Here is a 72,089-nt window from a genome sequence, read left to right as displayed (position 1 = left end):
GTTTCATAATAATAATATCTATAAAAAATAATATGCACAAGTAATCAGCGTTCCTGTTGAATTACTTTAAAATAATTTAACTTAGAATGAGTAAAAATTGTAATTAAAAAATTAACAATTATGATAAAAAGTTCTGCTTTAATAATTATTTGAATTTATCCTGCTTTACATAATTATTTGCCAATCAGGACCTTGATAGAATCCAGCTTGCAATTAGATAAAATTTGACGAAACGATAATAAGATTCGTTGATACGATATTGTTTTTTTTCTTCTAACTATAAGACAAAAGAGAATATTTGATATGCTAGAATAATTTCTGAAATTTCGTTTTCAGATTAATTTAGCAAATAATCGTCTTGCAGTTTTAAGTTTGGAGTTATCTGCTTACATATGAGAGAAAAGAAAAGTCTTCTAGAGACTATTTAGATTAGATGTTTCCAGCAATCATCCTATTTAAAAATCACTTTTTAAGTTAAATGAAGCTAATAAAAAATAAAACTGATGATCCAGGGCATCGTGATTTAGGCAAATTGCTGGTGCTGTACCAAAAATTAAAAGTTTCAGAAGATCTTTAAATTTTCTTGAAATTTTGAAAAATTTATCAATACAAGTAAAATGATTTTTAATTATTGAAATCGGACGATCCGTTCTCTCAAAAATGGAGTTACTATTATAGGCACTTTTTGCTCCGTATCTTCGCAACTTCTGCACCTGCCTTTGCCAAAAAAATCAGCACGTCTCCTTATCAATAGAAATCGAATGTTTTTTGAATCATTCAAATCGGTTGATCCGTATTCTCGAAATCGTCGACAAAAATTTGTATCCGCACACACACACGCACATGCACATACACATACATCCATCTTTCTAAGGTATACCAGAATGTTTAGAAAATTTTGAAAAATAAAGAATTATGAAAATGTTCATTTTCAACTGTTTTTGCGATTACTATAACTTAACTACGGGAAGTCGGAGTGGTCTGGCCAGACTTTTTTCGACTTCAATTTAAAAAAAAAATACTTTAAGTAAGCCTATTGACTTGAAATTTCTGGACTTTTCTTAAAATGTCATAAACTGTCGATCAATGAAAAAATCAGGACGAACAAATGTGTGGTTCAGCCAGACTACTCCGACCGTTCGAAGGTAAATATATATCCGACCGACGGAGGGTTAAATACTGCCAATTTTTGTAATAAAAAAGTAAATCAACTTCTAAAGTCTTACAATGGATAAGGATCCCCCATAACGTTCTTGTGCATAGGATTCCTCGGAATGACGCCCTTGTTCAGGTCCCCGCATAGATTGTGGGCGCTGACGAAGGGCTTCGTGTTGCCCGCGTCCCGGCAGTCTTCGTCGGCGTGAGTGTAGGGCGGCGGCCGAACGCCCGGAGGCTGCGCTTGGGGCGACTCGACGAACGCATAGTAGCCGGCAGGGGGTTCGTTATCGTCGTCCACTTTTGTGCAAAAGCCGGAGCAGAGGCATAGTGCAAAAACAACCTGAAGACAAAATTCATATATGACATTGAAGTATGAATCAAACTAAATTCAATTGGATAATGAATTTATGCAATTTTACTCCTGTTCAAATTGTTGATGCACAATATTTCAACACTTGTTATAAAATTATGCTGGAGTTATGTGACAATAACATTTTAAATTCATTGTTGTATTATATTATACATTTGCATTTTTTAATTATATCAAAAATTGACGCTTTTATTTAAATTATAATAACGTTATCAATAAATTTAAGTTTTATATTTTTAAGTTATAATTAAAAACATTCACAAAAGTCAGAAAAGTGAACTGTGCGAATGTTAAAATATTACAATACATAGACCAATATAGCAGTTTGAAATTATTACACGGTCCAAAACCATCCTCTTAATAGAAACAAGGCTAATTTTTTACACCAAATATTATTATACTAAAAATATATTTTGCAAGTGTATTTTTCCTGCGTCGAAGTAAAGTGAAACCGCCGTCGATTCTAACGCGATTAAAATAATTAGATTTAGAGTGTATTCTGCTCTAGAATAAGAAAGAAATCGAATTCGTTTGTTTTATATTTCCAAAGTTTAACTATTCAAGAATATGCGTACTAGAGGATTTTTCAAAAGCTGAATTATTTTCACAGATAGCTATTTGACCATGATAATCCTTCTCTACTCCCTTTCTCCGCAAAACTTTTAAAGACTTTTATTAGAAACTGTCTTTTTCGATACAATACCCATGATTTCTCAACTTGTACTGGAACGATTTACTTGGACATTTTACATTCCAATTTTTGCGTCTTCTCCATAGACTTCTTTCAGACTTTATAGACTTTTACTTTAAAGACTCGGTATGAACTATGCTTATTCCCAAATTCTGATTTTTACTACTTTTATTAAAAAAATCTAGGATATCAAAAAAATTGCAAAAAAATTTTCAGACAGTCGATATTTTGTATAAAACATTTTTATTAACTTGTCCGTAATTCATACGATAGCGACATTATTCTGGATATTTTTTTTCTTCAGATTATTGGGAGTGCTATATAATCATGGGTATGATCAGGTGGCCATTTTTTGAGACCCCCATTTTCACACCCACTAGAATTAAAACTTTTTGACTATTTTTTTATGTATTATCAAAACATTATTTAACAACTTGTAAAAAATAATTAAAATAAAAATATTTTAACGCGCAAAATTTATGCCTCTAGCCCAGATTACCCTTTTGAGTCAAATGATGTTAAAATCGCATATTCTGCTTTATCCTAGAAAATTATTAATTATTTTACAAATATTACACCTATTTTATTCCACTACTTGAAATTATTTTCCTCTGAAATAATGACGCTATCATAAAAATGCGGGACGAATTTATTCGCTGAAGATTTAGCATAAACAATTTTCTTAAAAGGTTAGTGTTCTTTATAAATTTATATATTTATAATATAGTGATTAATTTGGAGCTAAAGAGAGTTGATGAATGTGTCGTATTATGGACAAATTGACATATTTTTGACAAAACCGTAAAAGCAAATTTGCAGCAATTGATTTAACTCTCGGCACTCGTCTTCCATTTGAACAATTATTTAAGAATAACAGAGACAACAATTTATATATCCAAATTTTCACACCAGGTAAATAAAAATTCTAATATTTTTAATGCTGAGAAAATACTCATCTGAAATGAAATCCAATCTCCTTCATCGAATGAACTCGGTTTGTTATAATGCATTAAACAACGAAAACAGTATCAACTGCATCGTAATTTAGAATAAAGATAACATTTATGTGAAAAATATTTGGAACAATATACAGTTATTCCTTTTGATTGATAATGGCCAACACACAGAGGCACATCGCAAATATCTATGTGGTGCAGCCTTTTTGTTATACAAAAATTATTACTTATGCACGGTGTTATAACAAAACCTTCAACTTGCAGTCAGTTCCGTATTTACCAATAACATATATGAACAAACAATAGGTGTGGAGGTCTATTTTTGGCAAGCCTTATAAAAATTAACTGGGTTAACAATTGCCATATATATATTTATTGGACTGCAACGGTATTTGTCTTAATGTTAGACAAATTGTTAATTGTATTTGAATTTTCACAAACCATATAAATCAGTTACCATCCGTTAAGGACGAAAAATCTAGCTAAACTACGAAATACTCACAAAAATATTTAAAATATAAATATAGTATAAATAATTATTGATAGTAAAAAAATATCAAATTCATTAAAAAACGATGATTATGAAGCCAAAAATTGTCTAAAATTTTGTCAGCAATATTTGTAACTGGACGGACGCCCAATCGATGGATTGGACATGGATTAGCATTTGAATGAAACATTTTTAATTGCGACTAAAAATTTGTCGATGTTCAGGATAGAATAGGTCTATATATATATATATATATATATATATATATATATATATATATATATATATATATAAATTTGTAACTATGAGAAAGTGCTTTACTGAAATTTTACACAACATTGACAAACATTAAAAAAATGGGTAAGAAATATTTCAAATTTCACAATTTTTTTTACATTTGGCTCTTTCTTGACATTTTTTATGATATAAAATTACATTTTCATACTTTTCGCAATTTTCTTACTGATATGTGTTAAAATGTGAAAATGTATTATTTTTTTCAAAATATTTAAGGGGGTATTCTGGTGTAAAGGAATAAATTTTAAGTCATTTTGGCAATAAATTTAAAAAATCAGGAAAAAGGCAATAAATTATTTTTACTTTTATTTTTTTATAATTTATTTATCAACATTACAAGAGTACATGAAAAAGTAAAAAAAATGTTAATAATTTTAAAAATTATCAGTTTTTGAAGTGGATGATCACAAACATTGGCCAAAAATGAAAATAAAAGATTATTAATCTAGAATCTAGAATGATGTCGTAATGGCATATACTAGAATTAAGTAAAAATATCTTTTTTTTAGTTTTTCGAATTATTTAAAAATAGTAAAAATTGAAATGTTGGGTTGACATCCTGTGAGAATTTCAAGTGAATCGGCCTAGAAAAATTCAAGATTTCGTAGACATCTTATTGAAAAATACAGTTTTGAGAAAAGTGCGGTTAAAGTTTCGTTTATGTCAAAAAGAAGGAAGCATCTCCAAAACTAATTGATTAATTGGCTTTGCACAAATGAAAACAAAACGAAACAACGATTTTTTTGGAATTTCTATACGGGAATACGCCCTTAATATTCATAATTTTATCCCAAATAGTAATATTCAAATTTATTATATAAATATAGTGATATAAAAATATATATCAATATATATATATATATATATATATATTTATATTATAAAAAGCTATTGACAACACTCATAAGATGACTTATGCAGCGAAGTAGGTGAGGCATAACAGTACACCTCATTTTAAGTAACACTAGGGCATGGTTTCAATAGATCATCATCGTGAAAACTATTCTTCAAGATCGTAAAATTGTGCATCAAAAGTTGAACAAAATTTTAAATATCATCATCACTAAATATTTTGGAATTGATTTCGATATCTAGTTTTTCGATATCTATTTTTAAATATATTCTGAATTTACTCAATATATATATATATATATATATATATATATATATATATATCTACACGTATATATTATGTATTTATAATTAATATCTCAAATCTCACAAATTTAAATTTGAAATCCATCACAAGAATAACGCATGTACACTAAAGCACTGATTTGTATGTTACACAACTTGATTCTTCGGACTTTTGATTGATACTGCCAACACGCAACATATCGTATGAATCGCCTCTGTGAATGCGTATGAACCGGTATCTTTGTAACGAATACATCTTGTACTCTTTAGTCTAATCTTTCTGACATGAATCCTGCAATTTATAGAAAAATTTCGAGTAATCACCCTATGAAAATACTAAATTTGAATTTGAAAATTTTAATATTTTTAATGATTTTTTTTTAAAGAATTGTAGCGATAACAAAATAAATGAATTTTATTTAATTTTTTGTCTCTTTTTGATTTATTTTTGAATATTTTGAAATATATCATACGAAAACATATTATTATTATTTTTATTATTATAATTTAATTAATTATTTATTTAATAATGCTTATTATTTATTTTATACCTTTAGTAATATGTATTAGTAAATATACATAAATTTTTCACAAGAGTTTTTTTTTCCATTATTTTTTATACTCCTTTAAGATAAATAAATAAACAATCTAGTGGTGCGTGGCATCGTGCCTTAAAGAAAATTGTTGGAACTCCCCGTACCGACAAATATTTTTTTTAAAAAGTTTTAGAATTTTATGAAAACTTTGAAAAAAATAGATTTTTGAGAATTTCGACATTTTTGAAAAAATTGATTTCTTGTTTTCAGAATTCTTCAAATTACGTCCTATTAAGCACTGAATTGCAATTTTTGGTACTAATCAGCATTAATGAGGAGACATCAATACAAATCGAATGTATTGAGATGATTGTAATCGAATATTTTGAGTTATTCAAATTGCTTAATCCGTGTTTCCGAAATTTGTATCCGCACACACCTAAATATTTCTATTCTGAATATTTATTCAGAAATCTTTGAAACGTAAATATATATAAAAATATTCATTCTAGATTTTTTTGCTATTACTATAACTTATCCTACGGGAAGTTAATTATAATAATAAAAAAACTAATAATATATTTTTGTATGATATACTAGTAAGATATAAATAAATAGTAGTAGTTTAGGTTAAAATCAATTAAATAGAATAATTTGCGGACTTAATTGAATTTAATCTAGTACAGGACTAGTAAACCTTAATAAAAAAACCAAAACCAAAATCTAGTATTAAAAAAATTAAATTAATAAAACAAATTCATTATTACTTATTCGATACTGTGTAAAAATAATGTAATCATAAAGGTAGTGGAAACTATCAAGAAGGTACTCAATATTATAATACATTTTGTGAATTTTTTACAAAACGAAAATGTATCAGAAACGCATAATACAGAAACTAATTTTTTTAATCCTTTCCACTCGCGAATTGCGAGGTCTATATGAATTTTCCTGCCGCAGCGGCGGCATCCGAGTCGAAAGAGTTAAATTTGAATTTTTTGAAATTAATTCTGAAAAAAACTGAAATTTTGGGTCGCTTTTTACGAATGAAAACTCGATCGTTAAGTGGTTAATAAAAACATTTTTTTTTAGTTCATTGACTGCATACTGTTACATAATGCATTATAATAATTCTACGTTTAATTTTTAATCTTTCTTATTTATATAAATATAAATATAAATTTGTTCAAACTTACGTATATAATATTTTTTTGTAATTGTTTGAACAGCAATCAGAACTCTTATATATTCTATAAGCTGTTTGTTAAAGACTTATGACTACTTATTTCATGAGAGGCAATCCATCGATTTACCATTCTCTTATATGTGGGATAACTTTGATATTAGCTCTTACGTCCAATAGTTAACATGTGATTGGATGTTGCAGCTATGTCCATGAAGGACGATTTCCACTTGGAATTATATTATGATCTATAACCCCACGTGGAAATTTGACATCAAAGCTGCCTGATATCGGGCTACGGCGGTAGCGGGAATCGATCCAGCGAACCTGGAACTAGTTGCTGCTAGCCCACGCTCTAACCGATATCGCCACCGCTGGCCCACGTATAAAAAATGAACAAATTTTGCAATAGGATTATGATATAGTATTATATTATATATTTATAATAAACGATTTATAATATATGTACATTGGACTCGTTTATGCGGCCCTCAGTTATACGGATTTGCGATTATCCGGACTAGCAACACTGACCAATTTTTATGTCTGTACATACCTACAAGCTACAAGTCAAATTTTTGCATGACTAATGCTGCAGTTTAGTATATGTATGTGATGTAAAAAGGAAATATGTATGTATATAAATACATACATAAAAAAGTGTTAATTTTTAAATAAACACTGTTTTTCCAGTTGTATGTAAGGATTTGTTATTTTTTACATATACAACACTATTCTTCATGCATTCGATTATCCGGATTTTCGAATACCCGAATGCCTATCGACAACAATTAGTCCTGTTAATCGAGTTTCTACTGTACCAAGTGTTATTCCTTAATGCTGCGCTGCACTGAAGCGTTCCCAGTTCGATGCTGGAATGCATATCCGTGCTTAGAATTTGGATCTCACAGGTCTCATTGTACAGCGCAAGGCGAAGGGACCTGAAGAGCGATGTTGTACCATTCAAAAAAAAAAAAAAAAATAACGTTGATTACCTAGCGAAAGATGAGTTAATGGCTGGTAAACAAAAAACGAAGTTATGTAAGGAAGACATTTGCTTGCTAGGATTTTTAGTTGGGGATCGTTCAAGTATTACGTAAGCAGATTTATTACAAATATTTACCCCCCCCCCTCCCCTTTGTCAGCAAAAGTAAGCAAAAGTTCTTACCCAAAATAAGCAAATCAATAACCCTCCCGCCCCCTATAGTGCTTACGTAATACTTGAACGGCCCCTTAAGCATTTAGCTATCTATATTATTTTTATATCGTACACAATTCGATATATTGATTTTCCACATAAATTATTTTTATCACCATCCTAGTCTATTCAATTTTGAAAACAAAATTGCTTTTTTTTCGCAGCTGTTCAAAAAAACAATTTTCACTTGTAAATGCATTTCTTGATCTTTTCTTAAAAAAAACGAATATCACTGCTGCATGAAGCGCGGAATTTTACCGAGGCCGCGGCTCTCAACAACTTGCTGTATGAGTGTATGTACATAATTGTTGTTGGTGTAGTTTGAGCTTGTTGGTTCAAATTACTATATAGGTAGGGAAATACGGACAAAATAACATGGTGTTTTGCTTTTTAACGCCTTGAAGACCGCACCAAAAATCGTGCTTTCGTGGGTACCGCATGAAAAATGGTCTATTCCTGGATAATACATATCCTGCGTCACCGGTTGCCATGCGATCTTGTAATGTTAGTCCTAGACAATATAATGATAATACTAATAGTCCTAGACAATATAATGTGGTAGCGTTGTGTACCGCAGGTGGACCTGCGGTCTTCTACGTGTTGATGATATTTATTTATTTAATGGTATTATAACGAATATCAATCGTTTTTACTTATATTTTCTACTTTTACTTATATTTGGTTCATTGACTATCAGTAACACAACTATAATAAAATATTTATTAAAGAAAAATGCAACCTATTACCAAAACTGCTTTGTCCATTTAAAAGGTAAAACCTGTATATATAGTTAAGGTAAGATAATTTTTAAGACGGCAGTTTACAAATAAATCGTTCGGTTCTCTTGGAAATGCATGTCGACAATTTGTTTGGTCTGTTTTGAGAAGAAGTTAAAAGCCAATCACCTTTGACAGCATTTAATTTTTCTTGCATTAAATGAACGTGCTTGCGAAGTACTAATACATCATTTTATCCATTAAGTGATCTTGGCCCAATTTTATACCTTATTTTTACAGCCGATTTTCCACAAACTTGCAAAACCACCATCGCAACGTATGCAGACGATACAACTGTTCCGTCACAAGACCCAGTACAAGCCACAGCTCACCTCCAATCACATCTATTAAAGGTTGAACACTAGTTCAAACTTTGGAGATTCAATATTACCAGCTCTAAATCACAACACTTCACTTTCACACTTAAAAGAAACATTTGTCCATCTGTAATATTGTTTAACCAAAGGTTGCAACACACAAATGTAGTTGAATACTTGGGCTCGCACCTTGATTGAAAATTAACATGGAAATAACACATTCAAAAAAACGTCAACAGCCAAAAGCCATGAGAAGGAAACTGTACTGGTTGTTGAACAGAAGATCTCAACTAAGTTCATAAAATAAACTTCTGTTATAACTAAAATTAATTTGGACCTATGGACTACAGCTTTGGAGAATGGCATGCAAATCCAACATCCACATAACTCAACGATTTCAAAACAAGATTTTGAAAAAAATTGTGAACGTTCCCAATTATTACATTTTTTATCACAACATATTACATTTTTATGTTATTCTGAATTTTCGCAAAAGTACTACTATTAATTCACTATTATAAGTTTCATCACGGATTACCACTGGGTGACCTTTCGACCTTCTTCCCTAATATAATTAAAGACCAATATTACTGAATGTTTTTTCTTCTTTATAACGACAGATTGTAATTTTTAAAAGCAAATTAAAAAAATTAATTATATAAGTATATGTTATTCTATTCGAAAGTTAACAAAAAAGAATAATTAATCAAAATTCCATCAAACACTTGATTATTGCAATATAAGTAATTGATTAGTACTAAGGTGACCATACGCCTCGGTTTGGCCGGGACAGTCTCGGATTTCCACCTTGTGTCCCGTTTTTTTTAAAAGCATTATTTGTACTGGATTTAGTTATTTCGTTTTGGATTGTCCCAGTTTTTCGAAAATTAACAGACGAACAAACGAACAAGTGCTATTTTTTTCAAATTATTTATGAATAAAAATTAACAGAATATTATACAAAAGGCTCATAAGCGGGAACAATATAAGATAAAGCATAAAATAACATTTTATCACATAGATAGAAAATATTGCATATAATCGAATAATAAAGTTCTTACTAAAAGTCCGCAATTCTTACAAAAAAAAGGTTTATAAAAAAAACTGTTGTTATATACTCCCGTCCCGGATTAGCATAACTAAAAATTGCCGTCCCGGTTTGGACTTATCGTTAGAAAAATAAAGTTACCTTATTAGTATGGGCATAAGTTTATCGAAAAGTCTCCAGAAAACATGGAAAAACCACCCTCAAAATAAACTGCTGAAGGCACGATACACAGTAGACTGATTACTGCGGGACAGAATTGTGATTTTGGCTTTCTTCATATTATACAGTCCTGGAAACATTACTATAACTAGCTCATTTTTAAATATGGTTATTGTGTCATTTGGTCCATACCATTTCGAGTGTTTTCTCTACTTGGTGTTTTATATAAATTGATTACCTCAAAATATAAGTAAAAAATGCCTGCTTGTTAAAAAAAAGTCCATAAAGGATGTATTGGATATTCATAACATTTTATTTGTGCATTAAATAACTTTATAGCAAAGGCTGATTTCACAATAAATATGTTATCCAAATTAAAGTGTAATTACTTTAATCTGTCCGTGCTTTAAATATTATGAACTAAAAAGTTAGATTATAATAAACCACACACAAAAATTCTTTTTTTTTTAAATATATATTGATCAGCATAAAATAACATTTTAGTAATTACATACATGTTATAACATCATATGAAAAGGATACACAGATTTCCAAAATTATAATTTATGGTTAAAATATTTGTTTTTTTTACAATAGATTGCTTTCAATTTAAATACTCATTTATCATAATTGGGCATTGAGTTAAATTTATTACCACATATAAAACCACAATATTCAAATAACAACTCTATTCTATTTAATCACTTTTTTGTGTCTTCCAAGACGCGCTTAAGCATACGCTTACCTTTGGATATACTTTGTTATCTCTAACCATGTCATTTAACAATATATATTAATGGAAATAAATTACAAATAAAATTATTTAGTTTAGTAACAACAATTTGATTGAAAAATATATAATATAATATATTATATTTATATATAATATAATATTATATATATAAATCAACATACACATCTGAAATAATATTCAAATTAAACTTATTACTATATAAATAATTATGATAGCCAAGATTATATTTATTTATATTATATTCACAACAGTATTTGGAAATAAATTAATTTAATATTGTTTTTACTGTTCAAATTTTTGGTTTTATCATTTCACCTACGAGAACAGAAAATTAATTCTATAAAAATCAATATATTATTTTGTAACTTCAGCAACGCCATTAAGAATTAAACAATTTCGCGAGTATGTTCCGCGTTCACATAAGTAAGTTCTACGATCTATTGGGATAAAAAGTAGTTAATATCAGGTAACATTTTGCTGAAAGCACATTTAACAATGAAAGCTGAGTTGCGCAGCACTTTACAATCAACATTTTACTTCTATATACAAATGTATAAATTACTTATTCACATAATTTGCTCTTGATAACACAGTCATGGAATATTCCGCTAAACATAATGCAAGCGAATTGATTCATTCTTATTTAAATCTGAAAATAATCCAACTTGATATTTCATTTTGCCAATGGGACAACATGGTCAACATGGTACAATTTTCAAGGAGAACGCTGTTGTGACTGGTTTCGTTTACGGGTGAATACTAATGCAAAAATGTTTCTTAAGCGCCGCCATCTGCTATGGCATTTATTGTGAGTCTTTTCAGATGTATTTCCATGAGGATTCAACGCCTATAAAACAAACAAAATTGCAAAATGTTTATAATAAGGAACAGAAAACATTCTCGTAATGTACAAATGTAAAATCCAACAAATTATTCATGTGGTATAAAAAATATTGTTACTATTATTGATTGTTTAATATAAGATAAATAGTACTTTTAATTATGATAAACATGTGGAGTACGAGAAAATATAATACACAAATTACATAGTGTATAATTGCTTCAAAAATGATTAACTACAAGCGATATAACAGATACTAGTAAGTAAGTACGTAGTAGTAGTAAAATGTTATTTTTAATTATATTATTTAGTTATGTTAAATTTTTGTTTGTTAAATAAATTATATCAATTAAAGAAATAAACATACATATAAACATAACATAAATATGTAGGGAACAAAATGACACAGTATTAGTAAAATTTTCATGACTTTCTAATGAGACAAAAGCCATAACAATAATCCTGTCAGACATTGAGCGTCATTGTCACAGTCTTGTCGCAATTATTTTAAGAGTGGTTTTCCCATGTTTATTGTGGAATTATTTTAATTATTATTAATAAAACCAATGAACCTATGCCAGTACTAGCGATTTCGATCAAATTTTGATTGTTTATTCAATTTTGTTGACATACTTATACAGTGAACAAAATGACATAGCACTATTTCGCAAGAACTACAGAGTAGTTTATAATGGATCAAGTAAAAAAAAAAATTGAATGCTGTAAAAAGTGATTGGCTTATGATCTGCTCCAACTATTTCTAAACATCGACCAAAAAAACCACTGGTAATAAAGACTTGTATTTATTGCAAAAACCTCTTTTCAAGTTCTGAGCATGAAAAGCAAAAGTTGGTTACGATATTGTAACGACAATAGGCATTGTCGCCAAAAGGTTACACAACCCTCAGTGCAAAAGACATCCCCCACCCACCTCTACTAGTGTTCCTGCAATATAAGGTCCAAGTCCACAGTTAAAAATAGTCATTAACAAATTAGAACAAATAGAGTCCAGGCGCGAGCCCCTTGCACTTGTTTAGTGTATAGTGGTGTGTGTGTTGTGCTAGGAGAAAAGAACCGTTCCAGCAAAGGTCAAATTGTATCATTTATTAGCTATTCCCTCTGTCGCTCCGCCACTTATAATTAAAGATTTTTGTCAGTATGTTAGAGTTTAACCATTGGACATGACTGCACACAGTCATGCCCTCACACCTATAATCATAATTAGGTAAATTAAATAAGATAAAAGTACATTCTGTTTCATTCGTGAAGTTAGTGATGTTAGTTCCACAGGTAATTACAGGGCATTCATAGAAGTAGGGTTAAGAAGTTGAAGTAAACCCTTTCGTAATGGCACTCCCCATTGCTAAATATAATAAATGGCAGTCATTGCAATACCCCAGAAAGGGGCTTCAATCCCTTTTATCCATAACAATATATAATTTGTTTTGCTTGAGCTCATGTGTCATATGCTGATATTCCAAAGACGACCAAATGATTTATTTATAAACTGACTTGTCGATACAATATGGAAAAAATGGTTTCGTAATTAGTTGCATTTTTTCTCAATAAATATGTTATTGTAGTTCCTACCTAATTAAAAGACTATGTTACTGGTAGTCAATAAATCTAAAATTAGTAAGTATGATTGAGACTGATTATAATATCATTAAATAGATAAACACCATAGAATCTTGTCAGTATTTCACCTGCATCTTGTGACTAGTTATTAAAATTTTCAATGCTAACACTTTTCTACATACAAAAATACAAGAACAAAATAATTATAATAAAATGACATTTTCCACATTTTCAGTAAATTTCTTGGATCTTCAAAAATAAATAGTATGATTAGATAGTGAAAAATTTATTATTTTACAAACCTTTAAAGCTTCTTTGCGTCGTATCTCTCTCACGAGAGCATAGAATGCATCATCTATGTTGTGTCTTAGAGCTGCAGATGTTTCATAAAATGGACAACCAAATTGTTGACCCAATGCTTTACCTTCCTCTGTTAGTACCTAAGGTAAATAATCATGAAATCAATACATTACCTAATAATGATAATTAACATGTATAATGCAATTATATTAAAATATGCATACTTACTTTTCTTTGGTTTTGCAAATCAAATTTATTTCCTATCAATACTAATGGAATATCTTCAGACAGTCGGACTCTTGCTATTAACTTTTTATATTCTACAGCTTCTTGAAAACTGTTTTTATCTGTCACAGAATAACAAATCATAAAACCTTCTCCGCACCGCATATACTGATCTCTCATTGCAGTAAATTCAACCTGAAAGATTAAAAAAAAATACTAACACGTAAAAAAAAATGAGATAAACAAGTTAATAGTAGTAGTAGTAACACTGCGTAGTGCATTTTTCTCTATATGATTCTCAGAACATAAAAAACCCAGACTTTTAATTATCATGACTATTAAAAATTGTTAGTTAAACACATTATGCATTTGAACTAAAGAAACAGTATGAGAGCTTTATTCAAGTAAAATCCTATTCTTACACTGTCATTATCTTAATCATCTCTTTTTTACACATGCGAGCTTTATATAACCCAATTATAAACCCCATTACTTTTAAACTAATGCAGGGTGTGTCATGAATTAGTTAAAGTAATAATGAATGATGGTTTAAAAAGTTAATTCATGATTCACCCTGCAACAACAAAAAAATATGTTTTTGATTAAAAACCATGCTTAAAAATTTATAACAATTATCATGGTTAAAAAATATAGTACATCATTTGTATGTATGATGTCAACTTTTAATACAAAATGTACATCATTTGACACATTCCAAATATATTTTTTTAATTTAAATGGAAATCCGTTCGGAGTAACTATGCCCCGTAATATGTTTTGGATTATTGAAACCATAACATTTAAACACAAATCACCAATAATATTGCTTAAATTTCTTACTTTTATTATATACATTAACACATGCAGTAAAAAGGAATTTATCTTGCTTTATTGACTCTGAGAATTTTATTCGATATTATTTGTTATAGGTATTACGATCATATAACATGAAGAAATTGTTTGTGTCAGGTAATTTAAATTAAAATTCTATATACATACTAACAAATTAAACTAAAAAACTAATACTTTAGAGTACGTAGAATAACTAGTATTGAGTGCAACCTAAAATAAATTTTCTACAATTTGATTGTAAGTATTCAATATTACAAAATGATCTGTAATCACCAACACCTAATAGGGATTAGGATCTGAATAGTTATATTTGAAAATATTTTACATACATTAAACCCAATTTCCAACATTCACCAAGAATCGTAAATTAGAGCATGCTTATAAATATGTTAAGTAGTTGCTAACCTGCCCTGCAGTATCTAAAATATCTAACAAGGCAGCTTCACCATCAATGACAGCTTGCTGCTGATATGAATCCTCTAATTTTTAATTAAATAAGAATCATTATTTTAAATAGATGCAGTAATAATCATGATTACTTACTTACCTATCGTAGGGTCATGGTAATCCAGGAAACTATGACTGACAAACTGCAAGGTAACAGCTGAAACAGAAATGATAATGGTTAATATTTGTGTCATTAACTGAAAACTCTTTAAAATTGGAATATTGGAATTACAAATAATACTAGTTAAAGCAACAGTAGTAAGAAATACTAATACCAATTATTTATTTTTGGAAACCTTTGATCAAAACTGTGTCATCAAATTTGATTTTCAGTAAAATGCTGTAAATTAGTATTTTATTCTTCACATGTATCTAGATAAAATACAAAAGTCAGTGCATTTAAGTCAGCTCATAAAAATAACACTAGCAAAATGAAATTTGGAAAATTAACAGACGACAGATATTCAACCATATTAGCTTTTTTAATATTCTATCATATTTTTGATATTATATAATACAGTTTAAGCAAATAATATAAAAATGTATTCTTAAAGGTAAATTAATGCATTATTATGTTAGAAATTCATATCCGCTGTATGTAAAAAATTATTATTTTTATTGTTTATTATAAACATTTACCTGATTTTCCAACACCTCCATCTCCTAGTACAACAATTTTATAAACACGTAGACCACCTCTAGTTGTTGGAGTTAAGGAGGGTTTTGGATTATCAATTGTGGCTGCATTATGTGAATCTTTCTTATTACTTTTTTTCTTATTTTTTCCCAGAACATTTGATAAAGTCATTTCGCACGCCATAACTATTATCTAAAATTATTACATTATGAATAACAGATAACATTTTCTATGCAAAAAAGCAAGTTTTGTGGCTATAATAGATTGTTTTTACAATTACACTGTATTTAAGTATTAATAGATAATAAATCTGGTGAAATAAAAATTTACACAAATAAAAAAAAGTTGTCTGTATTGGGTGTGCAACATATGTTTTCCAATGCACTTTTTAATGCCGAATACAATTCTTGTTTCAAATGTTTTTTCCATATTTATCGAATTTCTTTGCATAGAATCGAGCAACAACCTGCAAACCTATTTATTTCCTATTGCACCTGTGCAATCTGCAATCATATTTGCCCCCATTTGAAAATATGTTTGCAGAAACTTAAAAAAGATGAAAAAATCCCTTAGTCATTTAGGGTGAAAAGGGCCACAAATTGACAGAAATTATACGATTTTAATCATCATGCAGGAGAATTACTAGATCGGAGATTTTGTCATTTTTGAAGTAAAACTTCTTTAGGCGCAACTAGGATGTAAATCCGTACAAATGCAACGGAAGTTCGTTACGCCCGAATTGCTCGTCATTCGCTCTCGATGAGATCATTTCTATACAGGTTGATTGTGATTAGCCGTAGTGTATGTGAATAGATTTGTGTTGTTGTATGCGTACTGATACAAATCTTGATTTAATGAAAAATGCTTGAATCAAAAAAATATTTTACCCTGTTCTTTGAAAATAATAAAACAAATTAAACATTTGGGCCGTGCACTGAACGTAAGTTTATTGATTAGAAATTATTTCTATATTATTCGTAGTTTCTATAAACCTTTGAAGTTATTAAAATAGAAAATATTTTTTAGGCAAGACAAATAAAACAGCTGTTCAAAGAATTAGATTATATGGCCAGCGAAAAAGGTAAAAAATATAAGCAGTCAATGAATGTATGTTGATTTTAACTGCATGAAGTTCTTCAAACACAATTACATGACGAGTGAAGTTGCAAAAACAATATTTGTTTAGGCATTGTTTAACATAATTCACTGTGTGAACGAATATTATAGAATTTATTAATCAGCAATTACTTCAATTCTCTAATGAAGATTCAAGTCGTAAATGCTAATTACAATGACAAACCGATCATGTCATATTTGAAGTATGGCTGTTATTATTTTAATGCTATTATAAATATATAATTAATAATTTGTCATTATATAAATGTCTATAATGGTTGACACTAATAAATGTGTGTAAATAAAATAAATAAAATAAAGTAAAAGTAAATAAATGTGCATCACGAGTGTTATCATATTACTAATGAACATTATTCTTCATTATTATTGTTATATGATGTATTTATTTTTACTTAAATGCCATCTTGTACAGTAGCAAATAAGTTTTACTTCAATCAAGTGTAAACCTTACGCGCACTCTTTTTATTTCACTTTGTTTATTTAAATTTAACACCCAATTTTGATTTTAGACTCGTGTTTAGCATTAAAAAGTACATTGGAAAACATACAACACACACCCAATGCAGACAACTTTTTTATTTTGTGGACCTGTGTAAAACAGCAGTGGTTTTAATGTATATATTCAATATATTTATAAATCATTATTTTTTAAAAACTTTGAGCTCAACATATATAGCAGCTCATCATGTCAGTAAAGGTAAATGACAAATTTATAAATAAGAATTAATATAATTACTCACATTAAACAATTAATATAATTATTCACATTGGACATATAAGAAAGACTGAAGACAAATACTTTATACTAATAATGATAGTTACCTCTACATCGTCTTATGCATATAAATAAATAAATGGTTGTGCAATTCCAACAACAATAACATTCCAATTTATTGAGTCATATAAGACAATGGTTGCATTATAAATGACTAATACTATGTCGATTATTCAGCCCACTTTGCAAATTCGGAGACATTTTGCTTGTGTTGAAAAAATATTCATTAGCGTTTACCTGTCAAAACATAATAAATTATTATAAAAGACATGTTATATTTTAAAGACGATTACGCATATTGGAACGTACCGACTATTTTGTTTATAAACAAATGTGTTTGTTGAAGCTTAATGAAAATCATGATTACATATTTCTTACATGGGCGATATGTCAACGTCAACCATAGGAGCCACTAAATTTTGATAACATGGCAGATGGGTTTTGACGTTTGAAAAGCACCTACGCTCTGAAGTTGGCTCCGGGATAGAGCATAAACCATATACTCTTCTTTTATCTATGCATATACTCTTCTTTTATCAATGGCATAACCTGTCATTTCGTGGAATATTTAGTCCCGCGTTCTTTTCTCATTTTTGTGAGAGTATAGCATAGCGTCGCGTCGGTTTCGTTTCAAGTGAGCGTTTTACTATGTTTTCTGCTTTTTCTTTTCGTGTAATTAGAATTCTTTCGTTCTGTTGCTATTTCTAATTCTATTCTTTTTTTTTATTTGTTTATAACAGTTTTTTTCACATATTTCGGTTCGGTTTTTCGTTTTTTTGCTCTGGATCGCTTTCCTTGCGTTGCTTTTTTTGCTCTAGTAAGCTTTTTATTATAATTCATGCTTATTTTTCATATTTCATAGTTACAATAAGTGTTTTTTAGGATTTTTTACTTAGATTGCGTAAGTTTCTTTTTAGTTTAGTTACGTGTTTTTTTAGATTTTTACTTAGCTTGCGTAAGTTTATTTTTCGTTTCATATTTTTACTATTTAGATACTTACTTTTATTTCACTTTAGGTTACATTCTATTTAATAAGCTTATTTTTAGATTTTGCTCATTTACATTAGGTTACATTCTATTTCATAAGCTTATTTTTAGATTTTGCTCATTTAAGTTTATATTTAGTTTAGAATTAATATCATTTAGATACTCACTTTATATATTTACTTTTTAGCTTCTAATTTTCTTTACATTTATTACGATACGTTTTATTACCTTCATTACTTTTATTTTATATTTCACTTTATTACTTTGCTTATGTGGCAACATGGACAGCGACTTTTTCTGTACCGAGTGTCAGATTCCATTCACAGCTCGTAGCTCCTTGTATCGCCACATGAGGCAAAAACATGACAAAGAGCCAAGAGCTGTTTATCCCAATGCGTGTGCTTCCTGCCTTAAAATTTTAAATTTAAATATTTATTAACTCGTCATGTGAGCCAAGTTCATAATAACATCCCTAACCCTTCACCTGCCCAATCTTCTTCGGTATCTTTTGAAGACATTACACACCTTTCCTCCTCCACTAAAACAAATATAAAGCATCCTTTTCTTTATGTTTAATTTCAATGTTTATATTTATTCTATATTATTTATATTTATTCTATATTATTTATTACATGTTTCCTGTGACATGCTTTATATTGTAAATAGTATGTGTATATATTTTGAATAAAAATATTTGATGAAATAGATGGTTTTAATTGTGTTTCTTATTACCTATGTTAATCATTGTTAGAAAAAGTAATCAGATCACTTAAAGATAAAAATAGGCAAAAATATCGGACTGAACTTAAGTTTATTACATTACTATACATATGCTAGCCTTTAATATATATATATATATATATATATATATATATATATATACATGCATATATATGAGTTAAGTTCTAATAATCAGATGTTACATGCTACAAGACTCTTGTAGCTATTTTGATGTTCAGGCTGAAGTCCTAATCTTAATTCAGTGAACCCTACAATAGAATTAAAACACACTAAGCAAACAAAAACAACCTGAATAACATTTACCTGGGTGAATAAAATAACTATACTAAAACACTCTGCAAAGCCCTAATTAAAAATTTCCTAATAATTTCTAACAAAACTGTACTAGGTTTTGAATAACTATATGTTTGGTTTCCTGAAATAATATTAGTTGTGAAGAGACAATGTATGACCATGTAAATGTAAAAGAACCGCCTTCGTAAATAATTATATACTTACAATTGGGATTTCTATTTAACTGTCTAAAAGGTGTCTAAATGTGAAAGGTGAGAGACAATATAACAATGGGTGTACTATTTTGACGTTTGACAGTTTTGTTTTTTTGTTTGACAGTTTTGTTTGACGCACATAGGTTTTTTGTCTTTCAATGTTGTTACACTTTCTTTATTCTCGGTTGAGCGTCGTATGTTGGTATGACAAAGAAATGAGATATTATCATAAATTAGCTTCGTGTGTCAACCATACGTCAACTTGACAATATGACAATATACAGCGAACACAATTTGCACTAAAAATGTCGCTTAATTCTGCACAAGCGCCACTCGCGGATATTTCAGCAACTAGTATTTTTTCAGCGCACCAATGTGGAAATTGGATAAACTATAGAATTTGTAATTTATTATATTATATTTGAGGGTTTAATGGTTTGATAAAATAAATATTGTTTTGTACAATTATATATACTATATACTATCTATATTTTTATATTTTGCTAATATTTCTTTCACGTTAGCAACGGACCATGTGCTCTGATTGGCCGGATATCCATTTTGTGACCCTAAAATCATTTTTTTATTTCTTTTTATTTTATAGTAATTTTACACCTGTCTTGCAATGAACAATAAATAAAGCTGTAGAATTAAAAAACTTTAACTTTAACTTTAACTAATGGTGTATGGCATCGTGCCTTAAGGCAAATTGCTGAAACTTCTAGTACCATAATGAAATTCTCAAAGAGAAAAAAAAATGAAACAAAAAAAATATTTTCCCCAAAAGCAATCTCTTCGTCAACATAAGCATAAAGTTTTTTAAATCATTCAAATCGCAAACTTAGTTTTCTCAAAAACTGCTATTTTTTGCATATTTAGCTCCGTATCTCCGAAACGGTTGAACCTGTCTTTGCCAAAATCTAATCACCACTTCTACCGATCATTACAAATTGAATGTTCACTGGATCATTTAAATCAGATTGCTCCGTTCTCTTAGAAACTCGATTTCTATTTTCTTCACTTTTTGTTCCGTATCTCCAGAGCGGCTGAGCCTGCCTTTGCCAAAAATTAATCAGCATATCTTTCTATCAATAGAAATCGAATGTTTTTTAACCATTCAAATCGGTTTTCCCATGCACCCGAAAACGTAGACGAAAAGTTGTATCCATGTATTCATACATACATACACACACCAACATTTATTTTTTCTATGCCAAAATTTTCAGAAACCTTCAAAACATGAACATATGCAAAAATTTTCAGTTTCGATTTTTGGACGATTACAATAACATGATAATAACTTACCCTACGTTAAAAAAAGGAAAGAAAGTTAAAAATGCAAAATCTTCTGACCATTATCAAGGATTTTAGAAACAATATTTGCTCCGGATACAGGTTTTTAGTCCCAATTGTTCCAATTTTTTGCTAAGATTCTAATTATTATGTTTAGTATAGTTTTAGTTATGATTATGTTTCACACGCTAAGGGAGCTAGTCAGTAATTGTGATAAAAAAAGTTATTATATACTTAATCATATGATCACCCTGGATAAAAAACAATATTATTTGTATGATTATTAATAGGGCATCATACTAAACATATACAATCATACCTATAGTAATTCATCATCAGTACAAATATATAAAATATTTTTGATAAATCACAACTTTAGAATTCCATGACAACTTATTATTATATCTCAAATATTTTCTTTATTAATCATAATTAATTTATGGGCCTGCATATACATTTTATATCGATTTTTTAAATAAAATCTAAATATAATCAAATAATAAGCATAGCAATCTGGTAAAAACATTTTTTTTTATTTAATAAATATTTCATGAAAAACCTATCACATAAAACATTATTTAACATTTAATTTGTATTTAGTAATAAACAAACTCCATGTAAAATCCATGTGGACAATGGCGCAGTAGTTCTTAAATGTGCTTCAAACACAATATCATCCTCCATACTGTTTCTGCGCTGAGATGTTATATACACTGGTGTACGCAACATGTTCTAAATTTAAACAATTTTTAATAATTTTATATCTTAATTAAAAAAATACTCAATGACAAGATTGAAATGAATAATTCTGCGCAACAAGTATATAAGTACCTGCAGATGCAATCGTTGTTGAAGTGTAGGAATTACAATAATTATAGGAATTTCTTCTACAAGTACATTTGGTGATGACATTTTTAAACACATACTTTTTATATCCCATTGGCATCCTTCCAAGTAAAGTCCAATAACATAACATCCCTAGGTGATTGTACATTTTAAGCGTTATTAAAACAGTATGTATTGTTATAAAGTGATGTGGTAAATCAGATATGTTTATTAGTTTAAACAGTAGATATTGACTTAACAAAAAGAGATCATACAAGCAATAATATTAATAGCAAATTGTAACAAAAATCGCATGATAAATAAAAAATAGTTATTAACACATTATTGTCGTAATTAGAATGAAATATTGATGCAATTTTCATGCACACGGCTACTTTCAGTGGGATTATATTTAATTTGACTCACCTTCTCCGGTCGTCCTGATATCTCATCATAACTAGTATAAGGGGTTACAGTGGTGTAGAATGTAGACCTCTCCAAAGGCCAAAAGTGTTTTTGGCATTCCATTTGCACTACTGCTGCTAGATAGGATTCCGGAATAGTCAAGCCGGATAACCACATAATAGAAGGTTCACCTACTGTGCACTTCATTTACAAATCATGATTAATTTTTATATACAAATTAATTTATATCGATCATCACGTAATTATACATATTTTATAGTTTAGTGATCGCCATGAAATCACAAATAATTCAAACTAAATTGGTCAAAATTTGACCAGGGCTTTTTCTATTTAACCCGGGACCCTTTGGGATAGGAGATACAATTGTATGAGTATAAATACCTGTAACTTATAATAATAAGAGAGACTAGCAAATGTAACGAGAAAAGAAGGCCGTAGAGTAAAGTTCAATATATATCATAAACTAAATAGTGGATTTATTCACATATCTTATGGTGATGGAATATTTATAATTTACAGTCCGCTTATATCTAATTAGTCACAGTGATCCTCACCATAAATTATATAATATGCTACAAAAATCCTATTTTATCTTTTTGATTTATAAATTTAGCTCATCGCAAAGGTGTCTTTGTCTATTAAACACTAAATGAAATTAATTTTATGGAAAATACTGAATACTGAAAGTAAGTATTTGTATACATACATCATAATATAATAAGTTCGTATTTATATGGTTATTCTGAAGTATTTTATTCTTATTATTTACACTGATTATTTAATTTGTTTCCCAAATAATATCAATTCGACAGATATTTTATGGCTTTTGAGGCGACTGCATTTTTATTTTCGCTTGAAGATACAAGCACGTCCGAAAGAAAAATGTTTGTAGATTTGAGTAAATATATAAAGTAATATTTAAAATATATTAAATATATAATTAGATTTTATATGCAATAGTAAATATTATACACATCGTACTATAATTTGAAATTGTTTCGAATATTTACCCAATAATTGTATTGACTGATTCTTCTTTCAAAATGTTCCATCCAACTCCCAAGAGTTTTGCAGGTTTTTGGAGCAAGTTTTTTCCAACAAAGAGGAAGCTGGCCAATAAATAGACATTCTACTATACACTCCAAATCTGGATCCAAGCTTATTTCTCCATTAAGTGCCTAATTAAATAAATTATTAATATATATGCTTTGAATATAAATTAAATATATATATAATATATATATATATATATATATATATATATATATATATATAAATTATTTTTCAATTCCTACATTTAGTAGCAAGTTCAATGATGAAGACATTCTGTCCAACAGCTTATTAAACATTTTTAGTTCTTGAATTAAAATTAGTTTAGTTGGAGCTGTGTTAATGTCAAATGTTTCACGAATTTTCTCCAATTCATATAGTTTTGGTACTCTTTCTAATACATTCTGAGCAGTAGATTGGACAGTTTGGTATTTTATATTTTTGTCAAAAACCTCACCTATGGAAACATGGTAAATAATAAACATATTAATGTTTATTAAAATAAACATATTAATGTTTTATGTTTGTATATTTACTCGTTTGTGTCTGAAGATCCATCAAATATCGCCATATGTCCCTTGAGGCTTTCGTCGAATATTTAATTTCGGCATTAACATGTAAGCCAATAACTTCAGATGTATTTATTTTAAGCGGTAGGGAGTCTATATAATCTATAAATATGTATATAAATAAAATATATAAATGTGTGCATATTTTTATATGTGAGTGAAATTAAAAGTAATATGGAAATTGCCAAAATACCTAAATAAAATTCTCTATTTCCATTATGTGGTATTGTATATTTCACATTCTTGTCATTATAAAAATTAAATGGTTGAAAAGGATCAAATATAAATTCGCCCATGTATTCGTTCAAATAAGTTTTCACGACACGATTATCAAAACCATCCAGCACACGTCCCCCATATATAATCTGCGGTAAAAAAATATTAAAACAAACTAGGTATTTAATAATCAAATATGTTGGGTGCTATTTCACAATTTTGTTTTCACAAACCTCTCCTATTAGATATTTTAAACATTTCCAATTTATATTATTATCTTGCAATTTGTGTATTTGTGCGAGATAAGAATCGATAATTTGTACGCTTATATTAAAATCCGATTCACTAAAATCGTAATTTATATTCCATCCTATTTTGTCATATCGTTTTCTTTCCTATAATTCAAATTAAGATTGAAAATTAATTGATCTGTAGTTTTATTGTTTTTATATATGATTCGAATGTGTTCACAAAAATGGATAAATAGATGAATACTTCTAGCGTGCATTTTCTGTAAATTCAAGAACACGGATTTGATACTGGTTCAATATTGATATTCCTGGATAAATTTGATGAAAAGTTAATATTTTGAAATTTATTTTAAATGTACAAAAATCACGTCGCGAAGTCATGTAAATTAATAAAGTGTTATTTACCTGAATAACTGCATGAAAAAATGCTAACACATAAACTAAGCTTTTGAAAGCAGCATGAGGGCATTTATCTAATATGCTTTGCGATAAATCATGGTAAGAATTTCTTAAATTGTATCTTATTCCACTTGAGAGATCCGTTGCAACTGGAATCATAGGTAAAAAAATATTAATGTATTATTATTACATTGATTAAAACTATTGAAGTTGCAAATGTTTTATCTTAAATATTTGTTATGCAAAAATGAATAATTATTGCTAGTAATATATATATTTGTTCGATCGAATAAATAAATAATTTTTTAAATATATATTTTCACCTGTAAAACACCTTTGTAAAATTTCTATGGGTATAGCGCCCGCTGTATCAGTTGTAATCCACAAACGGAAATCCCGATGCGGATTTTCCATAATACTCAACAATTTTTCCATTTTATCTTTAATTGGATTAAACAAATGACAATTTTGTAGTAAAATCCAACTTCCTTGTTCAGCGGCAGTGACCACCAAGTCCATAGCCAACTGGGTTACAAATACATGTTTATTTACAAAAATAAATAATTTACTTAATTTCTTACTTCTTCTTGGCCTCTACTCAGTGAGATTTCTCTACATTTGAAGCGATCACTTCCTAACTCATCAGCTAATTTTATGAGTTTATTCGTTGGATCAAATCCAGATGTTAGCATAAAAATTATAGGAATATGCGCCAAAGTTTTATTGAAAATATCATTAAAACACACATTTGGAGGCTTTATGTATCTTTCTCCCAAAGACGAAACTAAATCAAATAGAAATATATGCTTTTATATAATAAATGTTAAATATTAGTTTGAATTTGAATATTACCTATGAAATCTATAACACCATGAAAAACTCTATCCGTGCGGAAACATCGCAATATCATAAGTCGCCTAAAAGGCGTCAGCGACTTATCATAATTCATTGGTAATGGGATGCTTTCAGGTGTATCAACATCATTCCACTAAAATTAATAACAATTAAACTTACAATATATTGAAGAGTTACGATATATTGAAGATTTAAATACTTACACTTTTCCACACATCATTATTTCTGACAATATCTTTTAGAAGACTTTGGAAATGAGGAAGAAAGTCCTTGCTCAAGTTTAGAATATTATTCCAAATCTGTAATACTAGAATATTACATATCGAAAATTGTGATATGATTTGCAATGGATTATGAAGTAAAAACCTCAGTTGTAATCCAGTTCGGACACGAAACAGGCAAATTTTCAGTCATTTTCGAACCTTGAATAAAAAATCTTAATTCTTGCTCTGATATTAATTTTATGTTCTGTTCTATTTTAATTGCCAACAGAAACGAGAAAAAAATTCTGTGTTTTTCAAAAATACCTAAAAAACCGTATGTATACATTCACACATTATATATATATATATATATATATATATCTGTGTGTGTATGTGTGTACGTATACCTGTACATGCATAACAGTAAATGTTTTCAGTAAGTGTATGAATAATTTTCTTCAATTTGCTAGAGATAGAATTATCTGCAGTTGTTTGTCGTAATGAAAATCTAAAAACTTCTATGTATGTTGTAAGACTAAACTGATATACTTTATTAACAATACTCATGTCGGATATGGCAAAAAATAATGTAGAACCGTGTATTGCAATTTGACGATGTTTATTTCGGACTTCATTGATATCCTTCAAATTATTCATAGATGCTGCTAAATTGCTTTTGGCCTATCAAAATAAATAAGAAATAGTATATATATTTAAGCTATCCGTTTATCCTCCCCGATACCTACATCGGAAATTTTCTTCTTTATATTTTCCAAACAAGAAACAAACTCTGCGTTGTGTATTATATTTTCTGTAGGAGTCAACATCTCCTGTAAAAGCGTATTTTCGAGTTTTTCGAGCAGAGTTGTATTTAAACTTATTTCCTTCACAAGCAAACTGAAATCATTTTCAACATCACAGTGCTCTTCCTGAATTGCAATACTTATTAATTTTTCTTCTAAACTCTTGAAATATACATAATTTTATTAGTTAGTTTTTTATTAATATTTATACACATTTAGCTTACATTTTCTGATATACTGAAATTAATAACTGATAACTTTGCATACACGTTTGTGTTTAGATTTGGATTTCCAAGCTGTGTTGTAAAATAGAGTCTAAATCCATCATCACCAATGTTTTTTTCATTTTCGAATAAGTCATTCAATTTAGGATTTGAAACTAAAATGAATAAATAATATGCAATAAAAATATATGTATATGTAATAAATAATAAGCAATAAAAATATATGTAGTGTAAATTCTACAATACTAATTCCAGTCTTCTCAATTCATTACCTGAAGTGCTTTCTTCTAATATCGAATATATTACTGGGTCAACATAATCACCAATATTGATGAATATGATAGGATATCCATATTTAATGGCTTGCTTTAATTGATCTATGTAGTCAGGTTGAACAAACGTAACTGTTCTCAAATTATTCTGTTGTTCCATTTTTTTAATCCAAGATATTGCCTGCTGATGAGGATCAATGCAAAGAGGATAACGCAATGCATAAATGGTCAATATTCCATTCTGAAGAGATAATTCATCGCTCGGCAAACCTTCCAAATTCCATCTATACAATATTATATAAAAAGGTGATAGTATTCATAGTAACTATCATAAAAAAATATAAAAAAAATCTTCCTATGTAGTTTGAAAATTAACCACACCCAAAAATAGTTGCAATTTGACCAAAGCTCTGCTTTGCGCTTGGAAGCTACAAAAAAAACAAAGCTTACAAGTGAAGTCCAGAGGTTTAGTCAAATTGAGACCATTTTTGTGTTATTGTGGTTAATTATTATTTTTTTGGAATCATAACGACGAATAACATTTCTAGGACCACAATCAAAAATATTGAAACAATTGCCCCAGGCCTTCAAGAATTAAGACTTTTTGATGAACTAAAAATTGAAAATTTTCAAAATTGGACTTTGAAACACCCAATAAAAGTATTAAAGTGTGTTTGCAAGTTCCATTAAAAGTTGACGCTTGTAAAATGTAAATTACTTAATAGTTCAAAAAAAAAATCGAGTAAAATAATATAAAAGCTAAAGATGATGTGATTTTTACTAGTTACATTTTGCTCACAATCAGTTCAAATGCTTGTTGTACGTGTAAGCTCATTATGCTTGAATTACTGATTTTGACAAAAATGCACTAGCAAAAATTGTTTTATCTTCAGATTTTTATTTTTTTACTCAATTCAATTTAATTCATAATAAATTTATTTATAATCGTACTTTGACAACTTTATCATAATTTATAAAAATAAAATGCATATAATAAAAATCGATTGATGTTAGACTCGATAATTCATGCTGTGATCAATTTGAATAAAAAATACAAATCCTAAATCTAAGAATTTAATCAACCTTACCTTCTGGTGTGAACTTCATTTACTAACTGCTGGTGAATGACATATGATTCAATTACAGGAATATTTCGATTTATGATATCTTTTAACAAATTGTCATACATCATTTTCAATCTGAATTCTAGATTGAATGGACCAGCGTAGGACAGAAAGGCAGCCGTCAATAAACATGATCCAATATGAGTTTTCTCGTTTTGCCTCAGAGTGTTTAGTTCTTCTTGCCATCTATTTGTTAAAGTATATAGTTTTAACACATGTGTTTTAAGAGTTATTTGGTATGAAAAGAATAACATTATAGGAACATACTAATTTTAACTCATATAGAAATTAAAAACCATAAAGGATGAAACATCATAAATACTAAAAATTTGTAGGCGTCGTCATTCAGGTTTTGTAACAATAAGTCACTGAAAGTATTAAGTAAATAATCTCTTGGATTTCAAAATATTACTTAATTTTATAAAAAGCATAAATATAGAATTAGAGCAAATGACAAATATTAAATGATTGGCTAAATTGTGAAAATAGATTATGATAAATTGGTATGTTTGTGATATTAGGAATTAATTAATATCTGACCGAATATGCTATTGAAAATAAATAAATTTAGTGTTTGGTACGATATTACGAATAAGAATCCAGAAACACAAGAAATTTTTGATCTATCAAATATCAATACATTAACCGCCACAGCAGACATATGTGTCTGACGCTAAGAAGTTCTACATTAGCCTCTGACAAAAGCAAAACAACGTCAATCACACATGTTCGACGCAAACGATACGTTTGCAGTAAGTTTAGAAAGATTGTCCTTTAAGGAACCTATAAGGAATACCAGATTTTTTTTTGGCTTAGATATAAGACTGACACGGCTGGTAGAAAAAAATAAAGCCATGTCAGTCATATATGCGTGTCATAGAAAAGAGTTTTTCTTGGAAATTTGTCAAACTAAATTTTTCTTTGATACATTATTTTTCCTTGATACTTTTTTAACTAAATTATCCAACAAAGTTACCATGACCCATTTCTCTGATATTATCGTGGCGATTAACGTGTTAAACTATTAACGTGACCATATTTTTCAAAGTCAAAACCAGGACGCAACTTCAACCAACCGTTAAAATCGGGACCCCTCGGAGTGGGGGGGGGGTGGTATTATATAAGTGTTGAATATCTTGAATATGATTTTAATACTGATTTAATTTTCCTTTTTTGACTATAATGTTTTATTTCGATCAGCATAACTGACTCTTAATAGGACTTTATTTTCTTATATGCTATATTATATCATTTTTTTTTATAATTGACTTTAGTAAAAATTAGCACGTGTACAAGGTGTTCAAAAAGTTTGTTTTCATCATTTTTGGTAATTTTGGTAAAATTAAAGTACATAATTATTACTGTGAGGGGCTATTTTCATCGACTTTTGGAATTTTAATTTGGCAATTTTCTCCTTCATAACGTATTGTTTCATACAAGCATACTCGTTGTATATAACATTATCAAATATTTAATGGATTGTTGTAATTTTGTTATCTGATAATTCGAAATCCGGGACAATCCTAGACAAAAGAACTAAATCTGAGACAAATATTGCTTTCAAAAAAACCCGGGACACAAGGTGAAAATCCGGGACTGTCCCTGCCAAACCGGAACGTGTGGTCACCTTAGTTAAACTGTTTTTTTTTTAATGATTATGATATTATGAAATCTTTAAAATGAATTAGAAGCTTAGAAAGCTCAGAAAGTTGGTTTCACATAAAAATATAAATTTAATTTTAATTTTAAAAATTACGCTTTATTTTACTTGCATAAATACGTAGAGAAATGTCTAATAATATATTTATTAACTTGACAAGAGCCTGAAATAATATCTATTATTATTGATTACGGCTTGCTTATGAATAAATAAATAAATAAATAAATAACTCGCTTACGACAATTTCTAGACATTCTGTTGTAAATTCCAAAGATAACAGTCAACTTAATTTAATTATAATATGCATCAAACTTTCCCATTATAGAAAATATTATATATGAACGTTTGAAGAGCATTTTAGTGAAAAAGTGATTTTGAGCAAAAACTATTGGTAATACTAGAATACTGAAATTTTCTTAAGATAAAAATAATTTGATAATTTCATATTATTTTTGTTCTTTGTATAAAGTTACGTCAATTTGGCAAACAAACAACTATAATATGAATACTCCCAATAACAACAAGTGAGTGAACATAAGCAATCGTACCTTTTCTGCTCTATTCTTAACCCAGAGATTAATCTATCTGCGACAGTCAGTTGCTCTATTATGACATCCACATCTTCCTGCAGTTGCAGTTTGTGGGCAACTACATCATTGTATCGTTTATCCATTGCATTTATATCAGTTTCTAGATTCTCTATTTCAGCGTTTAGATTGCACAGATTGCTTATGGCGACATTGTGCTCCGAGACCAGACTGTTGATATGTTCCTTTTTTGGTTTCATCTCTTTGGCAACAGCAAAATATGATAACACTGCGCGCACAAAACGCAACAAACAGTATCCTGTTTTACTGCCCATTTGCGTTTCGTCCAGCATTTTAGATATCTAGGAATATAAATTACAAGTAACTGCAAGTTGAAACTTCAAAAAATAATGCGTAGTTCTGAAGGTAGTACAGATAAATGCGCACAGTACGAGGATATCTCGTACATATAAGGATATCTAGCCAAAATGTGTTTAAACTATTTTTTTGTTATTAACGATATATGTGATTTTCAAGTCACAGCGGCCAATAATGGTGGCACTTCTGTGTATCAAAATATTATTAGTTATTTCAGGTTGAACAGCTTAGCAAAGGTCATTAATCTTAATATTGGTCGTCTCTGGTCAACGTTATAAAATAAAGATTTATGCATAATCTCATGCAAAAAGCCATAGTTATTCTGTAAAATATAGAAAAAAATGGAAAGTGACCTGAAGGTTATACGGGCCCATAGAGGGTTAAATTGGTCTAGTCCGTTTTCAATATTATCATATGAGTATAAGTAATTTATGTAATGTTATGAGTATAATTAACATAAAAACAATAACAATGAAGTGATGCTCACATACATCTTTATGAATGAAATAACATTTTTGAAATGACGTATTTAAAAGATGATAAATGAATCTCTAAAATTTCACGTTAGTTAAACTTAAAAATTAATCTTTTACTACCATTATTGCTAAATTTTCATAAAAAGTCAACGATTTATGTCCTTAGTAATTTTTCACATATACTTTATAATCCAAACCTTCAAATGCGCCTTGATCATTCCAACTTGTTTTTGAGAAACATCATCACAATTTAATTTTTGTAAGGACACTAAAAAATTTGGATCATTCATCATTGTCCTTACGGATTTCCAAGATACTTCCTTCAGACCTTTTAAAATGACAACACATTCGCACACGCATTGCACTATGTCCGGTGGCGTTGTCATTGAACTAAAATTAACATTACATTAGTATTATAATAAATATTTTATAATATAAAAATATCACACACAATCAAGTTTTGAAGTCATAAACTTGGAAAATTACACTGCGCGACAAAAAAGAAACTTTTCTTTTCTTGAACTTTTTTAATATACCTAGAATTGCACGCTGATTTAAAATATACCTTCCATTTTTTCGTTTTTGAGTTTTAGGGGACTACCCCAATTAGTCATTTTGGCTATGATTATTGCAGTTTAACGAATAAATAAGAGTTTTATCTGCTATTTTCGGTATGGTATTGACTCTTAGACGTTGTGTGTATAATTCAGATAGTTTTTGTTACATCTGTGATTAATATGTTTCTGACAAATACCGGAAACCTACGTCGAACTGTGTGAAGACATCGTATTTCAACCACTTTAAGACTAAATTAAACAAACTACTTAAAAAGAAATGATAATACATCACGACGATTGTTTCTTCTGTATGGTAAATACCCCTACACCCCATATCCATGATAATAATGAACAACCTAGAACATAAACATCTTCTGTCTACTAAATAATGGATGCAGAAACCAACGTTAAGAGAAAAGATCGGAAGAATTAAAAACTGATATATTTGATGTAATTGGTTTGAATTTATCACCCGTACTCTTATTCAGAACGGTTTTTGGAAAATTTTGGGATCATCAGGACGTTGGAGGAGCAATATCAAGGAAGATGGGACATCCACACGATGGCTGACAATTGTTGGAGCTTGTGACGAAATCGGTCAGGCCTTGCCCATGCTCGAAAATCATATATAAAGACTTTTGAAGGCATAAAATGAATTATGTTGTATTTTTTATTGTAATTTTAGGCAAAACTAGCATGATGGCATATCTCAAAAACTAGAGCTGTTAGCAAATTTCTGTTACTGTTTTCGGAATCAGCGTCCTCGAATTACTGAGAAACCATCATAACATCTCAGGAACAATTTTAGTGTCGCGCAGTTGTTATCAATTCTCAATTCAATTATAAAAACATTATATAAAATATAAATATATTTAATATTTTCTTCACGAATACTAGAGATGAATATTATAGTTTTAGTAATATTGAACTATTACCTTATTTTAGAGATGTCTTCAATATCCAAATTTCCTAGAGCATCTTTTGCTAAATTTAGTGTTTGCAAAGCTTTAGAAAGAGCTGAACCTGCTTCCGCTTTTTCTACACCAATAAGTTTAGCTTGATTTGCTATCTCCAGACTTTTTGCCGTAGCCAAACGTTTTTTATCTGCAGCTTTCAGTTTTTCTGCAAAAAAAAATTAGTTTTCATATAATATAGTTTCTACATTATATTATATTCCATATTATATTCCATATAATATAGTTTCTACAACATATTAGTAAGTAATTTTGCAAATAAATTAAACCTTGTATTGAAAGTGAAATTTGTATATAAGTGCTGGCGTGCAATCGAAATAAATGAAAGACAAGAAACAAAATTACATTGACCTAAAATCTGTCCGTTAAACTCCAAAATAATAAGTAAGATATTAAAATGCTTTTTTTAAAATAATAATATAAAGCTTGCAAATATGCCCTTTTTTGAAGTGCGTAATAGTTACCCGCGGATAACTCTGCTAGTAATGTTTGAGAAATTTCTGTTTGCTTGTTCACAACAATACTTTGTTTTTCTAATTTTTCGTTTAGATTTTTTAGTTCTAAAGCTGCCAATTCAATTCTGTTAATGCCTCCAGCTAATCTAACGCACTTATGACAATATAATATTCATTATTATAATACTATTATTATTATATGAAATTATTATTAGAATCCGTACAATTATTATCGCAATAATCTGCATATATTTTATAAATAAGATTATACCTGTTCAGCAGTAAAATTATGTCTATCTTCCAGTAACAACAAATAAGATTGTATATAATCTAAGTAGTGCTTGAGTGTTACATAATTCCTTCTGTTAAATTTTGTAAAATATTCTTGAATAAATCTTTCCATACCGAAGTGTGCTTCAGCCACATGTTGGACCACTTCGCTTCTGTGTTCTTTTGGTATGATTAGATTCTTAATAAAAAATCATAATAAAAATTATTTAGAAATTACGTAGTATGTTTATATATTATCGTATAATATTATAATTTACTGCTGAAATTTATAAGCATATTATTATCTTGAATTCATTATAATGTAACTTACATTAGCGAAGAAAACATTTGCTACTGCAACCAAGGCTTCTTTAGGCCACATGAAGATCCAATCAATTACTGTATTATTAATAATTCCAGGAAAATCTTTGCAATATTTCCTTAACACGTTGTCTACAGGCGACATTGTTAGAATAACATGCAAATTATCAATACATTTTTTTGTAAAATAGGACCAAACTTCTTCTCTATATAAAAAAAAAAATATTTTTTACAATATGTCCAAATAAATTTTTCAACTACATTGTTGCACAGCAATTTGTTGGAAGAAAATAATTTATATTCGAACTTGTGTTGTATACAACTCGTATTATCAAAAAAATATTATTTTAAATTTGAATAATAATTTAATACGAATGTAATGTAAACATATTACATAGAAATATGAAACGATATGAAACATGCATATTAACTTTTGTGTAATTATGCGATATAAATAAAACAAATCAAAAGCATTTCTACTAATTTTATAATTTGAACAGAGTCTAGTATCTATTTGTTATATAAAATTTTTCATTAATTGTGTAACTATGAAAACTTTGAGTTAGTTCTGTAGATTCGCTAATAAAAATATTTCATGTAATTACGTTTCAGTTGAATATCCTTCCTTTTCAGCCGCAATTTTACATGCATTTAATAGAGTAACTTCGTCTTCTTTAGTAAACAACCCTGGAATCATTTCATTCGAAACTATAAAATTTATATGTTCGAAAAAATCCTCATCGGTAACCTGCAATATTATACTGCTCCTTTATCCGCATTTGACTGACTATTACTATTACTTTATAATACAATTATTAATATATATTTTATAACTAGCTGTAAGTGGAATTCTGTCTTAAGGAAATTAAGGCATCGTGCCTTAAGGCAAATTGCTGGAACTTCCCGTACCAAAAATTATTATTTTTTTAAAAACGATTAACATTTTTGAAAAAAACTTAATTTGAAAAAATAAGATTTTTGAGAAACTATAAATTGGACAAAAAATTACTTTTTTTTGAAAAAAAAAATTAAAAAAAAAATATTTTTTTTTAAATTTTTTTTTTTGAAATTTTTTTTTTTTTTATTTTGACATATTGTGGAAGATCTGAACTTTCTTTTCAAAGCAATCGTACTGCTTTAACTGCATAGGGACAAAATATAAAGCGCGTAAGCGCCGCGTCGCCGTCTAACGGATAAACATTGGTACGGAACCCATAGGAATGTTAACAAAATGTATACTTATTGTTAAAATCTCTATAAAATATCTGATAATTTGATGTGCATATGTCTAATGATCATTTTTGACCGCCAAATGGCTCATTTTTTTACTTTTTCCTCCATACCTCCGAAACCGCTAGACCTACCTTCATGAAAATTTTATCGATTCTTCATCTTGTCAATATAAGTGAAATGTTTTTTGAATTATTTAAATCGGACGCTCCGTTCTCTTAAAAACTGAGTTACCGTTTTCGGCACTTTTTGCCCCGTATCTTCGGAACGGCTAGACCTGCCTTCGCCAAAAACTAATCAGCACGTCTCCTTACCAATACGAATCGAATGTTTTTTGAATTATTCAAATCGGTTGATCCGTGTCCCCGAAATCGTCGACGAAAATTTGTATCCGCACATACATACACACACATACATACACACACACACACACACACACACACATACATCCATTTTTTCTAAGGTATGCCAAAATGTTTAGAAGGTTTTAAAACGTAAAGATATATAAAAATTTTCATTTTTGATTTTTTTGCGATTACTATAACTTGCCCTACGGGAAGTTAATAATTAAATATATTTCATAATTGATAATTATAGTAATAATGGAGTGTCATAGGATTCTTTGGACTCAAAATATGTTTATTTATTTATATTAGCTGATCAAGCAAAATAATGATTCAGAAACATTATATAAAGATGTTTGTAGCTTTCACAGTTTATCAATTGATTAAGAATAATAATTAACAGTGTTTATAAAATAGTATAAACTTTATCACAATTTACTTAAGGTTGTCAAATATCTCCCTTCCGCCTTTTTGTATTATAAACCAAGAGCAAAAAAGCGGAAGGGAGATATTTGACAACCTAATATAATAAAGCGCTAAATAAATTCTTGTATCCAAATTCTCATTGTTATGTATTCCAAATAAAACTCTAAATTACTCACGAAATTATTAAAAATTGGTGACATTTATTTATCAATTAGTAAATTTATTACCTTTCGTCTCTTTAATAGATATCATTAATCAATAAGAAGTAGTTAATGTTCTCTCAAATAGTAATAGAGTAGAGCGGGGCTTAAAGGTCAGCGGATAAAAAAGTCCACCGCCATTGTCGCAACAAGTATCATTTTTTTAACAATACTTTTTTAAAGTAGAAGGAAAAAGATGTATAACAAAACCGGCCATCACCTTAATTCTTATGAAGTCGGTATCAGGAGATAAACTACAATATATCAATGTTCACAACAAAAGTATTTCGTTTCGTTGGTAGTTTTTTTGAATATAATTTTGAAGTATACGGCATTTAATTGCTTTATAAGATGTAATGTTATTGAATTAAAAGAAACAATTTTCTATGAGATAAATTTAATTAATATCCATTCCAACTCTGCTGAAGAATATTTCTATAAATATCGAATAAAGATTATATACGTATAATATTTGTAAACAATGTGCCCATAACATTTTTATATCGCTTTGGTCAATTTTTTAAAATTTAGAATTATCTGGGAATATTACTGAACATACTTTGATTGCTAATTGTTTGATACGCGTTATTTGTTGCGATGTAGTTCATTTGGTAGAGACAGTATAAATACTGAAAATCAAACAGAACTTTTGTGCTCCGCGCTACCCTAAATACATTAAGAACATCAAAAACAATCATCACGTATAATTGTACATATTATGATTGAGTACCGATTTAATAAAATTTCCATGTTCACTTCTCTTTCAATTATAATTCCTATATAAATTGATTAATATTTATTTATTATTAATTATTTTTTTCTTTAAGGGTCTATTAAAATCTAACTGATATAATTCAACGTTTAATCATACATTAGTTAAAACTCAATATACATATAGTTCTACATACCTGGTCAGTTGTAAAGACAAACGCCAACTTTTTATTTTCAACACTTAATTGATAGAAAAGCATCTTAAGGTCTTTTCTAAAAGAAGTTATGTCAAATCCTGTGTCAATAATAATTTCGAATACTTGACAACCAGCGGTGTAAGATGCCAATTTTGCCAAGCTCTGTTTCCCAGTGCCATTGGCTCCTGCAATTAGCACATGCCCACAGTGCATTCTCAAAGTTCTGTGCAGCCGTGTCAAATGCTCCAGGGCATCTTCAAACAGAACCAGGTAAGGGTTCCCGACGAGTTTCATATAATTGTTTAGTATCTGGAAAGATTATGACATACCTTTGAGAAAAAGCTATCTTAATAAGTATAGTTCCGTTATTCATTAGCAATAGTAAATTCTAAATTCACGCTGGAAACTGTCTAAAATCTTTATTATCTGTGCAATATAGCTAACGCGTCATTATGATATATCGCCAAGTACAACTTTGTCAACCATTGCCAAATTAAATTTGAGATCAATATGATGTTAATGACTTTTTATAATAAGTATAGTACTAATAATCCGTAATCAAAACAAATAATGCAAATAAAATAAGTAAAATTATATATTGCAATTTATTGAAATGCTGTGCATCGAGATAGACATGGTTTTTAAAATCTAATACTGTATTGGAATATGTTAAACCATCGTAACGTTAGAATACAAAAATAGGTCTTGAAAATTAAATTTTATTATTGATTTCTAAACACCACTTAAATTATCATAAATAGTATAAAATGAACTTACTTCTTGGAATAAATAATAGACAGATGTGTAATCAAGGAGATCCTCATAGTACCTTTCCTCACCATCATTTAATGCATTTCGATAATCACCAAATAATATGGGGTCGCGCAAAACATATTCAGGCGTTGACATTTCCGATCTTTGTGGTTCTAAATAAATAAACACATGTTTATATATATATATATATATATATATATATATATATATACCAGCTGGCCCGATAAACGTGGCGAAAATAAATATTTCTAGGAAATATTTTACCGGTTTTACCGCTGGAGCGAATTAAGCTTTTGCATATGCTTAGAAAAATGTTTATAAAAATTCAGTGAAAAATGTACACAAAAAGCCGATAATTAATCTGTTATCGAAATTGATAAAAAAATTAAAAACTTCTAAAATGACTATTATAAAATAGGAATTTGTGGTAGAAGAGTGAAAAATCACAGCCGAGTATAGTTTATTATATATTTATATATATATATATATATATATATATATATATATATATATATATGTGTGTATCTGTAAATGTATGATACAAACAATTTATTTCATAAATGTAAGATAACTACCATCTGCGATTGTCGACAAGCAATTTTCTTGTATTTGTTCAGAAAAGTGTGTTTTCACTACAGATTCAATTGCATGCTGCATCACATTCCAATCCTAAAAACAAATAGAGTTGTAATTAAATATAATTTGAGTTGTTAAGTTAAATTTGAATATCAATAAAAGTGAAAATTAAAGAAAGGTTAGAGTATGAGAAGATATATTTAGAAGAAAAAACATAAAAAAATGTTGTAGGTAAAAAATGCTCTAAGTAAACGAGGTCCATAAATGAAAAAAATAAAAAATAATAATGCAATATATTATGTAATATATAAATCTTCAATAAAAATATAATTCTCACCTCTTTGTAGCTAAGTCTATCGCAAACAGTACGCAAAAATTCATTACGCCAAACACGAACAAACTCCCGTAGCGTTAAGAATTTGCTGGGCTTTGTCATCAAGAGTCCTGCCACAATTTTCGATAAATCTCTTATATTGAAGGTGTAGTGAAATTTATTTGGCGTTGGTCGCAATTGAACTATAATTTTCTGTAAGAAAGTAATCCAAGATCAAATTTAATTTCAGTAATGAATTTTAGAGAGTATTCTAGTGAAATTTTTTTAAAAAATTGTTTTTTTTTTCTTTTTTTCATATTTTCGAAGCTCAACTATTCAAGAATATGTGTACGAGAGAATTTTTTAAAATTCAAATTTTTTTCGGAGATACAGCTATTTGACGATGATAACCCTCTTGTTCCTTTCCTTTTGCGAAACTTTAAACACGTTTTACTCAAACCTGTCTTCATTTTTTGTAATCTTTTTCAACGCCATGTCCACAATTTGTCGAGTTCTACTGAAACGATTTACTTGAAATTTTCAGAGAATCTTCTTTATAGACTTTTCTCTAGCTTCATCTTAAAATTTTGAATGTTTCTGTTTTTACAAAATTCGAGAAACTCAAAAAAGTGGTAAGAAAATGTTTTTCTTTTTCAAACAGATTTGCTCTTATTTTTTGTTGTGCAATGAAGGGTAATCATTAAATCTTATGATCTAATATCCTGTGGCATTTCCATTCATATCAAATTAAATATTTTTACAATACTAATTACAATTATTAATTGTAATTATAGAGCAATTGTGTTTATTGCTATTTTCATAATTAATGGTGATGCCAGATTTTGCTTTGCTTTGCTAACTAAGCATAACTTAGTTTAGACCCCATGAGCAAAATAAAAAATAGTAAATAAGTCTCTCAGTTTATGTTTAATGTCACATAATTATCAAAATGTAATTATTTTTGATTTTAATAAATGATATTATTAATATAACTATATTTATAACCAAAGTATACTTACTTCGTATAAATCAAGAGTTGCCGAGACGATTAGTCCACCGATTGACTTAATTTCTTCGGAAAACATCTCAACATGTCCACAAATAATAGAAGAATAAATATGGTAGAGTACTTTTGAATCCGGAAGACTTATGTTATAAACCGCAAATTTTGAAATAAAACGATTGTCAACTTTATTCGTGCAGCCAGATCGAATTTCAGTAGCAGCTAAGAAATCTAGAGAATTATAGTAATATTAATAATAATATACAGTTATTAATAATTTAATAACTTAAATTAATATTAATTTAATAATTAATAATAATTTACATTTGATGTGTGTACAAAAACTTATTTTTTAACCCAATTTTGTTAAATATAACATCATCCTATAAATATTTGGTATCCGTGAAAATAACAATTAAAGATAGCCAATTATATTCGTTTAGTTAATTACACGTTATAGCTAATCGATTTTTTATCAAATAAACTACTGAATAAAATACTAATATAAAAGAATAAACATGTCAATAATAACTTACATATATCCTTGAGACATTTCCAATTAAATTGTTTATTCCGTACAAAATATCCATTTTTTTCAAAAATGAACTTCAAAAGTGCCAGTGGTTGCTGAGTTCCATACATATCTACTCGGGGCATGCTCAAGTTGTCGATAAATATTACAAGTTTTTTTCCTAACGGTGGCCCATAAACATTATTATTTCTCTTTGAAATTAATGAATCTATATGCCTTTGTACGTCAAGTGCAGAGGTTTTTAACGAGAAGAATATCTTTGACCAATTCTAAAATTAAAATTATAAGATTATTGATCAAATATTGCGAATATAATTTATGGATTTTTACATAAATATCAGGATTTAAGTTTTTTAAGAAGTTTAATATAATTGTTGATTTACAAGCTCCAGTCTTGCCTATCAGTAAACTAGGTCTTCTAACCTGAAAACATGAAAATAATTATAAAACAGGTTATTAATATAAGTATTACACATAAATCGAAAAAACAAAACTCGAAATTTGCAATATTATTACCGATTTCATAAGATTGAGAAACCAATTCGTTTTTAATGTATCTACAGTTTCAACAAAAAGACCATTAGAACTGCAAGTCGAATCATAAATATACTTTGGTACTAAGCTTTCCCAACTGTTCCAAACCTTGTTTTGTACATCGATAAAATAATCAAATAATAACGGATAAAAAGTAGGTATCATATCTGCAAGAAATCAACTCATAATTATGTTAACGGTAGTTAAATGTTTTTGTTTTAATTTCTTACCAAGCGACACATTTTCAACAGTGGTTTCGTTTGAAAATGGCATTTCAGATAATTTTTTAGCGCATGTGTCAAAATATATTTTGTCCGGCGGCTCCAATGTTGCTCCAAGAGAAAAGTACAATGCCTAAAAATATACGAAAATTTTTAATATATATGTATATACCAAAGAAACCTGCACTATAGTTTGCAGCAGCAAAGTCTCTTATTGGTTTCAAGAAACACGGCGCCATAAAACAAAAAACAAAAATAGAATACAATAGAAATTAGGTTATTCACCATAAAAAATGTTGCGTTAATCAATTTTTCGTTCACATTGTGGTATTCTTCCTTTACATTTTGTAGTAATGAGTCAATCATAAAACATAACTGCACTATCTGAAATTTGAAATAAACATTATCAAATAAAAATAAAATTGGTATCCATTTCGCTCATTTATTAGTAAACAATTATGCGAAAATTTTAAAATAAATTTAACATGAAACTAGTTTTGCTATACTTGGTATTACTTTAGTGTAAAAAAATATACATGTACCATATTCAATTCAGTTTGTTTAACAACAGAATGGAGAGGTCTCATTTTTTGAGTGTCCATAGATCCTGAACTTATCAATTTTAGTAAAGAAGGAACGAATTTATCATATAAAGATATGAATAAGATTCGCTCGTTTTTGTTTGTATTTTTATCTAGCCAACGCATCCAATAAGGCTTGCATCCCAAATGTTCTGGATCCAAATAAATTATTCCGCATCTCGATACTGTTGCCGGGGAAGCGAATTCTAAACTGCCAACCTGTAAAATATTGTAATCATTTGCAGATAATTTATTTGTTCAAAGCAAAGTCATAACTATCAAAATACAATATAATTTTTAATAAGCACTTCAAAAATTAAATTCAAATTTTACAGCGATTTTGTATACATACCTCAAATATAAGAGCACTAGAATCTGCTAATTGTATTCGTTCTCCATTTGCCAACGTTAATATTTTGTTGTTATCCATAATAGAATTTATATTTTCAATCCAAAATGCATCGATATCTCCATCAAATAGTACATAGCGTTTTTCTGGATATTCTGATGGTTGGTTGATTTCTCGAAATATAGTAGAAAATAATCCATCAATCCAGTCGTCATTGATGGGATCGAACATTCCATATAATTCATTGATAGAATATGCCTGCAATATAAAAATTCTTAATGCACATTTCAGATAATGATATCAAATGATGAATAAAAATGTTTGAAAATCTTATTATTAAATAAAATGTTTTATATTTGTTTCTGCAATGTTTACATTCTTTTAGAGTCAATATCTGTGTACCTATAATAATTAATTTTGTTATTAAATTATTATGAAGTAAAAATTCATTAAATATTTGTTAAAGTGGTAATGAAAATTGAGAATGAAGAGAGACATACTTTTGGATTTATGGTTATAAGTTTAGTTGGCATGCCCTGGTAGATTTGCGCCTTCACAAAAGTTTGTATAACAACGCTTTTTCCACCACCTGTTGATCCCACAACCATTGCTGAATGTTTAGCCATCATGGCACGTTTCAACTGCTGTACTTTATTAACCTTTATTATAGATAGGTAAAAATAAATATAATGAGTATGTACAATGACCAAATTTAATAATGTAAATACTTGGATGTCTAGCAAAATCAAGTTATCTTCCTTCAATATTTTAGTAATAACATCAACAAATTCTTGATCAATTACTGGTGAACAGTCCAATCCAGGAAATAAACTTTTTATTAAGCTCTTGAATATTAGAATGTCATCATCGACCAGTTTTGAAAAATTTGCTTCGCTGGAATTATAAAACTTTGATATATTATAATATACTAATTGATATTGATATATTGGATGGTTTGTAAACATGGTGCACAGTGTTCGACTATCATTATTTATTTATTATTCTGTCGAATTTAAATAACTGTTTATTAACTTCCCGTAGGGTAAGTTATTGTAATCGTCCAAAAATCAAAATTGAAACTTTGTGCATGTCTTCACGTTTTGAAGGTTTCTAAACATTTTGGCATACTTCAGAAAAAATGGATGGGTGTGTATGTGTGTGTGTGTTTATGTAAGTATGAATACAATTTTTTGCTCACGTTCTTGGGTGCACGGATCAACCGATTTGAATGGTTCAAAAAACATTCGATACCTATTGACAGGGAGATGTGCTGATTAGTTTTTGTCAAAGGCAGGTCCAGTCATTTTGGAGATACGGGGCAAAGAGTGCAGAAAATAGAAATCGATTTTTTGAGATAAATAAGCATCCGATTTGAATGATCGAAAAAACATTCAATTCGTAATGACTGGGAAAAGTGGTGATTAGTTTTTGGCAAAAGCAGGTCAGGCAGCAAAAAATGGCAGTTTTTGAGTGAACTAAGCATCCGATTTGAATAATTCAAAATACTTTCTGCTTGTGTTGACGAAACGATTGCTTTTGAAAAAAAAATGATATTTTTTCCCAAAAAAATTTTTTTTTAATATCGAAAATAATTTGAATCTAACTATAGATATCTATATATATAAAATTATCTAACTATAATATAGTTAGATATATATATAGATATATAGATATCTATCTATATATATAGATATCTATCTATATATATATATATAAAATTATCTAACTATAATTTTAATTCTAACTATAGTTAGTTAATATCAAAAATAATTTGAATTTTAATTTTAATTTTAGCTATAGTTCTGAAGCTCACATATATACTTCAAATAAATAATTTTAACTTTGCAAATCAATTTATATAATTCTTATAAATATTAGACAATGCCGTTCATTTTAAATTCGGCTGATTTAATTTTGTTTATTTACCTTTCTGTATACATATATAAGTTACAGTATTTATAATAATCTATTTGAAAACATTTAATATTCCTCGAATATTTCGTTACGGTACGGTAAGTTCCAGCAATTTGACTTAAGGCGCGATGCCATACACCACTAGTTAGTTAAAAATATGTTACTTCCATAAATAATTTTAATGGACACACAAGTGTTTGTTGTCAAATTCTACATTATATTTGTAATTTCTGAGCCAGATGTTTCGCATCAACAAATTATTATTCACTAGCTATTGTGGCGATTGAAACAAACATTATACAACTGGCTACTTTTAAAAATACAAAAATCAATTACAATCCTCTTACGATAATATAGGAAAATAATACATGACGTGTCTTTCTAAGATTTGAGTAGTCTGTGTCTGTGCTTGATCAATAAATAGAATTAATAACATTTTTATTACCATAATGCTCTCATGATGACCACATTTTCAGGTGTATCAGGATACATTTTCTTCAACAAGCATGCCATGCGCAGAGCGGAAGACATACTGCAAAGACCCCAGTCATAGTGATGTGCCTTACTTAATTGTCTGGATGCCATATCGTAAAGCGCTGTCATTTTTGTTGCCAAAGCCTATAATTATAACATTTTTTGTAAAATTTTATTTATATTAGGGGAGGTATGGACAAATTGACATGGTGTTTTGTTTTTTAATAATGTTTATTTATTTCATAATATGATAACCAGTCTCAATCGTTTTTACTCATCTTTGGTGCATTGTAAAAACTATAATAACATATTTATTGAGAAAAAAGCAACCTATTACAAAAATCATTTTGTCAATATAATGGGACCAAAATGAAATATAGGATAAGGACATACTAAAATGATAATTTTTAAGAAAGCAGGTTACAAATAAATCGTTTCGTCCCTTTTGGGAGATTAGCACATAAACACAAGAACCTTAATCCGTAAAGAATTAATCTTACATCGTAACCAACCTTGGGTAAAAAGTCTTTTCTTTTTACCGTTGGATGTTTTAGTCTGTTTTTAGCAATTATTTCTTGCATACTTAGAGTAGAAGTTAAAAGTCAATCACCTTTGACAGGTTTTTTTGTCCGGTAATACTTGCGAAATAGTTCTACATTATTTTGTCCAGTGTATAAGCATGGTATTTTGTACGGAATTAAATAAAAATAAGTAATTATTCAAAATTTCACCAAACACCTGATTATTGCAATAAAGTAATCAAAATCACTACCATAAGTTAATTGACTTTAATTGAGATAATTGCGAACATGAATAAATAAGTCCCACAAAAACATGAGAAAAACACATTTAAAACAAACTTTTCAAGGTGTAAACACGTTTGAACTAATTATTGCGACAAGACTGTGACAATGCGCTCAACATCTGAGTTATTATGGCTTAAACATTAATAAAACTAGCCAATTTTTAATTAGGGCCACTGTGTCATTTTATCCATATATACCATTTTGTCCGTATTTCCCTGAGCAAAAAATTCTAGTTCTTCAATTTATTTAAATTTTTATTTAAAAATTAAATAATTAAATAGTAAATTCCAAAATATAATGACATAACATAGATTAAATTTTTGATTATTGAAAATGAATAAATAGTTAAAACTTATCGTGTTCAAAATTATTAATATATTAGTTTGTAAGTTTGTAATATTGTTAGAACAATATTATTAATCATATTTATTCTTACATAGGAGCAGAAAAATAGGGAAAGTAAGTACAAAATGGAATGGTGTTTCGCAATAAATGCAAGATAAATAATTGAAGTAAAGGTTTTCGCAATAAATGCAAGATTTTTTGGTATCTTCATTCACATTTCACAAGATTCAATTTGTTTTTTGGCCTCTAATGAACTAAAAATAGTACTATGACATTTTGTCCCAAAGTGAATAAAATTGAATAAACAATCAAAATTACATCAAACACCTGATTATTTCAATAAAATTGATCCTGATTTTAATAAAAATAACAATAAATACGTCTCCCAAAAACATGAGAAAACCGCTTCTAGAAAAAAACTTTTGAAGGCGCGACATAGGTTTAAACTGATTACTGCCAAAATACTGTGACAATGACGATCAACATCTGACAGAATTGTGATTATAGTTTTCTTTATATTATAAACGTTACTAAAACTAGCCAATTTTAAATAAGGGCACTGTGTCATTGACAATAATTTGTTTAAATAAATTAAACAAATAATTGAGTAAATAAATAAATAACTATATACATTTTTATGGTTAATAAAATTGATTTATATGCATGCATGTATTTTATACCTTGGCTTGAATAAATCCATCGGACATTAAATATATTTCACATATCATATTTACATCCGGGGTAATACACATTACTGGACGAAAATGAATCTTGATAGATTCGGGTAATTCCTTTCGACTAGCGTATCCAGGATTCAGTGTGATAAATATTCCAATTTTATTGTCAAAATTTATCTCTTTTTCGTTCAGCTAAAGTTATAAATTCATAGATAGAAGAATTTGTTAATGGTGTTCCAAGAAGAAGTGTAAAATTTATATATAACAAGTAATAAAATATATCAGTATCATGTGTACATCGTACTAACCATAATTTTTGTGGATTTCTTTATCAACGCGTTACGTATAATTTGCAATTTCATTGAAATAACCGACAACATAGATAATTCTATTCTATCAAATCCATCAAGGCAGCCCCAAGCACCACATTGCGAGATTCCGCACAATATTTGCGATATTGCGAAAAAATTGGTGCTTTCACTACAATTTAGAATAACACATAAATTCGCAAATTTTCTTGCTAAATCTTTCACTATTTCCGTTTTTCCTGTGCCAGCTGGGCCTGAGTAATATCAAAAACTTATTAACCATATATATATGTATATATATATGCATATATATATACATATACATATATATATACAGATATATATATACATATATACATATATATATATACATATATATATATATATATATACAATATATATATATACAATATACAATATATATACAATAACATATATACAATTTATATATATATATATATGTATATATATATAATATATATATATATATATATATATATATATTTTGATGAGTTATTTAGAATCGGGCAGTAACACCAAGTAAAGAAAAAAAACTAAAGTAGTTTTTAAATACTTTATTTATCCATACGTTTCGGTCTTCATCGAGACCGTCATTCAGTGGAAAACTAAAAGATTTTATATGATGTAGGAGGCAATAATATAAAGTTATAACTTATATATAAGTACTTACAGAATTAATTATACAAAAATACACTACACTATTACACTGTGATAACCAGGCTATTAATAATTGGAACATTTAAACTAATTAATTTTTTAGACAATTTTTGCTTACATTCTAGTGTGTACAATTTGACTAACGTCTAAAAACTGAATGAATTGTGTTTACAATTTTTTTGAGAAGTGTAAAAAAGACCGGCAGACATATGTTTTTTGTAAAATAATAAAATAATAAAAATACACGCTTCATTCAGATGTGGTGGTGTTTTTGAAAATAGTCGAGAGTTATTTTATAGTCATTGCAAAGCGAATTGTTGTCAGTTCTTAAATTTATGGCTGTATCCTTGTGTAAAGATATTAAGCAACCTTCGCTAAATCGTCTTTTAAATAAATTATTTTCGAAGTGTAGGATCGTGGGATTAGAAAAATCAATGCTATGTTTGAGTTCATTGATATGATCTGTTAATTGTGTTTTATACTGATTTTTATTTTTTGAATTGTTTTTGTGTTGAGATGTTCTTTTGTGCAGATTCTGACTAGTTTTACCTATGTAAACGCAATTACAATCTAGACAATTAAGCTTATAAACTAGATTACTTAAGATTCTTGGGTTAAATTTTGATTTTAATTTTGTAAAAAGAGTTGAAAAAGTATTTTCGGAAGTACAAACTACTCTAATATTATTTTTATTGAAAAGTTTTCTCCACGGGTAATATAATTCTTTGATGAAGGGTAAACTTATAGTTCCGACGTAGTTTTCAAGGTTTGGGTTATTAATTAAATTATTGTGACGGTTTTGGAGATATAAGATTCTATTTTTTGTTATGGATTGGATGAGGTGTTGTGGGTAGGAGTTTTTGGTTAGGATTTGTGAAATGAGAGAGAGATTCTTTCTTAAAAATTTACTGTGTGATAATAATAATGCGTGGTCAATTAAGTTTATGATTGTGCCTATTTTGATAGAGAGGGGGTGGTAAGAGTGGTAATTAAGATAACGGCCTGAGTATGTTGGTTTGTGATACCAATCAGTTATTATATTATTATTTTCGCGAAAGAGTTGTACATCTAAGAAACTGATAGATTTATTATTTTCTAATTCATAAGTGAATTGTAGATGTTGGTTGTGGGCATTAAAAGAATTTACCAGAGTTGTTGTGTCACTGTTTGGGATGCATGTTATGATGTCATCAACATATCGATAGTAAAAAATTTGTTTATTGTAGGAATTTAAAATTGTGTATTCTATGTGTTGAAGGGCTATTTCAGCTAAAGATGGGGAGGCTGGAGATCCCATTGGTGTACCAAATGTTTGGAAGTAGAATTTACTATCGAACTCAAAATATGTGTTAGAAATTAAAAATTTAATTGTTTCTCGAAACCAGTGTAGGGAAATTGTGGTGTGGAAGGATATGTCGTGCCATTTTTTAGTTATGGCTTCAAGGATAAGGTCTAATGGAACGTTTGTAAACAATGATACTACGTCTAAACTAATTAAAACATTATCATTTGGAACTGTAATTTGTTTAAGTTTTTCGACAAACTCGAAAGAATTTTTTATGTGAAATGGGGATTGTTTAGTGACAGGAGTTATGGATATAAAATATATATATATATATATATCTATATATATATATAAATTGTATATATGTTAATTATTATAAAAGCGTATCGTTTTATTTTTATAGAAGACTAAGAGGCTACTGTTAATTCAGTTTATTGGGCTGAAAAAAATGTTTTTGATATTTACCAGATATGGCACATCCTAATTTTAGTGTAAGAGCTTGAGTCATCGTTAGTATTATTCTTTCTGTCAATGGTGTGATAATAAGTCTATCACATAATCCCATATATTCGTATCCATATTCAAAGCTACCTACGATATCCGCAATACAAATATTAGGACATTATGTACTTACAAATTTTGACACGAAATAAGTAATTGTATGCCAAAAAAGTAAATCTAAATTTTTATTGCTTTATTCAAAATATGTTGATTTAAAATATTCTAATTAAATATTCTGTTAAACATATATATATATATTTACCTGTGCATTGTTTTGCTAATAAATTATCGATATCCCTTTTCCAATAAAACTTAAGTTGACTTTCCCATTCAAATTGCTGAGCACTTGAAATGTTGTCTCTAATGAATTGTTCTACAACATCACGTGCATGTATGTCATTAATAAGAATTGTCCTCAACTTCTTTTGATCATTTGATGTAAGATTTGTGCGAATTTTGGTTACAATTTCATCAACTTGCGTATTCTGATTTATTAAATATAGTTTCATAGCTTTTTCTTCAGATTTATATATTTTCTTAAATACGTTTTCTACTTCCGCTGTCCACCAAATTTGGATTGAAGCTAAACAGATCATACCTGGAAAATCCATTATCCAGTCCATTCTACCAAAAGAGAAAAGATATGTCTATGAAATAATAGAAGAGTAGTAAAATAATAATATAGGTTTTAGGCTTATTACAAATGAAACATGTGCCATATCATAGTGTAAGTGTCGATTTGTGTTTCTGGCAGTCTTTTTGTGATAGATAATTAGTATAAAAATAATATAAAAATATTACATTAGGGGAAAGTCCCCGAGTGGCGGACATCTAAAGTTATTTATAAATAAATCAAAAAATATTTTACGAAATGTTTATTAAATTATGACCTATGTTAGATAACAAAGTTAGAAATCAAACTAAATTAACAAAAACGCATCCTTTACTAAAAAATAATTAATACTATCAATCAAACTTTTGTAACAAAAAATATGATTTCACAAAGTAACACCTAGTACCGGACATTTCAAAATAACCAGCATCGAACATATATGTAGCCATCTCTACACTCTGGAATGTTTGCACATTTGTGTTTGACGAATATTCTTAGATATTGCAAAAAAATCACTAATTATCCACCCATTTATCTGGGCTACACCGATGCTCTCAACTGGAGCATTCATCGTAAGATTTTCATTCTTTGACTAGGAAATACGAAAAAGGGAGGTATGTAGTGACCGTTAACAAAATTAAATAATTAGAATAGATTATGTCAATTCTCACAAGAAATATCAATATGTTTACTGTCCGGCTCAGAGAAACAGACATTTTTAATGTCTGAGCAAATAATACACACCTGGATTTGTGTTCGGTACCATATACGTAAATAGCTTTTTTCGTCGTATATCTATTCGTAATCTGCATTTCCTTCACAACGGAATTCATCCAGTCACAAACACTGCCTTCAATTTTCACTTTATGACAGAAATGTAGCATCTCACCTTCACCAGATACCATAGCAGTAATATTTAATTCATTATTGTCAGTTAATTCCATATTTAAAGCTCTAACATTATGGAACATCTATAAATAACAGTTTTTTTTTTTTAAATCCTTCATGATAACTTAAGGGGCAAAGTAAACGTTTGAGATGTTTATCGATGCTGTCATTAGCGTTTAGAATGATCCTATTCTAACAAATGTACGCTTTGGTACCGAAGTGTCTGACCAGAAAGGTTCCCAAATAAATACTAAGAATCATTATATTATAAATATTGTAGTAGTTGAATAAATTTTTTAAAATAATCTGACAAAATCTAATACATGAACCAAATAGTTACATTCAAACCATTAAAAAATGCGTACTTCTTAATTTGCTTGCCAAATTACAGCTTACCTTCTTAATATGCCTTTGAATTTGAGCAGGATTATTGCTACATAATATAGATAACAGTTCATTCGTAGAAATAAAATAAAATCTAGAAAACATATTTCTTTTACTTTCCAAATGTTGATTTAAAGATTTTTGGCACTTATCTAAACTGAATTCTAGATATTGCAGTTTAATATGTATATTTGGCGTTGACGTCGTGTAGCTAATGGATGGATTTTGAAAAGCTTCATCCATTATCTAAAAAAAATACTTAGACTGAAAAAGGCAGATATAATGTATTTGCTTAATATTTATGTAAAACGTACATTCATGAATGCTTTATTTATAGCATTAAATACGCGTGTTTCTTCGGGCATTTCCGAACCAAATTGCTCATCAATAAATATTTGTTCTAAAAATACCCATTTCTTTTGCGTCGATATCCATTTATCTATTATCTTACAAGATAATAAGACACTATTTTCTATTTCTTGTATTGTCGAAATGAATGGTCCAATAAACCTGTAAGAAACAACTTGGTTGATAAGAAAGTAAATTCAGATTTTACGCGTATTTTATATATGTAGCATTATTTAAAGTAAATTTAAACTATATATTTTATATAGTGAGCATGACTTCAATTAACTCAGCATTCTGTATGTATTTGTGAAGCATATTGATTACAAGTATTGCCTCAAAAAATACTATATTTTTCTGAATACTTAGCCAATCATACAACACATACTGTGATGTTGCCATTATCTGAAGGGTCATTAAAATTCCATCAAATGTTTGCATCACGTCATCTGCACAATCAAGAATAAAACCGCGAAAATCATCTTCATTAGGATGTTTCTTGAATGTTAAATTTATAGATCTCCAAGTATTTTGTATCTCATTAACGCTTTCCTCTATTTCCAATTCTTTAACGGCGCTATTTATAATTGTCTTAACTTCATTTTCATGTTGATGCAATTCAATTTGAATCATATCATGTAATGTAAAATTTTCAGAAGACGTATCCAATTTTCTATCGATTTTTTCCATTAATAGTTCCCAATGACGAGTTCTCATTGCCTTGTTTTTCAATAAAGCCATCAGTGATATAATATTTTCAAACTGTTGAATGTGTAAATACACTGATTGCCCAACTGGATGTGATTGAAACTGCGGAGATAGCCTTTTATATTCTTGTACTTGCTTTTGTATTCCATCCATCTAAAGAGTAAAATACATATTAAATTTTCACTTTAATACATGTTTGATTGATATATGTTGAAAAACTTCATATGTGTTAAAAAAACTTTCTATGGTGTATTTGTGAGCCTTTGACAATCTGTAGGCATTTAAAGAAAATGAGATTTCTCTAATTGCTTTTAGGAATTCAAAAAAACTGATGAAAAAAAACTGATCTTAAACTAAAACTGATACTGGTTATTTAATTTGACGTTTCGACTAATAGTTTATATTTTATTAATAATATTTGGATAATGTGGTCTTAAGACATATTTCCATATATTCATATTCCATAGATAAAAAACCTGCTGGACTAACCATATTACTATTTGTAAAATACTAGTAACTATATTATCGAACATATTCAATATTTTTCTTATCAATCTATTTGTTAAATTTAATTTTCATAAACTTTATTTACAGTATTTAATTCACTTTTAACAGCATATTAAAATCAAATTTTACCAAAAACTTTGGATTAAAATTACTCCAAAGTGTTTTTCCCCAGCAAATCCGTTGCTCTTGTTGATCTTTGAATAGATTGTAAAGTATTCTTATTCCTTGATATTCTTGATATATTTCCACGAAAGCAGACAAATCATCAATTTTTATGTCCAGAAAGGATTCAGTGCTTATAAAATTAATTCGTTCCTCTTCTAGTTCAGCAAATTTTGTAGCATAAGACTAAAAAATATAAACATTAAAATATTAATTTTATTTTATAAAAGCATATTAATAATTTATATTATGAAGTATATTATATATTTAAAAACTGATGTTTTCATGTTTGAAGTAATTGTGAAGCAGGACGTTTAGGTGGTGTAGTGGACAAGGGCAATGTTGTGGTCCGAAACGTAGTAGTGATACCCATTTTTACATAAAAATGTATTTAAAACCTAATTGAAATTAAAGTCATTTACTTCCCGTAGGGTAAGTTAGAATAATCGCAAAATATCTTTAAAATACTTTTTTTATATAATGAATGTATGTATATGTATGTGCATGTATGTGCGGATACAATTTTTCGTCGACAATTTCGTCGAAAAACATTCGAAACCATTTAGTAAGGAGACGTGCTGATTAGTTTTTGGCCAAGGTCTAGCCGTTCCAAAGATATGCCAAATAAAATTTAGTTATAGCAATACTGGTAATTGGATGTACCAAAACTGGTTGGACATGTCAAAAATAGTAACTCCGTTCTTGAAAGAACGGAGCGTCCGATTTCAACAATTCAAAAAACATTAAACTTGTATTAACAAAGAACTGATTAAGTTTTTGGAAAGGCAGATGTAGTGGTTTTGAGATCATATGAAAAAAGTTAAAAACTGTTTTTTCAAAGTTTTCAAAAAAGTTTAAAGCTTTTCAAAATTTTAAATTACGGTACGATAAGTTCTAGCAATTTGCTTTAAGGCACGAGATGCCATGCACCACTAGTTGGAATCTGTTGAGAATTGTCTGAAGTATATAATCAGAATCTCTCTTTAAATATTTACGCACATAGTTTAACACATAAAGTTTATTACATAATATACGAGATAGATACTTACATTCATTAGCGAATATCTATTTTCCAAGTCTACTCCTGGTGCGCATAATCCACTTTCCTCATATTCTTCCACGAACTGATTGATTTTTATACAAAAATTATCTAATTCAGAAGAAGTTTTTTCAGCAAATATAAATTTCGTAATGTTAATAGCGCATTTACGTTCTAGAGCGTTCATATACAGCGAATTCCACTCTTTCTCTACTTGATGAGAAACTTCCTCATCATCAGATAAAAACTGAAAAAGTAAAGTCTTTAACGTAAAATCCAGATGAAAAAAGATAAATCATTTTGAACTTACTGGAATATCATGCGTGCGCAGAATAGCATAAATTTCTTGACAGGTTTTTATTTCGTATTCTGTACTGATTGTTAAGTTCTGAATTGTTTCAATGCAATCGAAAACGCTTTTGAAACATTCCAGGGTCTTGATCTTTTTTTGAACATCATTCTTGAGTTTCTGAAATAAATATCCATTATTTATCAAATTAATGCGTTATGTTTATTCAAATCGTTATAAAATCAAGCAGTTACGAGCTATTTTTTGTTAATAATAAAAAATATGCTAAATATAAATGATGAGAACACAATACGCATTGTTTGAAAATCCATAACAAAAGTATTTTCCCTCGTTGTTAGTTTTTTTGGCGGTGAGCATTTGGCTGTTGCTTAGGTTACAAGACTTTGATATAATTTTTAACTATATGTTATTTAATTGTTTTATGAGATGCATTGTTAATTTTGAGCTAGATTTAACTATTTTTTTATCTAACCTCTATAAAAACCCACACCTGAGTGGGGTAAAAAGGACCAACTAAACCTTTACCCTGAAAAAAAATCAAAATAGCAAATAAAAAAGAAAATTAAGTAAAAAAAAGCAATTTTGCAAGTGATAAATTAAATAAATAATTATTCCAATTCCGCTGATGATTATTTCTGTAGAAATACCAGATCTAAGTTATTTATAATGTTATCTCTGAAAAGAAATCACCTTTGAAATTTATATTTTGCATTGGTTGAATCATGTAGCTCTTTTTTTATAAAATCCCTTTAAAATTAACAGTCTTAATTTACCCCGCCTATGGGGTAAAAGGAATCAGGTTACAATTTATTGAAAAAAACAGCATATGAAACACATTTCTACAATGATAAATTAGCTGGTATTTTTATTGAATATAGTCAGATAGTTGTTTGTTTGATATGTGTTATTTGTTGTGAAATAATTGGTTTGGTTTTCACACAATACAATTGTTCAAAGTCAAATTGGACCTTAGTGACCCGCCTTACTCTATACCAAAGTAAACGCAATTCTGTAATTGAAAACCGCAAACAAATCATGTAACTTACCCCAATCAGTATCTCTATCGTTTTTATTTTATTATTCGTACTTTCAACGATACATTCTCCTAATATTAGTTTCCATTCCTTAGCATGTTCAATAATGGTCCCAATAACTGAACTTAAATCGATTTGAATGCAATTAACAATAACATACGGCTTGTGATCAGTCAAGTGCTTTATTATATTTTGGTAAAACATAAACTTTTCATCATATGTTGCTAATTTAGGACTAGGGCTTTTTGTTACAAAATTCTGACATACTTTTTGTTTATCATAAGACCAAAGAGTACAATATTTTTTCCATCTACAATAATATTTTTATTAATGCTAGTTTTAAATGTATAATCTGAATAACTAAAAGTAATTAACAATTATTTAATTTTCATTCGTAATGAATACAATAATTAATGTAAATAATCATAGTTGTCGTACTTACTTTGCCATGTAATTTTGCACTTTGACGACAAGCATAATAGCTGCGTTTTGAACAGAAAATATTAACTTATTAACAGATTTAACGCGTATAATATCATCATAATATGAAAATTTATAGTCCTCGTCTAAATCACTTGATATATGTTCTGGACATGGTATACAAGTGTTGTAAAGCCAACGGGGAAATGACTTTAACCTAGAATTTAAAAAAAGTTATATAAGTTATATAAAAGTTATATATAAGTTATATAATATATAATTAAATAATTGCTAGTAGTTGCAGTATAGTATAAAAATTAACATATGATGCATATGATTGTAGTTATTTGCCACAAACATAATATATACATACAATTTTCTTATTGTATGATGAAAAAAATAAATTGATACGCATGGTTATAAAAAAATATATTTCGAAATAGATTTCGAAGTTTTCTATTTGTCAGGTCCACACAGATAAATTTGTATTTGGTGTATTATTTAGTTAAAGTTATAATCCGATAAATTTGGAAAGCAATATTGATCTCACATTTGATTATATTATTGTTACTTTGCCAATGCATAATACGTGTATAAAATACATAAAAATTATGTTTTTATATTGAATACCTTTTTAAAAAATCCTCGACTGTGTCGCCAATGATATTAAATATTTCTATAGGTGTTGGCCGTATTTTAACTTCAGACGATTCCAAAAACGCTTTGATAGAATGCACCTTATAACTACTTTTTAAAAAATTATTAAAATAGGCCAAATTGAAATTAGTATACTTAACAAAACTTCTAAACATTTCTTTCTCCCATTGATCATAATAGTACTCCATTGCTTTTGAATTTCCAGTAGCTTGATTCAAAATAAAGCTTTCGAGCTTTATAATTGTAATACCAATTCCCTCATAAATATGTAACATTTGATTAATTTTAGATCTACGAGCTGTTTTAATGCAATCGTAATAATCCTAAAAATATAATGAGTAAAAATACATCGTAATTAAAATGCGGAATGAAGATTGATACCTCACAAGACTTGACTTCTTCTTCATTTTCCATTTGGATACAGAACATGTTGAATTCTTGTAATTCCGTAATGTCCCCTAATATTTCTGTTGAGATGTGATTCAGCTGGTTCACCGTTGACATCATACCTCTAATTTGCTGCATACACATAGTTATGTACTCTTGAATGGTAATGGAATCCCACGTGTATTGGCACAGTGCAGCGTTTATACATTTTTTCAAACTGAGCAAATGCACTTCCAAAAACTGCAGCTAATTGTAATATAGATATTTTAATATGACTTGTTTAAAAAATACCAATTTTTAATAGTTAAAGACTAACTTAATTCTTAAATAAATTCACCAACTTTTGATAAAATTTGCCAACATTTGCCCTCGAAGTCGAACGATTTTAAAAATTTTAATTTCTCGAAAAAGTCTTAAATTTTGAAAATTTGGGGCAATTGTGTTATTTTTTTTTACTGGTCTTAGAAATGTTATTCACGTTTACGGTTGCGAAGTTTAGATGAACAAAGTTAGTAAAAATTAACCACAATAACCAAAAAATGTAATATATATATATATATATATATTAAAATAAGTCGGGTTTTCCTTCCTGACAATATAACTCCAGAACGCTCGAACCGATTTCAACAATTTTGCAAAAGGTCTGGGGCTCCGCAAGGTTTATATATAAGAAAATTAGTATTGCATTAGTATGGCATCGTGCTTTAATGCAAATTGCGGAAACTTCACGCACCGTAATTAAAAATTCAAGTAATGACATTAGTGAGAATTATCATTATGCTTGGTTAAGTCAACGAGCAATTCTTGACGCAAAGAAAAATGATGTACACGCACTGAATTCCACCATTTAATCAAAAATTGCTGGCGATTTGGTGACATACCAAATATTCCGACTGGTCTTCCGTTTGACTTCAAACGATTGTAATTTCCAGTTCGTCTTGCGTTCGCAATGATAACCAACAAGTCGCAAAGCCAATCGCTTAGTGTTTGCGGGATAAATTTCAAATAGATTATTTAGAAAATTATTGTTTTTCACATGGGCAGTTATACGTTGCCTGTTCACGAGTTGGAAAACCATCCGCTTTGTTTGTGTTAACGTCAGACCAAAAAACAAAAAATGTGGTTTACCAAAGAGCACTTCAATGAAACGGATAATTTGCGGATTCACTTTCATTTACTTAGAGAAGTTCAACTAAAAAACTCTTCATTTTTGTAATCGAAATAAATTCATTACTGTTGTGTAATAAAGGCAAATTTTTTCTTTTTAAATATAAAACAAACAAAAAATGTCTTCATCTTTCTCACAAAACCATCTGGTGGCGAAACGGAGTTTATCGGGTTTGCTAGTATATATATATATATATATATATATATATATATTCTATGTATTATTTATACATATTAATACTATTACATGATACTTACTTCAGGCAGATCTGATGTATCTAGTATTTTGTTATTATTTGCCAACATAATTTTAACAGAAAAAAGGTTTAGATTCAATATGTCTTTAGTATTAACAGCGGTCCGAATTGAGAAAGGCAGCATAAAACCTAAACTTTGCATTATTTCTGCTTCGGTTATAACAGTAAATATTTCTGTAATGTAATACGATAGCTTGACTAATGAGATAATCTCGAAAGAATCGAGATTATCTCATTAATTGCGTAATAAACTACACAAATTCATAACAAGATCATTAAATTAACAGAGAAAATTTTAAACAAAATTATACGAATTACCTGCAGGAAAGTAAATTCTAAATGTTTGACCACTTCGTTTGAGTACATGAAAATGATCGATCTTATTTTCATCAGTCATTAAAATGTTTTGTGAAACTTTACGAATCTTGCTCGAATCTGCAACATTTTAATATCATATTACAATTCAATAGTTTTCACTGTTGTTCCGGATATTTTTGAAAAGATATGATGTAAAAATACTGCATCTAAATTTATTCATCATAATTTAAATAGATTATAAGTTTCGTTTAAAGCCAAATTTACATTTAGCTTATTTTCAAAAATAAATGTAAACAATAGAGCTCTAAAAGCATTAAAAACTCAAAATATTTCATAAGTCAATTAAGTAATAATAGTCAATTTTTGTTGTCAATGTTCTTATAGATATTTGTAAAAAACAAATTTCTAGGAAATCAAACTATTAACAAATTATTATTATATTAATTACTAATTTCCATATTTGTCCTCAAAATAGTATGTCTCTAATTTTTAATTCATAATGTCAAAAAAATTATCAATACATTACCTACTTTATTACCATTTTCTATCCGCAAAATATGTTGGCAAAATGTTTTACCGATAACAACTATACTTTCATGTAACCACTGAGAAAAGATATTCTCTTCGTACTCTAGAAGTTTCTGTGAAACATTCGTATAAAGCACAAAGGCCTTTTTCTTTATATTAAAATCGCGTATTTCTGGAACTTGCTGAAATGCAATCACCAACTTCTTCAACCGCTTCTGTAAGGTACGAGCCCAATAAATTGCTCCTGATTTAGGGGGATGATTACACTGTAAAGGTGGCCTACTTTTGCTATTCTGGAAGAATAAACAAAACAAAATTATATGAAATAATATATTATAATTAAATAAGATAATATTTTAATTAAGAAATTACAGAAAAGTTTTGGTAAAAATATTACCTTAAATTCTAATTCAATATTTTTCGTTTCATCAACAAATGAATGCAGTATTAATTTGAATTTAGAAATTCGCGTGTCTGAAGAAGAATTTCGATCTAGAGCATTTATGTCATATTCGCTGGCCCTGAAAAGGTTGTTTAACAATAATTATAATTATTATTAACAATTTAGAAAAATAAAGTAATAATATGTTTATATGCATATTTTGGAAAAGGCGCTATCAAACCAAATAGAAATATGATTTCAACTAATAGATTAGGCACACTGCTATGCTTATGATTATAGATAAAGTAACAGTTTTAATATTTTTTTTTAAATTTATTTAAATATTTCTATTGAGTATATTTTTACAACTCCACCAATAACATGTAAACATATTTACTCCCAATGCGCAAATATATATCTAGGTATCTCAAAATAGGTTTGAAAATTACTGCTAGAAGCTGTAAGAAGATACTCAACAGAGATGATAAAAGCCGTTAGCGGCACATTAGATTCATTTAGTCATAATTATCTATTTTGCAAATATTGATTATTTTGATCAAGCATGATAGATTGAAATTTTGGACTGATTGTCAACGAAAGACTAACCAACAGAATTAACTTGCTTTCGAAATTTTTAAATTGGTGCAGTTAGTTTGAAGCAAATGATCAGAAGCAAAATTTGCTTTCAGCATTAACTTAAGATAAGTCACATCAATGTCAAGAAAAACACATATAGTATTGATAGATATTCTATATTAAACATGCCTTATTTTACTATAATTTTGCTGCCATAATGTTTGTGTCTGAGCTTTTAAGTTTTCCACTGATCTCCAAAAATCATCCTGAACATTTTTCCAATTGTCACATGTGTCCTGTTTGTAAGTATCAAGCTCTACCGTTCGAAGTGGAGCGACAATTTTATGGATTTGTTCTATAACGCAATTACTTTGTTGCACAGAGTCGCATTTAATAAAATTCATTTCTTTGCCGAATGTATTTTCCAATTTTTCAACGGCCTACAACAATTATAATAAAGCATATTATTTTAAATATTACTAGCCTTAAGGCAAATCACCGCAACTATATGCACAAAAATGAGATAAATATTAGATATTTTTCACATTGAATAGCAATTAAAACTCAAAAGCGTTATAAGTTGTTGTATTGATTTCACTTAATACTTCGTCGATTTTACAGATAAAAACCCAAACAGTGGTTTCATTTCATCTGTGTCTGATGCTTTTGAAGTAAAACTTGTTTAGGCGCAACTAGAGTGTAAATACGTATAAATGCAACGAAAGTGAGTTACGGCAGATAAGAGTCGAGAGCCAATGATTCGTCATTCGCTCTCGATGATATTTCTATACGGGTCGATTGTGGTTAGTCATGTATGTGAATAGAGATCTGTCGTTGTATGCTTGCCGGCCTCAACTGAAGTTATTAAAATAGAGAATATTTCTTAGGCAAGACAGATATTACAGCTGTTCAAAGAATAAGATTTAATCGCCAGCGAAAAAGTAAAAAAAATACAAGCAGTAAATGAATGTATGTTAATTTTAATTACATGAAATTTTCCAAACACAATTACATGATGAGTAAAGTTGCAAAAACAATATTTGTTTAGGCGTTGTTTAACATAATCCACTGAGTGAACAATATTAAAGAAATTTATTAATCAGCAATTACTTCATTTCTCTAATGAAGGTTCATTTCTAAATGCTAATTACAATGACAAACCGATCATGTCATATTTGAAGTATGACTTTAATTACATTATTGTTTTTAAATATTATACATATTTTAATGCCATTATAAATATATAATTTATAATTTATCATTATATAAATGTGTATAATGGTTGACACTATTAAATGTGTGCATCACCAGTGTTACCATATTACTAATAAACATTATTCAAAATTGTTATGTGATGTATTTATTTTTACTTAACATACATTTGCTACTTTGTACAGTAGCAAATAAGTTTTACTTCAATCGCGTGTGATCCTTACGCGCACTCTCTTTTTATTATCACAATTTCTGTAACAGGGCAAATATTTGTTGATGTATAAATGCTGGATGAAGACTATTTTCACTTGGAAACATATTGCTATCTATTTTTTTATAGTGAAAACCGATGTCACTACTGCTTGATATCAGACTACTCAAAGCAAATATCGAAACTGGCACCTTTAATTCAGATCTTGTCGCTCTAGCAGCTTATTTACGAGCGAGCCTTATATTAGATATTTGAAATAAATTTAAACTTGTTGAATATTCTGAACTTAAATTGTTTTTTTAATTGGTTAGTTTTTCTAAAAATGCGTCTAGTTATGACGCCAATATAACATTGTACACAGACATAATATAGACTTATGACACATATCTTGGCATAAAGCTTAAGACTCTTAAAATTGGGATTTTCTTCTTTTTAGCTCTCAAATCCAATATTGCCCTTCCTTTTTCTTGTCGGTTTATTTTAACTCTTCCCTTTTTCTCCAGCGCCACAATTTATAACTTCTAAATATTTTAACAAAACTTTCATACCATCTATTTCATCATCAAGTATTGATTATAATTTATTACCTGTGTCATTGACCGTAAATCATTGCAGACAGATGTCAGCCACTCCGATTCACCAAATAGACATTTCCGATCAAACTCCCAACGCAGCGTCTTCTCTTCCTCCTCAATGCAACGTCGTGTGTCCATATAAGCATTTAACCAACATTTCAATACATGTATTGAATTTTGAGTTAATTTTTGTGATTCCGAAAATGAAAGACTGTGAAACATTAATTTTTCAGAAAAAAATCAATTTTAAATGACACTACATAAATATCTTACTGGTTGTCAAACAATAATAAACAGTAAACTCAAAGCATCATATGGCATACCTTATCGAAGACAAATATTTTAAATAAATAAAAAAAATTAGACCATTCGCATTAAACTGGAAACAAGCACGACAAAATTAAAACAAGCAAGATAAAATTAAGAGCCGGATTTGAAGGAAAACTGAATGTGAGACTCAAAAAGTATATACACTTAAAAAAACGTCAGAAATATTTCATTACATTTAAGTCAAAAGTTAAAAAAAAATAACAGTAATTTTAATTAATCAGAATGCGTCATTAGTTACAACATTTTACAATATGATATAAGTGTAATTTTAAAAATGTTAATATATTATTGCTGACAATGGGATAAGAAATGGATAAATACAAAACTACGTTTTTTGATAATGTCGTCGCTTTGATATAATAATAATAATATAACAATTTAAATAATAATAATAGTAAAAGCTATTACCTAAAAACTTCTCCGGGTTTCAGAGTAGATTTGATTCTTGCATTAACTTCATTACTCACTTGCTCCAAAAGTATATACATAGTGTTGTCAAAGCAATAATATTTTGACAATACCCATATAATGTGAAGTCTTTCAAGTAAAGCGTAGCAAACCTGTCCGACTTCGATATCATCTTTTGATTTCATAATAGTCTGTTTTGAACAAAAATATTTCATTTTCATTTTATATATTTTTTTTTTGTTAATTACAATCTGTCACACTTGAGACATTGAGTAATTGTTTTGACTTTTCTTATTATTATATGAATGGATGGCAACCCAGTAGTTGACCAGTCCAGGTTTGACTAATTATCTATACTCGAAGTATTTGCTGACTTTTTATTATAGATGCAACTATACCCACGAGAGGCGATTTTCACTTGAGGCTATATTTGAGGTCTATAACGCCAAGTGGAAATTTGACATCAAAGTTGCCTGATGTCGGTCTACGGCGGTAGCGGGAATCGATCCAGCGAACCTGGAACTAGTTGCTGCTAACCCACGCTCTAACCGATATCGCCACCGCTGGCCCTTATATTATATAACTTTTTAAAAAAGAAAAATCATTACCCGAAAGAATTTCAATATTGTACGCAGAAAGTAATAATTTTCTTTCGCTTGTGTGAAATATTTTTCAAGATCATTCATATATATTTTATAGCCTTCTATAGCACAAGAACCGGCCAGTTTTAATAAACGTAGCACTTCTTCTACTTCATACGTTTTTAGTTGGTCGAGCAATGTGCCCAAGCCGACGTAGCTCATTTTCCAATACTCATACTCAGATAGAAAGTTTTTTTCAGATTTTTGCTAAAAGGAAAAAAGGATTATTTATAATGGAGCCAATTCTCTGGTGAAATAGACCGTCACATACCGTTGTTATGGAAACTCTATGATACACCGCTTTCTTGGTTACAAACTGACAAATTGCTATGCATTTGCATAAAACCTAAGTTGACATATGTGGTATAAATACACATCATAAAGATGCAGTGATGATAACATTGTTTTTGGCGTTTGTAAGGTTAGGTTACCTATCTAAAATGTTTTACTGCACAGCAAATACAGTTTTTAGTACCAAGAAAGCAGCGTAACATAGTGTTGCCATAACAACGCTATGTTACGGTCAATTTTGCCGGATTTTGACTCCTACATATACCATGCAAATTTAAATACAAATAAGTTTATAATGTGTATTAAATGATATCAACATAAAGATCAATTTTAATTTGATTCAATTTTTTATAATAATTTTAAGTTTGTTGATATATATATATATATATATATATATATATATATATATATATAGATAAATTAAAAAAAATAGAACAAATCATTAGTCACAATATTATTCAATATTTTCAAATGTGATTTTTAATGAAATATACAAGCAAAAATAATTTAAGGTAATTTTTTAATTTAAAAGGTTTTCGAGCAATAAAAACATAAATATATGTATGAAAAATGTAGTTAAAAAGAGCGCTATGTTATTATTATTCGTTTCAATAAAAGGATTGACAAAAGAACATAAGTATTTAAAAAAATATTCACTTACTTTAGTATTATAATAGTCAATTATTTTTAGTACATGACGCTCCGTAGTGACAATATATTCCTCAAGTTTATTAACAAAGTCAGGATCATTTAGCTTTAGCACATTATCTTCCTCTTTATTACTCAAATCTATATTAGGCAACTCGGCGATTTGATTTACTACAAAATTATTTACATAATCGATAGACCTATACATATAAAGACAAAATTATTTCTTTTGAAATCAAATAATAGGACTTAATTATATAAGTGCGAGGGTAGTCTGCAAACTATCCGTTTTTACGTATGTGTATATGAATGTATGATTATTTTATGTTCAGTAAAACCTGTGTTATGCGATTTTGTTTTTGTGCAGAAAGTTTTCAGATCTCCCTCGTATATAATATGATATAATATACCATTTTAACTTGCTCTGCATTTTATCAATTATGTTTGTCGTTTCAGTACTTCTTATTTTTCTATACTGATAAAAAATCATATCGTCCAACTCTTGATTCGTTTCAGATTGCTTTAATCTAAAATTAACATATTTATATACAAAGTAATATTGTTTTTGATTTTTTTTATTCACAATATTTATACGTTAGCACTTTTTACATTACATTATTACAAATTTACTAAATTAGCAAAAAATTAAATTGTAGTGTATAATGCGAATTATGTTCTTTGCACGATTAGAAGCATCTGCCCCGCAAAACCGTAAGTATCTTACATATTGCAAGTAATTCAAGTATTTTGACGTAACATTAACATATAAAAATATAATAATTTAATATATAAAGCAAAATTGAAAAAAATTTTTTTTGCCTTCTATGCCATCGAATAAAATGAAATATCAAAATAAAAATTAACTTCATAAGCAAACGAAAACTTTCAATTTTATAAAATAAAATATAAAGCAATGGCACAACTTTCTAAGTTTATAAAATAAACTTGGATTATACCTTGATGAAGCAATGCACGATAATCTTCGATAATCAGATGGTTTAGTGGTGTCTCCATGGCTAATATCAGAATCTAGGGAGTGTTCTTCCACTGAGGATCCATCATCGTGTGCAGAATCCAAACTACTTTTTTCTGTTTCCTCGCAAGCGACAGGTAGAGCTGATTCACCAAATTGTTTATGAACTAAATCTGTAAAAACCTATTAAGCCAATATTTAATTTAAAATGACTGTTTGTGCACTAATCTGTAGACTATAATTTAAAATATCCATAGATCGACCAGCCTAGAGACGCGAGCATTTTATTCAGCTAATCATTAATATCAAAACTATTTTGTCAGAGAAAAATATTAACATGTTCCTCTCACTATTATGGTAAATATATTAACAAGAAAATTAATATTGAACAACGGCTTTCATCAATTTAATTTTCTTTGAGCATAATGCATTCAGGTGCATTGTTAGTATGCAATAAAATAGTACGACAATCGATTAATGTTTTACAAGTCAAAGCTTTAAAATTCATTTTTAAAAACAGAAAACTATTAGATGTACTTTGCTTTCTGCGTTTTGTCCAAAACTCTACAATTATTATCTGATAATGTTTTAAGATAATAATAAAAACATCCAAACAACTACTATAGTCGAAGGAAGTTGAAAAAATCATTTAAATCATGTTTGTTCCGATAATCCATTGCCGCATCATAAATTATCATTTTTATAAATTAAATTAATTCCAATAAATTTAATGTGATTATTTAAAAATTTAATCTATATATTTACCATGTACTTACATTTGTTAGTGAATTCATACAAGAAAATAATAATTTCCCGGTACAAGAACCAAATAGGAAATAGTTTGGCATTTCACATTTTGCATCTTCAAAATGAGTGAATTCAGGCATGTTTTGTTTCTCCACCCGTATAAAATATACATATCTTCTATTATGAACGATATTTTCTTTCAGATAAGAGCCAAACTGAATTATTAAAATTGGCATTTTCACAACAACTTGAATAGTTTTCTAATAAAAATGTGTGAAAGATATAGGTTCGACTTTTGAGTTATATATAAAATACGATTAACTCACCTTGATTTTTTTACCTCTTTTCTTTAATGGTTTGATATCTTTCTTTTCGGTTTCTAAAATTAGTTGTTTCTATTGTATTTATTATATAGTATTTTTATAAATATATAAAACTTATGTTTGCTTTCTAATAAAATATTTTTAATTTATTTAGATAGTATTAAATAATAATAATAATTTTCACTACTCATTTCAAAATTCTTGTTTTTTCATATTTTTAAACGCTTTTATTATAAATGATTTTTTACTCTGTTTTTTACGGAAATATAATTTCTTTTAATCACATGTTATAAAAATAAATTTAGTAATACTCAATAAATATAAAAAAAAAATCTGATATTAAGTAGGAAACTAATTGCCAAATTTACCTTATATCTGAAAATGTATAATAAAATTACTTTTACAACTCTTACAAATATATAATCTTACCAAAAACAACACTCTTTGAAGATTCGTCGATCGAATTTGAACGCAATTTTAAATGCGATTCTACTTCTAATTCTTCGTCATCATTGTCGTCTGGATCTGATATAAAATTTTTTGATTTAGTTATACATAATAAAAAAAATCTAAAAAAATATTTGATATATTTATACCTTTCTGACTCTGAGGCTTGAATTCTTCTTGTAAATCAATTTCTGCTTGGGTATCTTGATCTGCAGAAAATCATTAATATGAATGTGATTTCTAAACCAGTCCATGCTAGTTTATGAAATATATCACAATTAATATTTCAGGAAAATCTTGAGAATTAAAAAATAGTATGAAGCAAGCTTTTTGTGTGCATGATTTTATCTTTCAAATATGTAAAATGTGAACAGCATTTTTCAATCTTTAAGAAATTATCCTCTTATATATCAAAAAGGATTGTAATTGAAAAAAAACAGTTTCAAAATAAATTGCTAATTTTGATTTTCATATTGATTCCAAGAAATAATTGATTAATAAATAATATATATATATATATATATATATATATATATCATTATGAATTGAGTTATCAATAATATATCCCTTAATTTAACACGATTCTTTGTTTAGATTATATATTTAATATAATATATATATATATATATATATATATATATATATATATATATATATATATATATATATATATCGAAGAAAATATGAATTATACATGCATTGAAAAGGTGCAAAAAGACAAAACGAAATATAGTTTATAAAAAATACAGTGAATTATAAATAGACAATTATAATTTACCAACTTCCTTTATAGTGATTATTTTGTCAACTAATTTTTCGTAGTAAGATTTATAAACATATAGAATTCGGTGAGTTTCATCTCCTTGTTCTCCATTGCTTCCATTTAAAAAATTAAGTAGATTTTTTCTATTATTTCCACTTTCACCATTCAACATATCATCAAAAATATAATGATATTCATTTTGAATTCCTATAAAACAATAATTACATATAAGTTAATATTATTAAAAATTCATAAGATTTAATACCTAAAATATTGTTTGTGCGTTCTTTTAGCCATTCAATACGAAGATCTATATTGACTATTATTTTCTCAAGCGGTTGTTGTTCTTTTCCTGCTGAAATTTCTGCAAAAAATGTTAAATTAATTATGGATTATACTTTGATAGTTTATAATTATTTTTTTTTAATGTTAAAGAATTTTCCCAATTAATTCAATATTATTCGATGTTTTTTTAGGGCTTGCTCGTAGGTTAAGAGCGATGGGACCTGAATCAGAGGTCCCGGGTTTGAAACCCACTTCGAGCAGCCTGTTGTCAGGCAGCAGTGACAACGATTTTCACTTGGAAATATAGATAGTAATATGTTTCCAGGTAAAAATAGCCCTCATCCGGCATTGCTGCACCAATAAAAATACTCGCCCTATTACAGAAATTGTAATAATAATGTATCATATAAAGATGTGACAACTGTTACGGTTGCCATCTGTCAAACAGACTCGTATTAAGTCAAATCAGCACAACAGCTTATAAGGCTATTGGGTTCTGATTGCTGTTCAAAAATAATTAAAAAAAAACGATGTTTTTATCATGAGAAGTATAAGTGTTTAATCATTTCATTGCCCTCAGTTTTAATCTCACATAATATATTATCATATTATATCATACATAATTATTACACCTACAAAATATATTTATAAGTAGATTCATATTATGTACTTAAAACATCACGCATGAAAGATATGATGATAGTTAAGTTTATTTCGTTTAAATAAATAGTTTTTTTGTCAAAATGCTTATAAGGTTGAATTTCTATAACTAATACTATTTTACCTTTTTCTCCTAGTAGTTCAGTTGTTCCTTTCTCAACCTTCCCATCTACAGAATTACTGGCGTTCATTGTAGTAGGTAATGTTACTCTTTAAAATTAAAGCCGTAATGGACCGTTGAACTCATAATGAATTTGTATATTTAGTTGGTATCTTTGTTATTGTGAACTGCTTCTGAATTAGATTTTATTAACTTCCCGTAGGGCAAGTTATAGTAATCGCAAATAAATCGAAAATGAAAATTTTTATATATCTTTACGTTTCAGAGGTTTCTGAATATTTGGGCATACCTTAGAAAAAATGGATGTATGTGTGTGTGTGTGTGTGTGTGTGTATGTATGTATGTATGTGTGTGTATGTATGTGCGGATACAAATTTTCGTCGACGATTTCGGGAACACGGATCAACCGATTTGAATAATTCAAAAAACATTCGATTTGTATTGATAAGGAGACGTGCTGATTAGTTTTTGGCAGAAGCAGGTCTAGCCGTTCCGAAGATACGGGGCAAAAAGTGCCGAAAACGGTCACTCAGTTTTTAAGAGAACGGAGCGTCCGATTTAAATAATTCAAAAAACATTTTATTTGTATTGACAAGATGAAGAATTAATCAAATTTTAATAAAGGCAGGTCTAGCGGTTTCGGAGATCTAATGAAAAAAGTAAAAAAAAATGCCATTTGGCGGTTAAAAATGATCATTAGACATATGCACATCAAATTATCAGATATTTTATAGAGATTTTAACAATAAGTATAATTTTTAACTTCCCGTAGGGTAAGTTATAGTAATCGCAAAAAAATCGAAAATGAAAATTTTTATATATCTTTACGTTTCAGAGGTTTCTGAACATTTTGGCATACCTTAGAAAAAATGGATGTATGTGTGTGTGTGTGTTTGTATGTATGTATGTGTGTGTATGTATGTGCGGATACAAATTTTCGTCGACGATTTCGGGAACACGGGTCAACCGATTTGAATAATTCAAAAAACATTCGATTCGTATTGATAAGGAGACGTGCTGATTAGTTTTTGGCGGAGGCAGGTCTAGCCGTTCCGAAGATACGGGGCAAAAAGTGCCGAAAACGGTAACTCAGTTTTTGAGAGAACGGAGCGTCCGATTTGAATAATTCAAAAAACATTTCACTTGTATTGACAAGATAAAGAGTCGATAAAATTTTCATGAAGGTAGGTCTAGCGGTTTCGGAGATATGGAGGAAAAAGTAAAAAATTGAGCCATTTGGCGGTCAAAAATGATCATTAGACATATGCTCATCAAATTATCAGATATTTTATAGAGATTTTAACAATAAGTATACAATTTGTTAACATTCCTATGGGTTCCGTACCAATGCTTATGCGTTAGACAGCGACGCGGCGCTTACGCCCTTTATATTTTGTCCCTATGCAGTTACAGCAGTACGATTGCTTTGAAAAGAAAGTTCAGATCTTCCACAATATGTCAAAATAAAAAAAAAAAAAAATTTCAAAAAAAAACAAAAAAAAAATTAAAAAAAAATTTTTTTTAAAGAAAAAAATTTTTTCAAAGTAATTTTTTTTTTTTCAAAAATGTTAATCGTTTTGAAAAAAAAAATAATTTATGGTACGGGAAGTTCCAGCAATTTGCCTTAAGGCACGATGCCTTAATTGCCTTAAGACAGAATTCCACTTACAGCTAGTTTACATTTCTATGGGTTCCGTACAAATGCTTATGCGCTAGACGGCGGCGCGGCACTTGCGCTGTGACATTTCGTCTCTATGCAGTTCAAGCAGTACGATTGCTTTGAAAGAAAGTTCAGAATTTCCAAAATATGTCAAAATGAAGAAAACATTTTTCTTTTCAAAAAAATTTTTTGTTTTCAAAAAAAAAAATTTCTTTCAAAAAAAAATTTTTTTTTTCAAATAAAATTTTTTTTTTTCAAAAAAAATAATTTTTGGCCAAATTTATAGTTTCTCAAAATTCTAATTTTTTCGAAGTAAATTTTTTTCAAAGATGTTAATCGTTTTTAAAAAAATAATAATTTTTGGTACGGGAAGTTCCAGCAATTTTCCTTAAGGCACGATGCCCTAATTGCCTTAAGACAGAATTCCACTTACAGCTAGTTATACAATAAATCTGAAGTCGCTATTGGTTATCTGCGATGTGTCTAAAACAGAAAAACTACTGATCAATAAGGTCATATAGTTCTGGAAAGCAGATACGTAAAAAGTGTATTATTTCATTTGTGAAATATCTGCATTTTTTGCATTTCTATTTTTTTGATTCTATATTGCTGTAAGAAGGCTCTGTAATTTATTATTCTCCATGTTAGAACTTAACTAGCTGTAAGTGGAATTCTGTCTTAAGGCAATTAGGGCATCGTGCCTTAAGGCAAATTGCTGGAACTTCCCGTACCAAAAATTATTATTATTTTTTAAAACGATTAACATTTTTGAAAAAAAAAATTACTTTGAAAAAATAAGATTTTTGAGAAACTATAAATTGGACAAAAAATTAGTTTTTTTTGAAAAAAAAATTTTTTTTTAAAAAAATTTTTTTTTTTGAAAAAAAATTTTTTTTTTCTTTATTTTGACATATTGTGGAAGATCTGAACATTTTTTTCAAAGCAATCGTACTGCTTTAACTACATAGGGACAAAATATAAAGCGCGTAAGCGCCGCGTCGCTGTCTAACGCATAAGCCTTGGTACGGAACCCATAGGAATATTAACAAAATGTATACTTATTGTTAAAATCTCTATAAAATGTCTGATAATTTGATGTGCATATGTCTAATGATCATTTTTGACCGCCAAATGGCTCATTTTTTTACTTTTTTCTCTATATCTCCGAAACCGCTGGACCTACCTTCATGAAAGTTGTATCGATTCTTCATCTTGTCAATACAAATAAAATGTTTTTTGAATTATTAAAATCGGACGCTCCATTCTCTTAAAAACTGAGTTACCGTTTTCGGAACTTTTTGCCCCGTATCTTCGGAACGGCTTGACCTGCCTTTGCCAAAAACTAATCAGCACGTCTCCTTATCAATACGGATCGAATGTTTTTTGAATTATTCAAATCGGTTGATCCGTGTTCCCGAAATCGTCGACGAAAATTTGTATCCGCACATACATACACACACATACATACATACACACACACACACACACATACATCCATTTTTTCTAAGGTATGTCAAAATGTTCAGAAACCTCTGAAACGTAAAGATATATAAAAATTTTCATTTTCGATTTTTTTGCGATTACTATAACTTGCCCTACGGGAAGTTAATAACTTAAAGTGATAAGTGATGAAAATATTTTTTTAATTAATTAGGCATTGAATGGTTTAAGAACACAATTTCATAAAACTTAATTTCTACCGTTATTTATATATTAATTTTATTTATCATTTATTATATTAATACTAGATATTTTTAAAATGTGTATAATTTTAAAGCTTTCTAAAGAATTAAATTAGTTTGCACTATATTCTATTCAATGAAATTAAAATAATTTTGAATTTGGTCCTTTATCTATTTCTTTTTCACATACAATAAACTATATTAAACTAAATTCACATTAGACTTCATAAACTTTGCTAATCCTG

The 72,089-nt window shown here is 28.5% G+C and overlaps 3 protein-coding genes across 5 annotated transcripts in view; all 3 read right to left on the bottom strand.

Annotated features, from left to right (window-relative positions):
• Positions 1–5,317, bottom strand: part of LOC113377969 — a 14,350-nt gene extending 9,033 nt beyond the window's left edge. For both annotated transcript variants that reach the window (XM_026618444.1, XM_026618445.1), the window contains exons 1-2: positions 5,185–5,317; positions 1,227–1,498 (exon numbers count right to left, since the gene is read on the bottom strand). In XM_026618444.1, coding sequence (XP_026474229.1) covers positions 1,227–1,498; positions 5,185–5,205 — 293 coding nt within the window. In that variant the 5' untranslated portion in view covers positions 5,206–5,317. The remainder of the gene's footprint in view (positions 1–1,226; positions 1,499–5,184) is intronic.
• Positions 5,318–11,462: 6,145 nt separating this feature from the next.
• On the bottom strand, positions 11,463–18,289 carry LOC113377380 (GTP-binding protein Rit2-like). Of its 2 annotated transcripts, none has more exons than XM_026617679.1 (8): positions 18,172–18,289; positions 17,910–18,099; positions 15,953–16,142; positions 15,414–15,470; positions 15,272–15,345; positions 14,018–14,209; positions 13,792–13,929; positions 11,463–11,917 (listed from the first exon to the last, which is right to left on the bottom strand). In XM_026617679.1, exons 3-8 carry the CDS (start codon positions 16,131–16,133, stop codon positions 11,786–11,788), a joined length of 774 nt encoding a protein of 257 aa, XP_026473464.1. In that variant the 5' UTR covers positions 16,134–16,142; positions 17,910–18,099; positions 18,172–18,289; the 3' UTR covers positions 11,463–11,785. The 2 variants fall into 2 exon arrangements, with proteins under 2 accessions (XP_026473464.1, XP_026473465.1); XM_026617680.1 differs by lacking the exon at positions 11,463–11,917 and adding an exon at positions 13,026–13,120.
• Positions 18,290–21,956: 3,667 nt separating this feature from the next.
• Positions 21,957–68,572, bottom strand: LOC113375353 (dynein heavy chain 10, axonemal). Its single transcript, XM_026615288.1, has 71 exons — positions 68,506–68,572; positions 67,702–67,800; positions 66,823–66,882; positions 66,656–66,751; positions 66,230–66,282; positions 65,140–65,339; positions 64,197–64,383; positions 63,516–63,590; positions 63,212–63,451; positions 62,604–62,794; positions 61,878–62,076; positions 60,057–60,307; positions 59,307–59,430; positions 58,959–59,202; positions 58,382–58,498; positions 58,065–58,237; positions 56,634–56,885; positions 56,388–56,575; positions 55,618–55,812; positions 55,188–55,485; positions 54,142–54,300; positions 53,842–54,078; positions 52,760–52,978; positions 51,804–52,276; positions 51,385–51,580; positions 51,083–51,316; positions 50,543–50,769; positions 49,448–49,809; positions 49,150–49,275; positions 46,722–46,975; positions 46,417–46,605; positions 44,557–44,729; positions 42,926–43,091; positions 42,698–42,856; positions 42,201–42,455; positions 41,810–42,067; positions 41,553–41,651; positions 41,277–41,400; positions 41,029–41,213; positions 40,843–40,935; positions 40,517–40,781; positions 39,997–40,211; positions 39,002–39,190; positions 38,664–38,757; positions 38,092–38,240; positions 37,315–37,623; positions 34,812–34,954; positions 34,217–34,412; positions 33,887–34,084; positions 33,625–33,769; positions 33,122–33,308; positions 31,827–32,019; positions 30,797–31,137; positions 28,553–28,774; positions 27,465–27,748; positions 27,193–27,347; positions 26,912–27,130; positions 26,573–26,846; positions 26,329–26,489; positions 25,960–26,095; positions 25,689–25,891; positions 25,431–25,632; positions 25,114–25,256; positions 24,691–24,852; positions 24,435–24,606; positions 24,209–24,343; positions 23,918–24,129; positions 23,633–23,800; positions 22,623–22,802; positions 22,203–22,349; positions 21,957–22,103 (listed from the first exon to the last, which is right to left on the bottom strand). The coding sequence occupies exons 1-71, from the start codon at positions 68,570–68,572 to the stop codon at positions 21,957–21,959; spliced, it is 13,443 nt and encodes a 4,480-aa protein (XP_026471073.1).
• Between the last annotated feature and the right edge of the window lie 3,517 nt (positions 68,573–72,089).

Source organism: Ctenocephalides felis, unplaced genomic scaffold (genome assembly GCF_003426905.1).
Source record: "Ctenocephalides felis isolate EL2017-DRISC unplaced genomic scaffold, ASM342690v1 CF-g0.4_SCAFFOLD_01886, whole genome shotgun sequence".
Lineage (NCBI taxonomy): Eukaryota > Metazoa > Arthropoda > Insecta > Siphonaptera > Pulicidae > Ctenocephalides > Ctenocephalides felis.
The sequence above is the reverse complement of the archived record's forward strand: the minus strand, read 5'-3'. Positions and strand labels throughout refer to the sequence as shown.

What these genes read in the sequence shown, in the direction of transcription:
- LOC113377380 (XM_026617679.1), bottom strand. Translation starts at nt 16,133, where the DNA reads ATGGCGTGCGAAATGACTTTATCAAATGTTCTGGGAAAAAATAAGAAA. An exon ending in TGGAGGTGTTGGAAAATCAG is followed by an intron (nt 15,471 to 15,952) that starts GTAAATGTTTAT and finishes TTTCTGTTTCAG; the next exon opens with CTGTTACCTTGCAGTTTGTC. An exon ending in TTACCATGACCCTACGATAG is followed by an intron (nt 15,346 to 15,413) that starts GTAAGTAAGTAA and finishes ATTAAAAATTAG; the next exon opens with AGGATTCATATCAGCAGCAA.
- LOC113375353 (XM_026615288.1), bottom strand. Translation starts at nt 68,572, where the DNA reads ATGAACGCCAGTAATTCTGTAGATGGGAAGGTTGAGAAAGGAACAACT. An exon ending in CAGATAATGGCAACATCACA is followed by an intron (nt 51,581 to 51,803) that starts GTATGTGTTGTA and finishes TGTTTCTTACAG; the next exon opens with GTTTATTGGACCATTCATTT. An exon ending in TTTTTCATGCAGTTATTCAG is followed by an intron (nt 24,853 to 25,113) that starts GTAAATAACACT and finishes TTTGAATTATAG; the next exon opens with GAAAGAAAACGATATGACAA.